The sequence below is a fragment of the Doryrhamphus excisus genome, chromosome 15 (genome assembly GCF_030265055.1).
Source record: "Doryrhamphus excisus isolate RoL2022-K1 chromosome 15, RoL_Dexc_1.0, whole genome shotgun sequence".
Classification (NCBI taxonomy): domain Eukaryota; kingdom Metazoa; phylum Chordata; class Actinopteri; order Syngnathiformes; family Syngnathidae; genus Doryrhamphus; species Doryrhamphus excisus.
The window spans coordinates 10582068-10640637 of NC_080480.1; the positions used below are offsets into that span (position 1 = coordinate 10582068).

The following is a 58570-nucleotide window of genomic DNA, read 5'->3' on the forward strand; positions in this document are numbered from 1 at the left end:
TTTTTAATAAATGCGTTCTTTTTGGTTTTTTTGGAAAACCTGATGCCACCCAGTCTCGCCCAGACCCTAGCTCCAGTGGCCCCCAAGTAAATTGAGTTTGAGACCCCTGAATTAGGCACTTTTAAACTTCCTGCATTAAGGCTAAATTAAGGCTTCTAATACACTATTGCTGGAACTCTAACACTTCTTTCAATTTGGGACGTTACTTTTGGTTATTAGAAATAGCTCTGACAGAAAACTACACGACACTGCTGGAGAAAGAGGTGGTTTTAGAACGACGCTCATTCCTGCCACATTTCCAACAGGAACCATATCTCTGGTCTGTTCTGCACATTTCCTGCCTGCTATTGACTCCGAGCGCCTCTGCTCATTTATTAGCGGCAGTGTGGCCAATTAGCTCCCTGCCCCCTTTCCTGTGGCGGTGCAGGAAAGGGTTGGGGGGTGGGGGGGGGGCGGGTTCGACACACAGAAGGGGAGGTGCTCCTCTCCACTGACATCGTCATAAAGGAATCCCCTGGACTAGGCTCTGACCCGCCTACTGGCTTACTCTCACCCACGTCTGGCTCCCAGACACACTCGCGTTCTCACACACACACACTCATACGCACACACACACACACTACACTGCTGGAGGACGAAGACTACACAGAGAGGTGACATGTGCGGACGACACTGGAGAGCGTACGAAGACAAAAGAAAGGAGTACCCATGTTCTCTCAGGTAGGTGCGACATTCACGTACGAGTGGAGACAGTTTTAGCGTTTTACGACAAATCTATACACTTCCTGTTGCAACCTGTTGACTACAGTAAAGTGCACGGCTCTCGTATTGTCTCGGGCCATGACAAAGGTCAGACAGGAGTAGTAGTTGCATGGATGTGACAGTATCTGTGTCAGTGAGCCAGTTTCAACTCCACCCTTCTGAATGACATAATTGACTCTCCTTAACCTGTTTGTCCGCCTTCCTGCACAAGCGTCTGCAAGCTGCTCTCGACATGACATCTTTCTGGCTACATAACCGACTAACTTCGCCGAGAAGCACAGACGAGACGTCCCTTAAACATTCCCCTTATTGTTCCGAGGTGGGATACTAAACCTCAATTAAGGCAGGGGCGTCCAAACCTTTTCGACAGAGGGCCGCATACAGAAAAATTTATAAAACATTTTTTGTTTATTAAACACAATGAATCCAACCCAATGTGGTTTAAGTACAAAATAATATATGTTTAATGAATAACCACGGTCCAACTGTGAACTTATTTTTCATCAAAGATCAACAGTCACAAATGTTCATACGCCAACTTTTTCCACCGAAGGCCGCATAAAGGAAATGGGGGCACTTTGGCATTTTGTCGGTCACTACATTCAAAGCTATCAAAAACAAAACACTGATATCTTTGTGTCAGCTGTGATTTTTTTTCTCCCTATGTAGTTTTTTTATGTGTGGAATTTTATCTTTAGAATGTGCTATGAGTCGTTAAAAAGCAAGCTGCGGGCCGCAAATGGCCCCCTGGGCTACACTTTGGACAACCCCTGCGTTAAAGTAGGGGAATCCGGCAGCTACTTTGACGAGCTGGATCACATGAAGAGACGGGACAATTGAGAATAACATTTATGCAGGATACTGTGGAAATGGGAGCAAGCTCAGGAAAAAGGATGGCGTAGTGGAATAAAATGTGTGTGTGTGTGTGTGTATGTGCGGGCGCCATCCATTTGTGCATATGTGGTTCAGTGGCAGGCAGCAGGGCGGCTGTGGACTAAGTAGAGGGCTGGTGGCGCTGAGGGTGTATTGGCAACGGATCAGGCCTCAGGATAAAGTTACACACAAAGAGAGCACAAGAGTCCCCCAGAGACTCTCTTCTTTTCCAGAATCTTCATCTGGAATTCCCACAGATGAACGTCACCCAAAGCGGCCCACTGATTCCCTGCTGCAGTGTTTGAATGTCGTTGAATGTCACGGTCTCAGCAATAATTAGGCCCTCGCACGCAACATGAAATGAATAGGCTCGCATAGCCAGACGTCTGCTGCAGCAGGCGAGGGCGTGGTACGAGACACGCCAAGGTGTGTGGGCTCAAACATTTAGCTCTGTGAGTTATTTTATTTATTAAGTCACTCCAAACCAGGCGTGCAAGTCTTTTCAGTGTGGTTCCATCCCTCTTTGGAAGTGTTTGGAAGCATGCTTTGGGCCACTGATGACATCCGTGTCGCATTGAGTGAACAATGGAGGTCAGGATATGCTAAGCAGTACTGTACAGTAACCAGCCTACATACACCTACTCATTCAATAACATGAGAAAGTGTGTGTAAACTTATGTCGGAAGCTGAGAAAACTCGATCTATTTCATGTACAAAGAGCCTGCATCACAAGTTCATGTTATAGGTGACAACGCAAATAGTTATTAGTGCAATATTTACTTTTTCTTAGCATTATTGTCACTAATATAGTGTGTTACCGTGCAACGTCTTCCCCATAACTTTTCATAACCACCTCCTTGCTGTCGAACATGTCGAATGTGCCGCACTTTGGACACCCCTGTGCTAAAACCAACCTAGCGTCGGTGATGCTAAGCAGTTAAATATATTTGAAGGAAAAATATTTGTTTTATAGTTACGCTTTTTAGCATTGTAGTAAGTAATATCATTGCTAGCTTGCCACTTAAATCGCGAAATATTGTTGATTTTTTTTCTCCTTTCAGTTCCTGTTTAGAATATGCCGCAGGCGACGTTCCGCAAATGAAACCTGGGCTACACTTTAGACACCACTGTGCTAAAAGCTGGTCAGGATAAGCAGTTAAATACACTACACAGTTTTTTAGTATTGCAGAGAGAAATAAAGGGTGATATCTTGCAATTTTGTTATTGTAAAAATAAGTCTTTGCACAATATTCCATCTTTGCTGGGTTTGGAAAAAGCAAAGGCATTCTATAGTCAGACTTCCTACCTTAGAACAGAGGGATTCTGCTGCCCCACAAAGCAGAGAAAAGACATGGAGAAGTGGCAAGAACCTACTGCGGACGATATTCTAAAATGTATAATGTTATATATAGGCCTTAATGTTGCAACTAAAACCTTATGATACATTTATCTACCACAAAGAATGACAAAGCTGTTGCTGTTTTTGGACTCTGCTAGTCCACACTAATCAGCAGCAGAGTCTTCATAAGGTTCAGCAATTACAACAAGCAAACATGGCGTATTTACACTCCTCAAAGGAAGAATTTACATGATATTTGAACCCCTGTGCAATGTTGACACTGCTTCTCCAACCTTAGACACAACCTTATGGAAATTGGCGAAATTGGTAAGAAGCAGATTGAACGATTCTTCACTACCATTAAAGTGCACAAGTGTTTGCTCTGTCAAGCTCTTCCCAGCACGGAGAGGTGTGAATGATGTCACATCAGTGCGTATTTGTGCTATTCTGGGACTTATGAGGCCAAGCGAGAAACCGGCAAACGTGCACACAACAGCCTTGGCTAACATAACCCTGTTTGTTTCCCTATAGTATTGTGTGCAGGCCTCTCTCAATGCAAATATGCGTGCGCAAGCCACCGAGGTCAGCGGGAGAAGATATGTGTTGAAACAACAAGAGGCTTGAGACCCAGCTGTCTCAACAGAGGCTTTTCCACTTAAGCGTGTGCCCTTGTGTAAACGGCAAAGTCATAACCCGAAGAGGGAGAGACAGTTAGTGAAAACAGCCAGGGGCCACGTCTACACTCGGCGGTGCGTCATGTGGACCCATATCAACAACGTAGGACACACACAGTGACAACTGTGCCACCTTCAAGGTGTAGGGTCATCAACAGTGGCTTTTTTTGTGTTTTACACAGTGGGACGTTCATATGGAACATTTCTTAACTGTCATGGATTAAACTAGAACATTTCTCACATTTGACAGACAACAGAGAATTACTGTAATTAATACATGTAAATAATGAATAATCAGAGATTTGAGCATTGTAGTGCTCCGTCTGTTGATACGTACTGTTTAAGTCGTGTTAGTTGTGAAAATATATATTTATGTGTTGTGAGGCGCCTGAGTCAATTTCATGCTAAGCATTAGCCATACTGTTTCCAGCTACATGCTATTTACATAAGCATCTTATGTAAGTTCGTTCTAGGGTTATCATCACCTTTTATCACTTGTCCCCTTCAGCGGGGAAAAAAAGAGCAATTTCACAAAAAAGCCAAAGAAAAAGGAAAACACGCTTGTAGAGTTGCTCAACTTAAAACACTGAAATGTAGATCAGCAGATTTGCTCCTGATTGTGTTTTCTGGCTCCATCACAGTGTGGCCACTTGTTGCTTGGCAGGACTTGGAGAGACAAAATTGTCAGTCATTGTTATATTTGGCCCCATTTTCCCCAGCAGAGAAAGGACAGAGAGATATATTCTAAAATGTAGCATGTTCATTTTCCAAATGAATCACTACTGTATGGAAGATATCAATGTACATTTAAAGGACAATGCAGAACCACACTTTCCTCTCTTCCGTGCATCAGGATGCAAGACTCTGGCAAAACGATGAGCTGAGCAGAAGTTTACGACACATAGTCAAGGTGTCCCGGTAAAAAGAGAAAGCGAAACGTTGCATGTCAGGCTCCACGGCAAACTAAAACAGCGAGACATCACACAGCAAGCATTTGAGGTGAGGTGTTGGACAGTGTGCGTCATCACAGGAGAAGGGAAGGAAGGAATGAGCCCATAGGCAGGACCAGCTTTTTCGAAGCGAGGAAAGGCGATGGAAAAGATGAAAAGGCAAAGAAAATAAGAGGTTTGGGAGGAGACAGCTTGATAATGACGTCTTTGATGGGTGCTGGGACCTCAAATGATCCACTTTTTTGGTTTGTTTGTTTAAAAAGGACCAACTTAAGAAATGAAAAACAGAAAGAGTGCAAAAGCATACAGAAAAACATGGAGGCTTGAGTTAAGGTGCTTTTTCTTTGGCATTTTGTGATGCCAAAGTGAAAGTGATGGCAGGAAAAAGGAAAAGTGTGATGATAACCATAGAACTAGCTATGTATCAAAAAGATGCTAAAAATGCTAATATAAATAGCCTGTCACTGACAGTGTAAACATAAACATTACCAACAATCTACATATATTTATGTCTGTCAGGAATCTTCAAGTAGTGAGTTTTACCTTATAGTGGTTTTATTTACTTTTTAAATTAAGTTACTTTTTAAATTAAGTTGAAAAAATGGTTGTAAGCTAAAAAAAAATAATCAACATTCACTTTTTTCCATTCCTACTTTGCCCCGACACTATAGCTAGACCATTATTTGTCATTTATTTTATGTTTGCTTGTCAAAACATCTTTATAAGGTGTTCCATGCAGCTGATACTACTATTTAAGGAGCTTTTATTTCCAGGCGGAAAGGAGACTGGTGATACAAACAGTCCAGTGTGTCCCCTATGCACGCTGCGCTCCACATCCCCATAGACAGGATCAAACTTATTTTAGCATCTGGAGTTTCCCCAAAAGTGTCCCACTGACTCATACCTTGTACATGCTGCCTGGTAGCAAATGCAGAGCAGGACGGTGTGGATGTAGAAGCATTTTGGAAAAACATTTCCTAATGCTAAGCTAAGGTCCCTTTGGTGTGTTGAGGCAAAGATGAAGGCTATTAAGAGGGAGTGCCACTTCCTTCTAACCAAATTCTCCATTCTGTCATTGAAAAGCTATTTTTATAAGAGGCCACGGGAAGTCTGGGAGCTGATGACAAACACACACACATATACACACATACGAGGATGCAGGAACAGCGGCCACCTCCTGCTAAAATGTGACTATCAAGGCAGCGTCTCTGTTGACCAGGGGAATTCCTGGCAGAGTGATTTTTGAACACTACAGACTGAATCACATTGCCAGGGATTTCCAATGGCTGACATGAGGAAGCAACTCTTCGTTAAAACACACCTCATTGATTTGAATACCGAAGAGCGAACACACCCTCCTCTAACGTGGCCGTGCGGCGACAGGACTTAGCCCACATGTGAACAGTGAAAGTCCGCCATGTTCACAGTGGTTAAGTTCTGCCGCCACGGGTATGTGGCCTGCAAAGGGAGAAGGGTTCAAGGTCACAGTCAGGCGATGCCCATGCTGCTCTCCCCAACAGTGATGCCAAAATGGACTGTATCTGCTCACTGCAGGCAACTGCCATGTTAGTGGAGTGTGTTGTGGTTCCAAGCCTGTTTTATTGGGATATGGAAAGTAAGGCATGATATTTACTGGCAAAAAATAAGGAGACATATGTTCATTCATATACACTTTTGTACTAAGAAACATTAATGCCATACTCAAAAGTAAAAAAAATGATAGAATGACAAAGTCAGTGCTGGTAATATGTTTAAAAATTTGGAAAAATGTCCAATAATTATAATTTATAAACATCATGAACTGTAAATTGACTGTAAATAAAGTCCTGTGTTTCTCTCTTTTATTTTTTTGAATAAATGTTGTAGTCCTTCCAGGAAAATATTATGAGAAATATCATGTTCAGTCGTACCTATTTTACATGTTTGTATTTTTGTTTTGCTTTCATTGTAATGATGTGAAGTACAGTGTTTGGTTTTCTTTTTAACATTGTATTAAGATTGACATTTAAAACAAATCATCACAAATTTATGACCGTGTAAAGGTTAATATGTTTGAACCTCTTTGAAGTGATGACAAACTATGGTAAGGACGCATGCATGTTGCTGTTAAGACTCCTCCTAACATAATTTAGTGATTAACGGCTTCTGTGATATGGTGCCTATTCATTGGCTTCAGCACATTGTCGGGCTTGACGGATGACTCACGATTGTGTTATGACAAGGTAGGGTGATGTGCTGCGCCTACTTCATGGGAGCAGGTAACGACATCAGCACAAAGAGCTTCACTATGCTACATGTCGACTACCTTTTTTGTGCCTGCGGGAGCAAATATAAATTCCTTTGAAAGTATATACAGTATGTAATACCCTCCTGGGCCGGTCTCCTGTGCCTGCTGTGCTGATAATCAGTGTGTGACGTCGGCTGGCTCAGTTCAGCAGGAACAGGGGCTTGGTCACACTAAAGCACACACACACACACACACACACACTTCCTTACGCATGCTGTCTTCATATTAACAGAGTAACATTTTAATGTATTAAACGTATCTGCTATTTTGTTAATGCATAAAATTATATAAGTAAAACTGTATGATATAATAATACTTCTATTGACTGTCCAATTGAATGGATGCCTTTATATAATATGAAAATAAATCCCACTTTTGAGAATATTTATGTGTCAGTGGTGTGCTTTGTCAGTCAGTCTTCCACAGAAATCTCTGCATGTCTTCATATAGCTAATGAAAATGTTGTGTATTTAACTTGACTCACAGTCATGCAGCTCGTAGGTGCTCATTCCTGGCTTGAGGACCCACTGAGTAAGTACAGTAGGTGGAACCATGGGAAATGTTACTGTCATATTGAAACTTTTTGGGGAATTTCTCTTTTTTGTGCTTTATAAAGATAAACAAACAGATAAACAGAGAGCGATCACTACTGCATGTAACAGGACACACCTATGCTGCATACAAAGACCGCTATTACAACACGTCCACCAAGATTTTTTTAGCTTTTATATCCATGCGGTGATCAAGTAGTAACAGGTACATTCATGATAACATTGACGCATTTTGGTCCTTTCAAGCATTATCGGAACGTCCTTCCTGAACGCATTGATTTCACATAGCAACACAGAAATGAACGTCTACACCTTGCTTTTCCAAACTCAAAAATAAAAACACAGCAACAGTGGCATTAGCTCCAATATGTAGCCTTACTTTTTTAGTAGTGGTCTGAGGCATTGTGAGCACAGCGCTGGCCGGCTAGTAGCTAGCCAGTGTGTTGTGGAGAAGTGTCAATACGCCAGTAACGTTGTTCATCAGTTCATAATGTCGCTGTGCCTTGCTTAATATGCACATCACATTACATCTAAATAGGGCGTTGTTAGCGCTTTTTGGAGTCATGTTCAGAAGGCTTTATCGGAGGAATAAGTGTTTCCCATTACATGCAGTAATGAGCTGTCTGTTTTTACATCTTTAGAAGGCACAGACAAGAGAAAGATTTGTGTTCATGTCTCATAACAATTATGGATAATGGGCAAAATTGTGCAAAAAAAAAAAAGTGCACAGCCATGTTAATGAAAATGCAAAAAAAAAAAACATGTAGCAGTAAGAATGTTTTTTGTATTGCTGCAGGACTCCCTCTACAGATGTAAAGCATTATTTACAGTACCAAGTCATAAAAGGTGGTGACATGGGGTTGCCGTGGCTACAACCAAGCCACAGTGTAGTAATAATCATGAGACTTATATTAGATAGCAAAATGACTCTGGCACATCAAGGCGCAACCCTGCATTATGGAAGGATTCTATTGTGTCATTTTTACTGCCTTTAACGCAGGACTGGGCAAACCTTTTGACTCCCGGGCCATACTGGGTTAAAATATTTGGCAGTGGGGCCTCTATATATACGTGGCATCAAGCAGAATGATATATTTGACCACGATGCAACGAAACAAAAAAAAACACATCCACAGCAAGTTAACAGATCAGCAAAGAAACGCTAAACCTAACACCTAACTGAAAACTGTTATTTCCAAATGCCTGCAAGGTATGCTGGGTAGTCCATCTGCAACAACAATACAAACTATGAACAATAAAACATTGGATATCAAGATTATACCAACTCCTCCTTGTTTTCTTCTCCGATGACCTCAAAGTATTTTGCAATCAAGCAAAAATGCGACAAAACACGGCAAAATTCATGGAGAAAGATTACCACAAGCTACCAAGCATGTGTTGCGGCAGGACTATCTGGGTGCTTATTGGCACGGGTATTGCGCATAGATATTTGTTTGTATGCCCACATGGGCCAGTAGGATGGTTACTTTGTGCATCGTGTGTTGTGTAGTTTTCCGACTATTTGGCGACTTAAGCATGCCACAATGACGCTGCAAGTCATGTTCCTGCCTACACTTTCCATGTTAAAGGTTTAAAAAAAGGAATGTGGAAATGCATGGTGGGCCGGAATAAGACGCTGGGCGAGCGATTTCCCCACTCCTGGTCGAACATCATACACTTGATTCTATTGTTGTACAACATGTGGGCACAAAACCGATATCAAAACCAATCAATCAGTGAATGTTTGTCCTTGCAGCTTGGTTTCGCCATCACTCGCCCAAGTCACAAAACCCGAGCTGCGTGAGTCAGATCACTTCCTGATTCTCAGCATGAGGTAGACGACATGTTTTGAAAAAGGTCCTCCTCCCTCACATACACTGGTGTACCTGCTAATGGACAATGTGTTGGTTCCCATGGTAACATAACAGGTCAACAGAGGGGAGACAAGACAATTGCCATTTTGACTGCAGTGCGTATCACACAGATAATAAACACAAATAAGAGGGGGGAGGAGGGGGAGGTGGTATGAGCACTGTCTGCTGTGTGCAGATGCCGCACGACATTACCATAGCGTGACTCCGACTCACAAACACACTTAGCATTGATTACAAGTTACTACCAGATTTTCATCTGCACAAAATGAACGAACATCTGGCATCCCAACATCTGAACAGTTGGCAAAACTAATGTTAAGAAGGGAGTCGGTGTGTGTCGATGCCATTTATTGTCTTTTTATTATTCAAATAAGGTACTGTAATGTACTTACTGTATCTATTGCTGCATAATATTCCTGGTAATTTTTACAACTTTGAATTGTATTTATTAATTAATTTTCTACGTGTATTTTCCTTTTATCTTATTTCTTTTATTCATTTTATACTGAACAAGTTACATGCAAACCACAGAAAACTTTTTAGATTTTCCAGAATCTGCACCTATTCCAGCTGTATTTCCTTTGATTTGTACTTCCTGACAAAACGGTCTGTTTTAATTTATTTCACCCACAGCCCACCTCCGAGCATGCCAACTCCGCTGTGATTACTCACACGGCCAAAGTACTTCCTAACTATAAACCACAAGGAAGTCCATCCCTCTGTGACATCACAAAGGGGCAGTTTTACCACGCCTTTTCAAACCGAGCGTTTTGAGCCATCCCAAACTTCTTTCAGGGCTCACTTCCAAATGTGCAAACCTCATTATCTGAAACTTTGGCATGGTTTAACACGAGAATACAACATTCTAACTACATTTATAAGTCAGAAAAGTGGAAAAGCCTTAATAGGTCCCCTTTCATCTTATCTTAAACTTGATATTAAGTTGCAGGCAGAAATCGTTTTTAAAAAAAACACTTCTAAAACCGTACAGTGTATGAGTAGGAATGTCCCTGGTATAGTTTATCAACTAAATCTGACCTCCCCTAACATATTTCTATTCCACTGCTATACATATAACCCAGCACCACTGCATTGGGAAAAAATGTGCACTCAATCCATAGGAAATGGGTTGACTGGAAAGTGGGAAAGGAACACCCAATTTGTGTGTACGTGTGTGTGTGTGTCGCATTTTGGGCTCAGGTTTTGGGAAAGTTGACTGTGTCACAGTTCCTATTCCACTCATTTCCATCAAAAAAAGAAAAAAACTATAGAAGCGTGGAAAATCTGGTTTTGCAAACATACCGCAAAAAAGTGTCCATGATTGGGCTTTTAAAAAAACAATAAAAAAAGTGAATAAGATGGTTATGAAAACAATATGAGGATACGGGAAGCGTGATTAGGCACAGGAACTATTACTGCCACAACAGCAGACTGATTTATCTCAATGGGAAATGTCTTCCTCACCATGACTTGATTATGTGGTTCTTGAGAAAATGAGTTTGAAGTAACTGTATGTCGTCTGGGCGGGAACAAATTCAATCAACCAAAGTGAAGAGAGGTGGTCCCAGTTGTGAATTCAAGCTGAGAAAATCGTAGTTTACTCCTCTTTCGTTTATTCAAAACAGAAAGTTCAAGGATTTCTTGCGACTGAAATTCAAACATGTCTTTTTTTTCTGAGATGTTGAAAGGCAGCACATTTTTTCTCCAACACAAGCCCAATGCCATTAGTTGAAATGCAAAGCTCCTTCATGTCCCTTCATTTTGTCATTAAGACTCATGTATTATTCACCGAGGTAAAAGCCAAAGCCACATCTAAGACTATGTCCACACGAACACGGATATTTTCAAAAATGCACAGTCCCACCTCAAAACAGTCTCCATCCACAAGAGTGGACTTAAAAAAATAGCCTGTTCACTTACCAAAAGTCCAGGAACCATGTTTTTTTTATTGCCCGTGCGTAAGTCAATAACTTAGTGTTCTTTTGTTTAAAAACAGAAAATGACACAAAACAAAACCCTATGTTTACTAAGAGTATCAAGATTAAAACGTAGTTAAATTTCTCATTCACAAAAACACATCTCGTGAGGCAGTAAGCCTAGGACAATAATACATGAATTAATTCATCACACAATCAATGAACATGAACTGGCCTTAATATATTGCCCTGTGCATATGTGTCCGTTTTCCTTCTCTCGGCTCCAAACAAGAGAGGGTTCACTGTGTGTACTGGTTTCAGCAACTTGGCACAACTTAGTCTCTTCGTCTCAGTGGGTGGAGGCGGAGCTGCTGGCATACACACAGTGCTGAAGGGTGTAGCCTTGTGAGGAGCAAGGCTAGATAACTTAGTAGAAATTAAATGAGTACATTGCAATATATAGTCATATGCTTTTTAGATGTTTAAATTGTACTTTTCTTAAATTAAAATCTCATCTCATGAACCAAGTGTCTCATGACACCCCTACTGTTTACTCGGTCACACAAAAACACACACACACACACACACACAAGCTGGACTTGATTGATACCATGAGACAAGATTGGATTTACTTGATTGAAACTCCATTTTCCAAAAGTTTTTATTAAGGACAAAACCCTTCATTGGTGTTCGGAAGAGAAAATATAGGTTTTATATCCGTATTTGTGTGGACATGTCCTAAAATAAAAGTTTATTTTATTTCCCCCTTACGCCGGGATTTATCCCTCTAAAAGGTTTAATCATACTAAATGGTAAAGTAGTTGTATTATCCAAACAAATAAATGTGCAACAAATAAATGACTAGGAAAATGCAATACTATTCAAAACATTGTGAAATAAAGCATTGCATGTGTGACTCGTGATATCTTCTGAAAATATCCAATTTTCCTTTCAGCAGTAAAAAAAAAACGACAATCTGACATCATGATTTTGCGGTTAAGATAAGGATGCGTGCGTGCCACAGCATGCGACGATGTTATTTCAGCCCTCTGAATAAGAGTAAAACTACTTGTCCTAACAAGTAATTATTGTCTGCGTCAAGCAAAGAGACATCATGTGGTCTCGTTTCTACATGGCAGCATTGTTCCCACAGGAATGCTGCGGTGCTTGGAAAAGTTTACCTGGTGTAAAAGCAGAGGGAAAGTGGCTGACTGTTGTCTTTAATAAGACAAAGTCCTGGGCTGCTGTTTACTTCTGTCCATTCACTCCATGTTCTTGCCTGCGATTAGCTTGTCAGCGTGGAGAGCGAACGTCTCGGCCACAATCAAGGGGAACACCAAGGAGGCATCAGCGTATACCTAAGAATAGACACAACAAAATGCCACGTTCATAACATAAATTATCTTGACATTATCTATGACATGTCATTTATGAGAATGCAATTAGTCCTATCTTTTAGTCCACAGTAAAGCCCCGTGGCTGGTTCTTTTTTTATTTGCACCATTGGCGCCCCCGTCAGGCCAAATGAATACCTTACACGCTGATGCCAGCAGTGATGCTTAAGGCAACTCTTTACAAAGGCGGGTGAGGAGCGCAAGTTCAAAAATCTGGTAAAAATCTGCTAAGGTAATTTCAGATATTTATAAAGGCAGAATTAATACATTTTCAGTTACACACATCACTTCCCGGGTCCAGGCCCACACAAGTCACAGATATTACACTACATATGACGTCTCCTGAATGTCTTATATTTGTATTATTGTTCATTTATCTCTTTTGTATTCTTGGAAATCCTTTGTTTAGACCAACAATACTAACAATTTGCTTAAACATGCATATATTTACAAATAATAGGCCATATTCAAGCACAAAACAGTTATTAACCGTGATAGAGTGAGGGCGCAATGTTGGAACCACGATGGAGCGAGGGGCGATTACATATAGTATGATAAAAGCGACAGCACTGGTCTTTCGAGGACCGAAAGCGGTACCTTCACAGGTTTGGCGTCTGTTCTGATCTTGCCCCAGGACACAGCCTCGTCGGGCCGGGCGCCAGAGTCTGAGCCGTCAAACTCCTGGCCTGTGTTGACGTACACACTGTAATCGGCACCATTTCTCTGGAAAAAAACAAAAATAGAATCCGTACACATGGGTGTGAGCTTTAAATAAGCGATGTACAAATTGTTTAGTGTTCTTTATTTTCAATTTTAATTTTAACATATTGCACTTATACTGAAAGCTATGTCAGGATTACTGTTTTGGTCTATTTGGGTGCCTGAACAATTAAAAATTAAAGACCTTGTGTGTACATGTTTGCAGGTTGGGTTACCTAGTGGCAGCAGGAGGTGATCTGTAACTGCAAATTGATGCACACTCACACTACCATCATCTTAACAAAAGGTTAAAAAAGCAGCAGGGTGTAAGCTTTTATGCACACATGAAGAAGAAATACATCACCACAGCCTGCTGAGTTCTGAGAAATAAGTCGATGCGGCAGGCCACAGATGACACAGATATCCAACAGTGACCCATTTCACGCTGCCTTTTGTTGCATAGGATTTAAATCAATACAACACTGAGGAGTGTCTCTAATGCCGTTTCAATTGCGAATTATTATGCGTTTTTTGATCTTAACTCTTTTTTAAAGCACGTGTTGGTATTGCCGTTAGTCTACTTGTGTTAAAGAGCAGAAGAAGAGGGTAGTTACCATGAGATTGGCATTGGCTATATGATGCTTGACCAACCCACCACCCAGGATGATCATTCCTGTTTTGTTGGCATGTACCGCCTGGGTGTTCAACCTTCGTATATCTATAAAAGAACATGCACACAGTTAGAGACGCTCATCAAACAATAACCTGTACAGTAAATGTAGCTGTTAACCTTCCACGATGTCCAGTACAAGGCCGGGGCTCTTATAGGAGTGGAAGTATATCATATCACCAAGGGAGCCATCTGTCAACGCGGGACTGAATACTGGGATGTTATTCTAAAGTCAAACAGAACAATACCAAGGATATCAGTTTCACATGAGCTGTACTTTGAATACATGAATATACGTTGATTTATGAATGGACATAAAGGTGTTGGGAAGTGAGGATGGGGCTTCAATGAGAAAGATAATTGGAGAGAGGCTGTTATTGCCAAATTGTTAAACTCATTACACTCATCCCTCCCTACATCACAGTTTGAACATCGCTTCCTCACTCTATGGCAGTTTTTTTTTTAATTCATTAATTAATAGATGATCGCTATTTTGTGGTTGACTATGGCCTATTATAAGTCAAAAATATTGAAAACCAACGTATATGTAGTATTCTACACTGGTCACTCGGCATCAGTAACATTACATTGATGAGACATGACATTGTACTACATTACCTTATGAGTGAAAAAAAAAATGTCCTCGCATTCCGTGTGGAAGTGGTAAATATTTACTTATTTATATTTTATAATATTTTCTTATTTTGTTCTTCCCCATTCATTTATCCATTCCCCACAGCTTCTAGTTAGCTCGCTAGAATGCTATGTTTAAAACGGAGGCCATCTTGTGTCCCTGCAGAGATACCATATCCTGCATGTAACAGCTATGCAATGTGATGCAAACAAATAATACGAGTGTTAAGATCCTTTGGGGGGTGTTAATAATGGTAAAACCTGTATTTCGAAGGTCATAAACAGGTTTTACATGCTCTAACAACAAAATATTAAATGTATTAATATTAAATCCTACTTTGTGGGATGTGTTACTGTGTTACTGTTACTGCAGTAACACAGCCAGTGTTGTAACAACGGGTAGGAGCAAACTGCTCAGCCAACATTTTGGGCGCCATACATTGGAGGCAAGTATAGAGTGCATGACGTAGCAAACCCAACATCTTAAAGAGCATGCAAAGGTAGGTAAAGCTAAGTCAATGTTTTTTGCGTTTATACACCACTATAGTTGACACGGTTCATTGAATACAGGCATCACCTGGAGCATTTAGGGTAGTCCTAAAAAATACCGGAGACTCACCTTGTACGCCCAGTAGTAGACTGAGTCAGTATTATTGATCTCCTTGCCAAGCCGGTGGATCATTTTAGAAGGTGTCCAACATGCACCCTAGAATCATTTCAATCACATCAAACAAGTTATAGTAATTAGTAGTAAAAGAGTATTAGCTAACTAGATGATTGGGTATCCTCACCTGTGTGTTCTGCTCCAACAGCATCTGGTCCAAGATGGGTATGAGCCAGTCTTCAAATTTACAGTAGTTATCATTGGGCACCAGTAGGTTGCCAATCCTTGAAGACAAAGCGTGGAAGGGAATTTGATGCATAACATTAGATTAGACCAGTGAGGATTAATCCTGACTTCATCAAGTACGCCCTTTGCAAATGGAGGAAGCGAGGCAGAGCCTTTAGCCCAGTGTGTGGAGTATTTTACCCTTCTACCCGTTTTATTGATTGATTTCATTGATTTTTATTCTGACTCCTTTTATTGTTAAAAGTAAAATCTAAATATTGGTCTTTTTTTATTAATACGCCTGACTTAGGCCTTTACATTTTTTTTGCTTGATTTGTTCCATGAATTAGCAAAAGTTTAGATAGGTTTAATAAAAATCTTTGTAATGATCACATTTTATCATGTCATGTTCATTCACCTGTCTTCGGGCAAGAGGCGGGGTACACCCCGGACTGGTCGCCAATCACAGGGCACATATAGACAAACAACCATTCACACTCACATTCATACCTATGGACAATTTGGAGTCACCAATTAACCTAGCATGTTTTTGGAATGTGGGAGGAAATCGGAGTACCTGGAGAAAACCCACACATGCACAGGGAGAACATGCAAACTCCACAAAGAGATGGCAGAGGGTGGAATCGAACTCAGGTCTCCTAGCTGTGAGGTCTGTGTGCTAACCACTTGAACGCCGTGCAGTCCATCATGTCATGTTATTATTCATTAAACTTTTTTCAGGTTTTAGCTTGTTCGCTAGTTACACTGAGAGTGGATTTGATAAATTATTGAAAACAAATTAATGAGATCAATTAAATCTATACAGTGTTAATATTTAATTGGCCCTGGGCCACTCTGCACTGAAAAAAATCGGGCCTCAACGTCAAAAAGGTTAAGAACCCCTGGATTAAGACCATAGCATCACTTCAATGTACACAGCTGTATTATTGCAACATACTGTCTTTCCGACGGATGTAGTACTCTTGCCATTGCAAAAATATTGGTGCTTCATTACAGAAACATGGATTATTCGTTTTGTGTCATTAAAGATTCATGACATGGCCTCCTTCCTCATAGATGTAAACCGTTGTCTCACAAACCCTCATTTACTCACCTGTTGATACCTCTTAGGCGAAGCTCCTTGCCAGGGAGGCTGAAATCTCCAAGGTATGTGTGAGCCAGACACTTGATCAAGTCCTCCTCGATGCCACCTGCTGTGGTCACAATCACATCCACCTACCCAAAAGGCCAACAAACTCATCAATATATGCTGTGTGTAAAATGTACCAAATGGAAAGGCGATATATACCATCGATGATTGATGCACATACCATTTTGTGTTCTACCAGGTATCGAATGCTCTCCCTGACTCCAGAGCTAATCAGGTTTGAAGTGTATCCCAGGAATATAGTACAGCCTGGTCGGCGAGGTGCATCACCTGATGCTTTACATTCATTTTCCTCTGCTGGAATTGGCTCGAGGCGCTTCTCGATCTGGGAATCATTCGACAGTTAACCACATTTACACATCATTCCCTACTTGAAGAACATCGCCAGCATCCTCACCATGCGGTTGATTTCTTGGATGGCCAAACCGAGGCTGCTGGCCTGGAAGCCTGTGGTGAGGTAGGACTTCAGCACAGCCTGGAGATCAAGTCCCTGGTTGAAGTCGTAGCCTCTAATTTTCGGTAAGTCCTCAGGTAAGTCGCTGGTGGTTTTCAGCACAGCCTCGAGGGCTACAGAGGGGGCGTGTTCTGCCATTCTTCACCTACAACCAGACATTCGAGTGATGTTGACGTAGCTACATGTATTCCATTCGTTTGTGAAGTTTAACCCACTCACTCCGCAAAAACTGATATAATTACACAGCGTGTTATTTCAACTCCGTGAGAGGCGGAATATCACACTTCCGGTTCATAGACAAGCTAACAGCTTGCTCCAGTCAAACGCAATTACCAATTCCAATACAACACGACTACGGAGAAAATATGAACATACCTTTAAAAGGACATATGCAAACAACTTGTCGAGGACGATTATGTCTTTCACCACATAATAAATATTACCATTCCTGTAAACACCACATGTAGGTGACCAGAAATGTTACACTACGGAAAGCGGAAATGGACAAACTTCTTCGGAGTGTGTTCAAATCGGCTCACTGCCGCCATCAACAAATGCAGTGGCGTGTTAGTGTATTACCCCCAATATTTGAATTCAAAAAGCCAAATCACATCAGACACAATACCGTAATTCCGATATATTTTCTAATAGGTTTTAATTTTTATTTTGTAAAATAAAATTGTAAAAGCTTTTTTTCTGGATGCTTAGCTCCCATCCCAAAATAAATAAAAACATCATACAGAAACATTAATTTACAAATTGCTCTGGTCAATATGAAATATAACTAAGAAAAACAAATAGATAAATAAATTTGTCTTAAGAGTCTACCTAATTCTACCTCTTCCGAGATTCACAGCCATGTAAATAACATTAGTGCTATGTTTTACAATTATACCTTTACATGTTAATAAATTCAGGAATAGGCCAGAAAACCCTCTTTAAACCAAAAAGAGGAGTGATGTATACAGTATACAGAATATTTAGTGAGTAAACCTGGCCATTGTATTAGAACGTTCATTTTTTCATGGTGGGCGTGCTCTTTGTGACCTTTAGGATGACCTTTAAAAGCAGCATTCAAAGGGGCTCACCATTCAGAGCAGTGAATAAAACTGGAGTTCTGGTTAAAAGAGGAAGCTTTTTAAACTATGATCAAACAGAACCTGTTCACAATTGTTGTGCTCCTTTTTTACTCTAAAAGGACATAAAATCTTTTGGGTTTTTAAAAAATGAGTTGCTGTAATAGCCACGCTCAGGTGCAAAAACTGGTGGAGCAGCTTCGGGTGGAGGCAAGCATGGAGAGAATTAAGGTATGTTGCAAGATTCCATCATTCTTTTTAGAGTAATGTCATTGACACTGACAAAAAAAACGACACCTTGAAAATGTTACATGCTTGTGAAGGTTTCTCCACCTGTGTCCTAGATCTCCCTCACAGCAGTAGACTTGGTCCAGTACTGCCAGGACCACAAGCGGAGTGACCCTCTGCTTACCAGAATTGCAGCCTCCTCCAACCCATTCAAAGATAAGAAGACCTGTGTGCTGCTTTGAGACACCAAAATACTCCTGCTTTGTTGTCAATCTACATCTTAAGTGCAACAATTGTAATGTGCTTTAAACGTAATTATTTTCTGTCACGCCATTGAGGGACAGAAATGTTTATTCTCCTGTCCCCAAAATACTATTGAGAAACTGATTATATACATATTTGGTGTGGCATCTGTAATGATGCAGACTCAGCATCAGTCCTGTGTGATGAAGAGAGAGCTGAGCTGAAAGGCAAAACTCTCAATTGTATTCTGTATATTGTACATATATTGTATATATATTGTATAATGACAATAAAGGCCATTCCATTCCATTCCAATTGATATCGATCTGGTTTCCCACACTCACGAGAAACTCGGAAGTAGAACCACTGCTCCTGGAAAGGAGCCAAATTAGGTGGCTTGGCGTCTGGTCATGCCTCCTTGGGAGGTGCTCAGAGCAAGTCTGACTGGTATAGGCCTTGGGACAGACCCAGGACATGTTGGAGAGACTGTCTCTCAGCTGGCCTGAGAACACCTTCGGATCCGCTGGGAGGAGTTGGACGAATTGGACAGGAAAAGGGAAGTCTGGACTTGCCCGCTTAGGCTGCTGCCCCTCCGACCCGACCTCAGATAAGTGGTAGAAGATGGATGGATGCTGTGAAACCTGTGTAATCTTGGAGCTTCTAATAAATAGACAAAAGACAACTTGGTTTCTTTGGACAATCTTTATTGATGGAAAAATTGCCATAACAACTGCCATGCTGTCATGTAAAAAAAAAGCACGAGTGTTTTCATCTAAGAGAAGACTGGCAAAATCAATGTTAAATACATAAAGCACATAAGTACACTTGCACAGTGTTATAAAAAAAAAAACAGCAAGAGCTGTGAATTAATTAACATAAGATGAGATGTTTCTAATATTTGTATTACCTTGTGTAACAGATGTGGCGCTAACAAAGGCCACAACAAATTGAACATCATCTTTCAAAGTGCAGAATAACCGAGTCTTCTCATGGCTTTTATTACATTGTACTGGACACATGTGCATCACTTATATTATACAGTATTTTTATTATTAAAGGGGCATTATAAAGGCAGAATGGTTGATTGAGAAAATTGTGTTCCAAGAGTCATTACCATAAATGCCACTATACTGTAATCTCTTTCAATACCAGACTGACCTCTTTTGTTATTTTAAATAAAACTGTCAATATAAGTTGTTTTCATATGTGAAAAACCACAGTTGTGGTACTGGAAGGTTTGGCAACTTCGATTTCATGTCTCTCTGGGCCTCCAAATTTCCACGCCCATATCACCGGAGGCAACAGCAAGGATTCCGGCCTCCACACTCAGCTGGCAAAATTGGGGAAGGGAGGGAAAACATATGAAAAATATCATCATATGGCACACTTGACACCTGAAGTCTGGTAAGTAGTATGACTGCTTTGATGATGCTTGGAAGAGGTGGGCCAGAGCTTGGCAATATTGTTCATGCACAAGCACAACGTAGATGAGTTGGGTGATTAATGTGATTGCTCCTCTTGTCAGTTGTTAATGATAACAGCCACTTTAGATAGAAATACTGTACATAAAAAGACGTGAAACAATAAGTCAGAGCCGACAGTACATCTAATTTGATCGCTCCTCTTGCCAATTCATGCAACGTGCCACTTTACAAAATGAAAATAGTAAAACTCTAATCAAAAAAGGCAAGGCTAACAGTACACTTGTATACCTTATGTGATCACTCCTCCAATTAATAACCATGACACTACATAATAGAAATACACTGGAACCCCCAGATATTTGCAATTCAGCATTCTTGAATCTGAAAACTTATGATTTTTTTTATCAAATAAAGTTACTAATGTGATCCCTTTGCACAACAGAAACAAATAATCCATAAAATCAGTAAGGCTAAACTCACCCCTGAGGCTCCAGCTTGGTGACGCAGTGTGCATAATGTCTTTGGAGGCCCACAAGGGATGTGCACCTGAGGGAAAGGAGAGCTTAAATTGAGTGTATGAAGGTTAGAGTCTACATACATAAGTAAAGAAATAAGATCTCATGCCTTGACGGTACAATCAGAGGAACATGTGTAGAGACTTCCAGGTGACTTATGAATGCCGGTCACCATAGCTGTGTGCCCCACATCAAAGTGCGCCATGGATTTTAAGACACCTTCCTGCAAGGAGAAGGAGTGGAGCAAGCCTTTGTGGTCTCCACCCCACACCTCATTGTCACTGTAGCTCATGGACCGCAGGTAAGAGCTCAGCTGGAAGACAGTGGAGACTATTGGAGGTCATCTTGCACAGAAGTCTTTCATTCCTAATGTGTCAGTTGCACCTACCCGAACTTTATTTAGGAATTTGTCAGCCCGGCGGTCGTAGACAGCCACTGTGCAATCTTTACTCGCAGAGATCATGTATTTGTCGTCAGCCGCCAGACACATGACTGCACTCGTATGGAGACGGAGGCTTTTCAAGCAAGAAAAAGCAGCTGCGTGCAAAACAAATAAGTGGAAATTACAGATGCAAGCACTTAATGAAATATAGTCAGTAATAGAGCTCTATCTGCCTTTATAAAGACAACCACAAAGGCACTTGTAGAAGTAGAACACAAACCTGCGCCAAGGAAAAATGATCCTAAACATTAAAAATAGCAATCCAGTGCCTAAGGTGTCATTAATGCAAAATCGTTTCACCTCTCGGGTCGTATATGCTGATCCTTTCATCAAATGTTCCAGCCAGCAGAACATCGGGCAGACAGGTCAAGCAGAGCACAGCACCCCCAGCGTTGATCATCCCCTTCTCTGCTCCAGAGGCCTGCAGGTCCCAAAGCCTCACCGTACTGTCTAAGCCTCCCGAGGCCAGCAGGGGTCCCTGGGATGCCAGACACCACACCCATCCCTGGTGGGTGCTGAATTTGTGGCAGCCTAGCAGCGTGTGCAGAAGCATACTGCTTGCGTCTGCCTGCAGTTTCCAAATATTAACGTTTCGATCTCTGGAGCCTGTGGCACAGAGAGTTCCGTCACCACCCACCAGGAGGACTGAGTTGACCTGGGCAATGTGGCCTGAATTCAGGGTGAGGCGCTCAAGTGCTCGGGTTGGGCTGTGATGTTTTGGTGGTTGATGCTGTTCTCTTACTACATGGCTGCCATTATCCTGATTATCAAGAGCACCATTCTGTTCAAGTAATCCATCTTCTTCTGGATTTTCTCCCAATCTCTGCTCCGGTTCTTCAACAAGTTCACCAACCAATCGTTCATCAGCACCATATGCATCTCTCTCAGGCTCCATCTCTCCGCGTGCCTCTATCCGTTGTTGCTGCCTCTGGTGTTCATCAACATGCTGTGCCATGCCGGACCAGCAGGTAATCAGTTGCTCCATCTCCAAGCAAGCATTGGGCCAGTCAAAGTCTTCCCTCAGGCCCACAGGAAAGCTAGCTTTTGAGCCAACGAGTCTGTGAGCCCGAAGCTGCCAGGCAGTGCTGTCCTTGCAGACATTACGCAAAGCTGAACAGACCTGAAAGGAGGCAACATTAGTAAAGCATTGGTGCTTTTATACAGTATACTTTTTGCCACATTTTCCAACTCACATTTGGCAGCACAGAGATAACACAGTGAGCAGGAAGGTGTGAGGCAATATGGGTCACCATCTCCCACGGCAATGACAACAAGCCACTGGCCTCGGGAGAAGGACAGGTGTCAACATCTGCTTGAAACGCACAGCCACTTTCGAGAGGACTGAAAGGAGATAGCTATCTAAATTAGATATATTATATGGACAGCATGATCATTACAATTATAGGTAGTCTTACCTTCGCATCTCTGGACCAGAGATATCGTGAGAAGGTCCACTTTGTTCCTCATCATAAGCTACAGGCCTTCGGTCCATCCTAATTTCATCTGTATCCGAATCAGCATAGGCGTGTCTTTCACGGCTACTACCTTAACCTAGCCTCTTTAGGTAGCTGTGTAAGCTTTGACAGCTAACAACAATGCGATTTTATAAAACTATCATACATTGCTCCACTAAATAACCAAGGTGAAAACAAGCGACCACATGACTCAAATGTATTGCGATAACGTTATCGTCAAATGGCCCTAATGGAGTAAGACATATAACATCAATAAATAAATTAAAAAAAGATATCAGCGAAATATTAACGCCTAACTACCTCCAGTAGTATGAGCAAAACACAAAGTCTCCTCCGCTGTCAACATTAACGGGCATACATGCAAACTTACTTCCTGTAACGTGACGTCATCAAAGTGAGACATTTTTGATAAAGATGTTTGAGATGATTAAAATTAAGTTAAATATCCCCCGCGTCCCTCGTTAGGATAAGCGGTGGAAAATGAAATATCTGCGTTTAATCCATCCCTCCAATTAAGACTTTTGACTTAATGGAGAAAACTGTGCTAAAAATGAACATATTAGGTCCCTTTTCACTAATCACATGTACTATACAAATTATTGACCTATACATGTTCTATATAAATTAGAACATGCACAAAATTCTGAGACATTGACGAGACCGTTTGTGATGAGTTAAACACGCAGTCAAACTGATAGAAACAACTTTTATTTTCCCCCTTCAACAAAATTAAATAAAAAGGACTACATCAGATAACCCACCTTGCACCACAGTTAAGCAATAAAGGGCAGATGAAATCCACTCGCCAGCCTTGATATCAGATTGATACAGCGAATGAATGAATCGATTACTTTTTCCCCTTAAAAAAAAAAAGGTATGCACCAAGCACAGACTCCTTCAGTCAACCACCACATCAAAATGTGATCATTTGATGCAATTCAAATGGTCCACTCTAAAATGATTATTTTCTTTACATAAAAAGAATAACAAAAAAACTTTTAAAGTCCAAAAAAACATTTGCGCATAGATTGCACAAAAAAGTAAAACAAACAAAAATAAGTTAAAAGCATCAAAATAAAAAAAATAAAAATATTTTTACCTTCTGCTCACCTAGCAAACAAGTGATGTCATTAGTCATTATCTTTTAGCAGCTTTAAAAAAAAATGAGGCAATTCAATTGTGCTACAAATGTTAATTTTCAACATGGTAGGAAATATGCTTAACTTATAAGACTAAATTCAAAGTTAGCCAATACTCAGGAACATGATATGATGGGATTTGTATTTTCCTATCAGAAGCTTTGAACACCCTTTTGTTGATATTGGCAGTGGCCCCTCACATTCATACATCCATTATTTTCACACAACTATGCCCGGCGCATAACCTTAGGGTGTGGGCTAGTGCAAAACATCTAAGCATTACTTGCATGCGTACACATACACCTTCGTAGTGACACACCTACAGGCTCACATCCATACCCAAGCTTCAGATACGATCGTCCGTTATGGACAATGGCTCGACACCGGATAGAGTTTGCGCTCTCCAGCTATCCAGTGTCGGCACAACGATTTGGATCAGTGTATTTCCCAGGTATAAGCTACACAGTGTCAACAGGTGGGGGTGAAAACAGGTCACTAGTTTTGATCAGAAGCTGGAGCACTAGCCCATTTAGTCCAGCGTGAAGTCATATTGCCATTGACAAAGCTCTCAAAGTCCCTCCAAAAAGGGACACATTATAAAATGTCTTAAAAAGGAATAACACTCATTGGAAGGTTGCATGCAAGGTTTACAACATTACTGTAATAACAGCCTAAAAAAAATAGAGAAAAAACAAAGCTGCACCGGAACATGTATGCAAAATACTGAAATAGTCTCCTCTTTGAGCTTCATTTTAGCACAAGCTAAATTATTACTTTGTTAAGAAGCCTCAAGTATTACCTAGTCATTGCTTAACATTACCTTTAAACAGTCCACTGATAGGCCAAGAATCCCTTATCTGGAAAAAAACAACCCTCAAGATCAATATATTGTTGGAAATACATTTCTTACAAATGAAAAAGTGCATTTATAATTAGTAAGAACCTAGATATTGACAGCTTCTCTCTTATTACATGTGGTTTGAAAGCTCTTTTAGGAAAATGCAGCAAAAGAATCTTCAACCTGCCTACAGCATTTCAGCTTATCTGTAATTAATGAAGTATTCATCTACCTATCGGTGTTACTTGCACAATCTTTGCTGAACAATAAGAGGAGTTTGTAAAACATAAGCAGCCGACTGCTTTGTGTTTCGGCAGCCTCTCTATTGCGATGATATAACAATCAGGAATTCTTTTCTAACATGCATCACTTTATGAGAAGCGATCCGATCATAACTGAGCATCAATGTACAACAATGAGGAAAAGCCCAAAAGTGGATGCATTCCAAAGAGGTTTATGCATTATTTCCTGTAAAAAGGTGCAAATATCTGTGCACATTTTCCTGCATTATTACATAGTAAAAGCATCATAGTTTTGTTTAGCCTCTGGCAAAAGCCAAGAGGTGACTTGTAAGAGTAAAGTCACATTAGCCGTTTTTAAACACTGATGTATGCGAGTCTGTCCATACATTTGACTATGTGCAATGTGAGATTTGGGACTATGGCACCCTATGCTGGTTCAGATAATTCATTTTAATGTACCTATCCGACACCCCCCTCCCCTGCCAGCTACCTGGAAGTAATCCGACTGCAGAAGGGAGAGGTCAAAGCCAGCCCCCACCCAACTAGAATCCCTGCGGTGCTTTTGGTGAAAGTCACTTTTGAGTGTGTTGGATTTGTGCGAGGCATTATGAATCCAAGAGGTATACGTATATCCCTAAGTTTACCCTCCCTCCTCCCACCCTCCCTCACAGAGACACAGGGCACAGGGAAAGGGGGGGAGAAGAAGACCCTCTGCCAAGTTGAGGCCCGTCACATTGCCTCTACGTGGTTCCTCCCGCTACGCTGGGCAGTGCAATGAGTTCCCCAGTCACCCAGCCCCTATGGTAACCTGCAGAACAAACAAATGGAAAACAAATTAGCAATACCTTTCGAGCTGAAATCAACATTGGCGGCCAATGTCATGTAATATTTGGATCAGGAAATGGTTGGAACAAATATTTTTCATTGCATTGTCAATGAGCTGGGTTTGTCATCATCTCCAAAAGAACAAGACTCTGAAGTGAAAGCAAGACAATTTGCCAACATACCGAACAGGTCCGCTGTGGACTTGCGCTAGACGCCATAGCATGCCGACAGGCGCTCCTTCAACAATGGAGGGAACTGCTCGGAAAACTGCTGCCAGTTCTCTTGGCCGACCTGGTCCTTGAAGCCATGCAGAATCTAACAGAAAACGTACGTCAATGTAGTCTAGTTGGTGGGAACACAAGTGTGTAGCCAAGTAAGACAGCTCCAGCACACATCTCAGACTCAACCAGCATCCACATGGTGTTGTCAGATTTCGAATGTCTTTGAAATGATCATCACAGTATGGGCAGGCCATATTAAAATTAGCATGGAATAAGCATCTGAGGAGCCACTCACCTTATAAAACATGTCTCTCAGGTCATCTTTAGGGCTGACCCAGGACGCCACAGCATCACAAAAGAAAATGAAGTCCTGCAGAGAAACCACTCTGGATATTTATCAAAACTCTTCAGGAATCACCTCAAACATCTCTCCACAGTGGCTTTCGCAAAGCGAGCAATTCAGCTTACCTGCACAACACCAGCTGGGTTGACTCCGATCATCACGCAGATTCCGCGAAAGGCTGAATCTTTCTCTTCGTTATCCCTGATGTTCCTCAGCGATGTGCACCTGATAAGACAATAAATTTGCCCTTTATGGATCTCCAACCAAAAACACAGACAAAACTATGTGCTCTTCATTTATAGCTCTCCAGCTGAGGGCAAGCTCTTAACGTTCCAAGTCTCCACTACAAGGCAATGGGCAGCCTTTTCCAGAGTGTAAACAACTACAATTCTTCTTTGACTAGCTATCTTATGGTGTAGTAGAAAACACAGGGTTCCTATGGATTTCAGAATTCCATACTTTTCCCAGACATGTTTATCATTGAATCAATTAATGAAAACTTTTTTGGCAATATGCTTAGGTCATTGTCCATGTGGAAGACCTATGAATCTATAAAAGGGGGAGGCGAAAAAAAAAACATGAGCTGAAAAAGCATGAATGTGAGCCCAAAATAATTGACCAGTTACCCACATAAAATCTGCAGCGGCTGGATCAAGTATGAATCCAAAACCATTTCCAACTATACATCCTTTTCTTACGTGGAAGTGGAAAAGACCAGGATGTGTGACTCACCATGGCCTAATGAAATGTTGAAGCTGTGGTGCCACTTCCTGAGGACATACGTAACCCAGTCTGCCTATTGTAATGGCTGCACATAGAAGGAAAAACGTTTACAAGAATACGTCTTACTTGATGACATACCTGTGTGACAATTATGTACCTGTGTTTTCCAAGAGAGTCTTGGGTGTGTTGGGTCTATTGATGATCTCCACCAAATGCGACAAAACCACTCCTACATAAGGCTGCATCTCTGCACCTAAAGGAACACACAGTACAATCCAAATATGATTATGCAAATTCCAACAGAAACTCGTGTTATTGCTGCTTGACCGTTGTACAAGTGCAAATTGAAAAATCTGCAGCAGAGGTCTGCAATATCTGGATCAGAAAAATATTAGGGGAACAAAGTATATCACTGTTTATCATTGAGCTGGATTTTTCATCATGTCCAGATATTATGAGATCTTGCTTTGAGTAAAGAGGGACAGTCTATATCTACTCACCCATTTGCATGGCAATTTCCCCAATGGCCCACGTGGCATTGTTACAAACAGAGATAAACTCTGGGTTCAGATTGAGGCCCAGGATGGGCATGAACTCAGCTGGAGAAAAGACACAGAAACCACATTGGTTATAAACCGAGGTGCAGCAATTGTAAAGTAGTTGGATAATTAATGACAAAAGACATTACAGCGGAGTAAAGGCCAATCGTGCAGAACACTCACCAATGCACGGCTTAACATGGAGGAAGCAGACCTTTGTTAAATCTCCCAAGAGAGCGAAGGAGCTTTGCCTCACTTCTGGCATAGTGTCCTGCAACACAGCGAGATGTCTTATTAGAGAACTTCAAAACGACATTGTTCGACTTGTGCGTTAACATTCACTCCCTACCTGCATGCACTGGAAAAGGAGGGTCATGATGTTTGAGCGGGCAACAAGCTGCTCCACATGAACGCCCAAACCCTCAGCCAGGCCACTGAGCAGGTCCAGGGCCACAATCATAAAATCCTTGTCAGGAGCCTCATACTGGTCTGGATGCTGGCTGTACATCTGCAAAGATGATTCAGAATCTCTGTCACAATGAACATACACTTTAAAAAATGCATGTATTTGATCCCTCACCATGGCCTGAGCTAAAGTCTTCTGGACTAGCGTGACACAGCGCTGGTAGACTGGCTCACAGTAAGGCAGGAACCCACTCTGCAGTGCAGTGGCGACTGACGATAGACACTGAAGAGACATATGAAGCATATTTGTATGCAGACAATGCCAGAGGCCTGTCTTTCAAAATAAGATTTGTAGGAAAATTAGACATTTACCTCCAAAAGAGGAAATAGATCCTTGTCTTCATCCTTGAGCTCATTCCACTTTGCAATAAGAGGGGGCATCAACTTCTGAATGTACTCCTGAGAAACAAGAGTACAATTTGAACGTTTGCATTTTTCTAGATTCAATGAGAGCCAGTGACAAGCCACACCGCAATAAAAGTGTAACTTCAAGAATGTAAATACATGCTCTTACAGGTTGATTCAGGTGGTGACCCACTGAGTCCGCCAGAGTTCCAATGGCATCGTAGAGGATGAGGAGGTTCTTGTGCTGGTATTTTCCAAAGGCAAACACCAGAGTGTCCAAGATGAAGCTCAAATATGGTACAAGCTCTGTGCACGCCTCCTCCTCCAAGGTGGCAAATGCACTATGGTGAAAACAAAGATGGCGGACAACAACAACATGACTAATCTAATCTAAAAAAGGCACATACACGACTCTACCAGTCAATGAATGACGTGGATCAGAAAAACATGTATCATGGTTATTCAATGAGCTGGGTGTTTCATTTCCACATAAGAATGAAGATCGGGTGGTGCTGCTCACCTGCAGGCGGCCTCTTGCACCCTTTTGTTGCCATCCAGAATGCGCTTGAGAAGCTCTGTCATGAGGGGCTTGAGGTAGGAGTCAGGCGGCTGGGAGACCACCCAATGTGCATAACGACTAAGGGTCCAGCAGGCAATAGAGCGCACTAGGGCCTTCTTGTCACACAGACATTGGATGAGGTGCGGGATGAGTTCTGGCAGGTAGGGGACCATGCCTTGCATGCAGCCTGCGGCACAAAGAAATCACATTACAAAATGTATTTTCCTTTGGAGATCATTTGCAATCAATGATAAATCTTACCCTCAGCAATCGCCCCCAATACAAGGATGCCGGACTCTTTGACAACCCAGTCAGGATGAAAGAGCAAGCCTTTCAGCAGTGGCAGCAGGTGGGGCAACAGCTCATCACGAAATACATTGGCAAGTACGTCCAGTGCTGCTGCTGAACACTTTCCTAAAAAAAAAAAAAAACACTAATCAGTATTCTCTGAAATAAAAGAAACTAAACACAAAAGAGTGCTGCACGGTGGACGAATGGTTAGCATGTAGGCCGCAGTCAGGAGACCGGGATTCGAATCTCCGCTTGTGGAGTTTGCATGTTTTCCATGTGCATGTGTGGGCTTTTTCTGGGTATTCTGGGTTCCTCCCACATTCCAAAAACATGCACGTTAGGCTAATTGATGACTCTAAATTGTCCATAGGTATGAATGTGAGCGTGAATGGTTGTCTTCATGTTCCCTGTGATTGGCTGGCGACCAGTACAGGGTGTACCCCAGCTGTGATAGGCTCCAGCATACCTGTGACCTTAGTGAGGATAAGCGGCATAGACAATGGATGGAAAAGAACATGTCACAAAAATGTGCTCAACAAAACACCTGTAATCCTAAATGGAAAAGACAAAAAAAACTGATCTCATCCTTCATTTGAGGGGAAAAATGACAAACTATTTAGGTTAGGCGATTATCACACCGACATATCTATTAGTGTAAATAAGGAAGTGAGGACATGGGTGGGCGATGCAGAGACATCAGACACAGAGATGTGTGCATTTAAGCGCTACACAGGGACAAATTCGACTGACCAAAATGTGCGGGGAAGTTATGGGGATTAGACAAAGTTGAGAGGTCAGGCATAATTTGCAGCGAGTGGTTGAATTTGCAACAATTAGTGATATTGCAACAGAGCAAAATCCTGGAGGTTCTGTAAAAAACAGTTTCGATAATGCAGTGTTGTGATCCATTTTTTACTCTTTCAAATTGAACCAACAAGACTGATGGTGGGTTTTACTTACGCAAGTTCCAGTCAGACAATGTGTCGTCGTCATCATCGTCATCGTCTTCGATGTCCTCGCTGTCGCCTCCCTCTAAACCTTCGTGCTGCAAGGTCACAGTACGTGACTTATGGAAACGAGGCTTGATGTCCTGATCACTGTCGGGTACCGCCTCATCTTCCTCCACATCACCCTGTCCCGATGCAAACACTCGTGAGCAATGTGTGATATTTTACTGTACTGTCGCAGAACAAGAAATGGCAACCCTCACCTTCAACAGTATGATGTCTATCTCTGAATACTTCATCCCGTTTACCAAGATAGGGATCAGTCTAATGACACAGGAAGGAAAGCACAACATTTTTAGGAAAGGATCCAGACAACACAGGCCATTGCAACAATATAAGCGATACATAAAAATATCTACTCACTGCACCAGGTGTCCTGACAGCATCTCCTTGCAAATGGGCTGCTCTGCAAGAGTCAACCAAAATTCACAGGCTTCTAGAGCTACATTCTCATCTGGGTCCTGGGTCCGCTGCAGCATATACTGCAAAGGGATGAGACAAACACACCAGTGACTTTAGGACACAAAAAAATAATTCATCTGATGCAGAGTTGGAGCACATTTGGATCAGAAGTTTAGGAACTTAAACTATCATTGTGAATCAATGAGCTGGGTTTGTCATCATGTCCAGGAGAGAAATGTGGAAAAGGGTGTTTGCGGTACACATGATTCAGCACTCACCTGGATGATGCTGTGCATGTGGGGGATGAGCCGGTCAATGCGGACCTCCAGAAGCATGACCAGAGCCCGACAAACATTCTTTCGGACTTCAGAGTCCTCGTCTGCCGCCAGCACAAAGAGGCTCTAGATGGGGTGAACATAGAGGGGGGGTATATAAACGTATGGGCAACTAATGTGGCAACTAGGTCTGACTTGCTCCAGTAAACCCAACAAACCTCTACAAAGGTGTCAATGTTCTCCATTAGTGCCTGGGCTCTGCCAATGATGAATTGGTTCACGCAGGCTATAGCGTGGGACCTGCAAAAGGGACCAGAAAATGAATCAAAACAAAGGAAAAAAGTGTATACATAGTAATTATCAGTGATAAGAATTTACAAATTAAATTATTCACTTTTCGTAACCTTTATGTATTTTGGCTTGCAGCAATACAAGTCAGTTATACTCTAACGCACTGTATTGTGTATACCACAAACCAACAAGCGGGAATTTCCTCCCGCCGTGTACCTAATTTTTGGGTTGCAGTGCTTGAAGAACTGAAGGAATTTGGGTATCATGATATTGAGAGGCCTGTTGAGAGCGTCGCTGTCCAGCAGCTCGGACGAGTCCTCACAAATCTTCTGCAGTGCTCCAAACGAGCCCTGAGACACGGACACACACAGAGAGGCTGTCAAATCAAACGCAAACATACAGGGACACAGAGGAGAGAACAAAGTTGCGTGAGAAGATTGTTGTCAAAAAATAAATGAGCAACACTCATCTACACAGGGGTTTCAGACATGTATACAGTGGAACCTCAAAAATGTAAGACTACAATTTTTCAGGGGGTAAGAGACATGCCTCAAAAGGTCACACACAATTGAAAATAAATCACCAGTGTCCTAAGAGGCGAGTTTTGCTCTTTTTTGCCTTTTTGTGACACCTCCATATCAGGGTACCAGTGATGGCAAGAAAGGCAAAGTGATGATAACCAGAGAACCCAACATAGGCATCATAAGACAATACACCAATTAAACCCTCTTCCTGCCTGTTTGGAGGCAAGAGACGAAGAAAACAAATGTGTACATAGCAATTTCTCCATTTATTTTTATTTGTGTGATTTATTAATTTCTGTATTACCGTCCCAGTCCTAGTGCCCATGAGATATTAGTTTTCGTAATGAGAGTCACGAGTTGTAGTGAGATCTTGTGGCACACCTGATGTATAGACATTTGCCCTTGCTGCTCAGCATGACATTAAAACAACATATAACTACTCTGTTTTGTCTTACGTGAAGCGATTTTACTTGTAAAACATTTGTATTATAAATGTTCTATGACGGGGACAGTTTGACTCCCCGGAACTGACCAATGGATTGTGTTTTTACCTTTAAGGTTCCACTGTACATGCAACTTTGTTAAAGTTTCAAACAGAAGTTTTTTAGTGTTGCTTTGCACACAAAAGTGTGCATAGCATGAATAATATGGCATGATTTGGTCATATCAGTTTGGAGCAGCATTGAGTAACAATAATGTGACATATGTACCTCACATGTGTTGTAGTCCTCAGAGTTGAGAAGGTTGCATAGCTGAGGCAGCAGCTCAGGCCATGACTGCAGCTCTCCCTTGGATGAAATAGTTGTAATGAGGATGCCTAAATGACAAGACAGACTTCATTACATTGAAAAGCAGGAAGGGATGATGAGTCTATTCATGCTTTGCTGTAAGCAGCTCTGGATCAGACAGTATGAATACAAACACTTTCATAGGGAAATCAAGATATTTTTATGCATCACCTCCAAAGCATTAGTGTAAAAGAGATAGAAATGATTAACCAGGAACCCACCAATAGTGGCACGGATGAGTGGCGAGGGGTCGCCAATGTTGTTGACACATTCATGCTTGATGAAGTCCGCAACTGTTGGCGGGAAGTTCTGGTAATGGGCCTTAACATTGTTCTTCAGGATCAGACCACTAAGGGAGCGAGTTGGCTCATCTGGAAAGTAGGAGTGGTTTTTATTAATGTAGATGACAGAAAGGAAGTGCCGTGGAACCTCGTTTTTCCTACGTCCTGGTTTTTGTATGATTACGTTTTGAGCAGGGATGCACCCATCAGGGTTTGATGCTGCCAATTCAGACACTGGTCATCTATGAGTGAAATCGTCCAACACTGATAACAGATTAACTCATTCAATCCCAGCCACTGTCCCTGCATTTCTGATGATTTTGACTGATTTTTCAAGGGACTCAACATTGTCCAGTGCTATATAAACGATCATACGCCTTAAATCAGAAAAAATAAATTTGTTTGTACCCTTTCCCATTCAGTAACAGTTTCAGCAAAATATAAGTTCTCAACAAAACGGCCACAAGGTGGCAGAGTGCCTTTTAAGAGCGCTCTTTGTCTCGTACAAGAGCAACCCCAAGTAAAAAGGCTTGGAGCTGTGTAGCGTTCATGAGATTACGCATTGACGGAAAAATGTAATGCTTCCACATTGGTTTCAGGGTGATGTGCAGGGTTTCATTACAATTGATATTCATATGATTTAAATCACATTTAAAAAGGCTAAATAAGGCCCAGAACTTTGCTGTGGAAAAAAAACCTGTATAAACAGCCATTACTCAATTTTAATTAAAGACCCCTGGTGTAGGGGTGAATACACTTTCAACTACCCTGTACTCGACGCAGCATTTACTTTCGTTGATGCTTTGCTTAACCATGTTTGGGGTTGGAGGAGGAGACATGGTGCGTTGTCACACTCCGCTAATTGTGAGGGGAATAACAGGAATGTAATGCATAGCGGTGGTATCTGTGGGAGTGTCATAATAGATACTTTATATCTATCCATGTAGTAATAGCAGTATATAATAGCAGTTGAGGTAGTAGTGTTGTTCAAAATAAAGCTTTAAGTGACGGTGATGGCTGGAAGGAAGCGTATCTCAAGCAGATCAGACATTTTGATGATGGTATTTGACAAATTCTGAACCCGGTGACATTGTAATATTAAATGAATATATTCACTCCCATTACAAACATCGTGTCATACTGATATTTCTAATTTGTAGTCTGTACTCTGGCACCCGAAGGGCTAAGAGTAAAGTTGGATACAAAACGGGAACAATACCTGCGGCTGTCTGCTTACCTTCCGTTTTGAGTCTTGTAAGGACAAAGATGAGATAGTTGTTGAAGTCGGGGAACTGGTTCAGTTGTTCAAGTTTCTAGGATGCTGGCTGAGGACAATTTAATTTGGAGCAACAGCAAGCAAACCAGTATTTGAGGTCCATTATGTTAGATATAATCACCCAGCATTTCCAACATATGCATAACACCCACATAATGCAATTAGCATTGATTGATTGATGTGCTGTTGAACTGAACAAATCTTTGAAAAAGACTGGGAATATTCAGAGCTCAATGTTAGGATACTTGTTGGACGGCTCTCTGTGTTGCTGTGTCAGGCGACTGAGAGTCCTTTAGCAGCTGGAGGACCTGCTGAAGTCCCTGCTCATCTGGCTGCCACTCCATCCTGTGGACACAACACCCATTAAGCACATTTTCCAACCACCTCTTTTGTCATCTCATAACTGAACGCAAAATGTTGGTCTCTGGATCAGACAGTATGAATACAAATGACCATCAGTGAGTCAGTTTGATTTGATGCATCAACTCCAGAGAGGCCACAAATAGAGAAAGTAAAAGTAAGAAAGACTTGCAAGGATTGTAAATAACAGTGGAATCTTAACTGCGAGCCATCTCACATGGGCTACTGTAGGATGCATGTAAAGTCCCGCTGGGAGCAGACCGGAGGCCGCAAACGAGGACAACAACACGGGCGGTTAAAATCTATGACCCCGGCTTAATCCTTCCAAGTTAATCCTTCCCCTACCCCCAACGCCACACGGTCGATGTATTTAACCGAATTAAATGTAAATGTGCGAATACGTATACACATAAAAATAGATCTAAGTGTTTAATACGCATGGATATGTGTGTTAATGCTTTGCGTGGTGGTCGCGCTTAGCGGTGAGGCTAACTTTGGACAGCTAACTTGGGGCAACGGCGTTTGCATGTCCAGCTCTATAAGTTATCGAAGTTTAATGTAAATAAAATAGACAAACCTACCCGCACGATAACCGCAATGAACAAATACGGTGTTGTGGTTGATAAGCAAAACCTAGCTGTTGCTACGCACAGTTTACGCGGTTGCCCTTCTAGTTTGGGCCTGCTCGAACTTTAAAGCATGGTGGTCACATGTGACCGGCACATATTATAGACATTTACAACACCACCAACAACAAAAAACACCTACATATAAGTCTCTTGGTGGGTAACAACCTCTAATGGGGTTAGCAAACGCAAGCAAAGCAGTGATGTCAGCGAACAATGATCACAAACTTGTTGAACACGTTTCGCAAGGTGGTGCTAGCTACTAATGCTACTACGGAAGCTAATGCTAATCAAAGAAAAAAATGACACCATTAATACACACCTCACACAATAACACAACCTATAAAATTTACCGTGTGTTAAATTTAACAACATATACTTTACAATACGTACAATATTGCCTTTAACGTTGGAAAATTGAATGCTGGGCCGCTCTCCTGCCTTGTCGTCCCTCGTAGCGGTTCTTGTTCAAACCAGCACAGTGGAAACTGGCCCCTGGCAGCTTCCGTTATGCACATTTGATTTATCTCGCGGGATTACGTATGTGATGTCACCACTTGACGATAGGTATGTTGTGTTTTTTGTTTACAACAGTGTGAATACTTTCCAATACAAATGTCAAATAATATATTCTGCATGAAAGGAATAGGAAAAATACATGGTAGAGTGATAACAAAAGTGAATTTAGTTGCATGTTAAATAGTGGGCACGGAAGGTCAAGATTGCATTGTTAGGGCTCCTCCATCAGTTTTTTTTGCTTGTTTGTTGTGAAATTAATCAGATTTTAATCAAGGTTTTGCTTTCAGTAAGTTATTCCTGTGTATACAGGATTCTCCAAAGATGGCAGCTCCTTCTTCTTTCTTAATTTATTTCAGACATGCATACTATGTTACATTATTCTTTCTCACATATACACTTACAATATCTATTTATATATACATATATATATATACACACATACACATACACATACATGCATACACACAACACCTCATTACTACACATGTCTGAAAAGGAGCAGGAAGAAGCAAAGCTTATTAAATCCTACCCCTTCTCCACGCCATAGCAGTTACCAATTCAATACGTTTTTTTTTTTTTTTTTTTTTTTTTTTTTCACACATATAATCACAGAATCTTACATAAGACAAACAACAAAAGAAGAGTGGGAACATCGGACACCCCAGCAAAACCCCAGGACATTGCTGAAGCACACCACCAACCCCGCCAGTCAACCCACCTGGCCCCGACCCCCCTAGCCCCCGAGTGCAGGTTTTCACAACAGTCCATATAAAACAATTCTTTTGCAAGAATGGGAAAGTTTCTGGGCCGCATGTTGGCCACACAGCCAGGAGATAGAGACCCGTGTTCGATTCTCCGCTTGGGCATCTCTGTGTGGAGTTTGCACGTTCTCCCCATTTATGCATGGGTTTTTTCCAGGTACTCCGGTTTCCGCCCACATTCCAAAAACATGCTAGGTTAATTGGTGACACCAAATTGTCAATAGTTATGAACGTGAGTGTGAATGGTTGTTTGTCTATATGTGACCTGTGATTGGCTGGAGACCAGTCCAGGGTGGAGCCCACCTCTCGGCCAAAGTCAGCTGGAGTAGACTCCAACATACCCACGGCCCTAGTGAGGATAAGCAGCATAGAAAATACATGGATGGATGGATGCCAAAGTTTCAAATTGTGAGAAATAACCACTCATGACATAATTTGAAAAAAACATTCACAAACCTACAATCTTAAAATAAACACTGCATTTTTCATATATTCTTGATGGTTCATTATGTATTCAATAAACAACACTACATTTTACATTCATTATCATGTGCAACCGTTAGAACATTCCACATCCATACAATTTAACAGTATAAAACATAATTCCAGTAGCATTTTCAACAGTTATTGTTTCTTTCATCAGGCAGCTATACAGCTTTGAAATGTATCTTTATGCTAACAAAATAGAAACATGAAAATATTTTTTTTAATTTACGAGATAAGCTGGCCTGCACATTGAGTAGACCATTAAATGTGAACACTTTGATTCACTGGGTTCAACAAACAGTCACCCATTATGTCTATATTCACAGTTAAAATGCAATTGTAAAAAAGTTGACAGTTATGACATGGAAAACATTTGACCTTATTATAACAACACTGTTTTGTACAGCGGTGTGAAAAAAGTGGTTGGCGCCTTCCTGAGTTCTTTTTTTTTTTTGCTTGTTTCTCCACTTCAATGTGGAGAAAAAAATCCAAACCTACATGGCCCTATGTGAAAAAGTGACTGACCCCACCAACATCTAACCAGCAGTAAAAATATGGCGGTGGTAGTGTGATGTTCTGGGGCTGTTTTGCTTCTTCAGGACCTGGAAAACTTGCTGTGATAAATGGAACCATGAATTCTGCAATCAACCCAAAAAATCCTGAAGGAGAATGTCAGGCCATCTGTTGGTGACCTCAAACTGAAACTTGGGTTGTGCTGTCATCGACTAATATTTAAATTAGTTTGATGATCTGAAACATTTATGTGTGACAAACGTGCAAAAAAAAAGAAACCAGGAAGGGGGGGGGCACTTTTTCACAGCATTGTATATGAGACATAGATAATATATTGTCCTGATTCTAAATAGCTACTGCCAGTAAATACAGTATAGGAAATGTTGACATTCCCTGCTTGATACAATCTTTTGGCTCTAGCCCCTCACCTCTAATTGTATGTCCAAAGTAGATATTGTATTGTAAAACTATAGTCACTTTAATCTACAAATACCTTTTGTCAAACTTCCAGTATATCCACTGAGGTTGGCATGAAGTGCTTTTCGTAACCTGATGCAAAACCTTCTTCTTCTTCTTCTTCTGAATTCCAAGAATCCTCCGTGTCCACCACCCCACTCATGCCCTTTTCCTCATCAGAGTCAACCATTTTTTTGTACTCTTCTCTGGCACATTTGTGTGTCTGATCACGCTGCCCTGAGGTAAGGGACGGTTTAGTTGTTTGGGCTTCAGGGTGGGAGTCTTTACCATACCAAGACCGCTGGATGGCCACCACTTCCAAAAAGGATATGGTGGGATGTGGTTCACAGATGGGGGTGCAGATCCAAGCCAAGGGGTCAGTCATCTCCAGGGATCATCATATATATTTTTATTAGAATAATGATGCCACAAAAAAATGTATAGTGTACTCACCTGATACTGCATCATTTTGAAGATGGTGCTATTGTGCGGATCTGGAACTCTTTCATTTAAACACACGCACATTTTGCTTGTTCTTCTGTGAAAACTTAACATGAAAGTATGTTTTATTAGTGATGTTGAAACCATTATATGTAAAGTCTACATCAGGCACAGATATCTCACCTCAGTGAAATGGAAAGACAGCCTAATATGACCAGAAGACACACTAAGAGCAGGAGAGCTAATATGTGCGCTGTGAAAGAGAGAAAATGCTCAGTCAGTGATGTGTAATACCTGAGACATCAACCTTTTAACAAAAAAAATCCATATGTACATTGTGCATGAAGACGCTCTTGTTGTTTTGTTTTGAACCTCACTATGACGTTGGGTCCCGGACCCGCTTTAGTCACAGCCTTGATCCACACTTCATACTCCTGATCTGGCTTTAGATCCTGCAGCTCAAACGTCTGACTTGTATCCTGGGGTGAGTGTGTCACATTGTACACTGCTGGAAGGAAAGTGATATGGTCAAGTCATTCAAATAAAGCTGACAGAGGGACACCAAACTGTTATTATTTGAATAACACTATAAATACTCCTATAGTATTAGTATCTCCTATAATACTTGGGTGTGTGGTTTACATAAGCAAGTAACCGCTGGGGTCTCTAATTATTAATTCATTCATTTTCTACCGCTTTTCCTTGCGAGAATTGCGGGCATGCTGGAGCCAATCCCAGCTGTCCTCTGGTGAGAGGCGGGGTACACCCTGGACTGGTCGTCAGCCAATCACAGGGCACATATAGACAAACAACCATTCACACTCACATTCATACCTATGGACAATTTGGAGTCGCCAATTAACCTAGCATGTTTTTGGAATGTGGCAGGAAACCGGAGTACCCGGAGAAAACCCACGCATGCACAGGGAGAACATGCAAACTCCACACAGAGATGGCCGAGGGTGGAATCGAACTCGAGTCTCCTAGCTGTGTGGCCTGCGCGCTAACCACTTCATCCTCCGTGCAGCCGGTCTCGAATTAGTGGCAGGTTAAAAATCATTGGCATTAACAGCAAATCATGGGCATTAACAACTGTGGCTGTAGGTAACCTCCGGATGTAGTTTGTTTGCACTAAACTGCAGTAGCTCTATTTGAAGTGTAGCTGTCCCAAGTTGTGTGCAGTTAACTGGCAAAAAGTGGATTTCCGCAAAGTTGGATTGAATTCGAATAAATTGAATATTTTTATAGTTACAGCAAATATAGTTATACCATTATTATAGGCCTGTTCAGTAGTCCTTGAACCTACATAGTTGCCGCGAGACATAAGTGTGAAACTTCTACACCGTGACTCTGACTCAATGGGTTCATTGATCATCTTAAATTATCATGAATTAGTGGTGACTAGGGCTGCACAGTGGTTAGCGCGCAGGCCACACAGCTAGGAGACCTGAGTTCAAATCCACCCTCGGTCATCTCTGTGTGGAGTTTGCATGTGGGTTTTCTCCGGGTACTCCGGTTTCCTCCCACATTTCAAAAACATGCTAGGTTAATTGGCGACTCCAAATTGTCCATAGGTATGAATGTGAGTGTGAATGGTTGTTTGTCTAGATGTGCCCTGTGATTGGCTGGCGACCACTCCAGGGTGTACCCCGCCTCTCGCCCGAAGACAGCTGGGATAGGCTCCAGCACTGCCACGACTCTCGTGAGGATGAATGAATGAATAGTGGTACACGTACATTTTACGTGTTTAATATATGCATGAAGCATATTGAGGAGGGACGGGGAGCTGAATCTAATGTAATAATTACATCAATCACTTTTATTGCAAATTTATCACCATTCGCTGGCGCCTATGAATGTAACGTTCACAAAAAGCGGGGCTCTACCATATCGTGACTGGCCAGCATCCGGCAGCTTAACCTACCTTTGCATGCACTCAATGTTGCTGCACAATGTTGCTGTTTACCCATTTGTCCTTCTACACCTATTTGGTAGGAGAGTATCTGCCCCTTTTGCATGGTCAGCGGTCCAGGCTCCCAAGACAAGGTCACATGTGTGTCAGCAATGGAACTGACTTTAAATGAAGGCACTTTCAAGGGAGCTGAGGGGGATACAAGATAAAAAACATTATTATATAAATAAATCTCTTATTTTTAATTTAATGTACAGGTACCCACTTCCATGATGGGAATATTCAATAACAGACGAAACATGTTGGCTTTGTCCATTGTGTGTGACTTTGAACAGCGACACTTGGTAAGGCATGTACTTTTCAAAATGACCTACAGAGGGAGATATAAGCTGATGTTAAATGTTTTGCTTTTCTGTAATACTAATGTATTTAATGTAAAACAATGCCAATAACACATACCTCCAAATGTTGCCGAAGCATGGCTATTGTTCACCCTCATCCAGGCAAATCCCTCGCCTAGACGACGCCCTGCTTGTTTGTACTGCACTACGTATTCCTTGAATGAGTTGATGTCAGGGAGATGAGAATGCAGGTCCCACGAGATGCTGAGGTTCTCCGTATTCATCCTGACATCAATGGCTTGTTCATTGCTCTCTTTACCTAAACAGAATATAAAGTAAAACAAGATGATAGTTTAATATATAGGAGAAGTTAGAATATACCAGTAAGATTGAACTAGAGCTCCGTTATTGTGTACCATGTGCCAATTTAGTGGGATCTCGCCCTGTCCTCCAAATTTTCTGCTGCAAGCTACCATGGAAGGTTTTCCACAATGTTAAAATTAATCACAACTTTTATGGTAATCTGTACAAGTCAAACCGATTGAAGGGATGCGTGGATGGTGCCTCATTTTGGCACTAAATTAATGCAGACACAGCCGTCTGCGGCAAGCTTGAAGGTGCTATTATGCAAGTAACGTCTTATAAGTAATGTACCATCCTGACAGTGTTTGATGCACAGCAACAGCAGCCCTCAATTTCTCTGTCGCTGTCCACACTTCCTGATTACATACATATATTTGCACATCCATTGTATTCTGTATATTTGCTGGCTTTGCTGTGATAACTGCGACAATGTGTTGTATTTAGTATTTAGGTATTACCAAGCCAAGTAGCATACTGGCCACACAGTCAGGATATTTCTGCTTGTTATGTTACATGCATGCTAGGTTAATTGGCGACTCCAAATTGTCCATAGGTATGAATGTGAGTGTGAATGGTTGTTTGTCTATATGTGCCCTGTGCTTGGCTGGCGACCAGTCCAGGGTGTACCCCGCCTCTCACCCAAAGTCAGCTGGGATAGGCTCCAGCATACCCCAATGATCCAAGTGAGTATACATGGCATATAAAATGGATGAATGTATTACTTAATGAAGTACTATTCTGCTCAAATCGTTTATTTGTTCGTTAATTTTTAGACAAAATCTGTACGTCTTTGTTTTTTGAATACGGGTTCTGGCACTCTTCTACAAGTAGCAAATTGGCAGGTATCGGATAATATGTAAACCACACCCAACCGTGTTCATACCTTGTATTGGGATGGCAAGGTAAGAAGGTTTTGTGGCTCCTTGGGCGTTGTAGGCTGATATACTGACTGATGATACACTCTTTAAAGAGGAGTTGAGGTAGCACTGCATCTCATCACACACCAATCTGCCCTTCAGCTCGGCTGTGGAAACATTGACTAATACAACCGTGCCGTGGTTGGACAGCAGCATAACTTCATATACTAGGATGTGACCACGGGCCTGAGATATGGGAAGCTTCTGCAGTGAAACAAAAGGGGTGAAAAAGAGGACACTGTGAAATATGTGTATAAAAAATAAATCTCCAATCTCTCTAAATATGTGTGTGAAAAATTTAGGTCATGCCCTGGACTGACTGTAAAGATGTCTACTAAAGGTGTGAACTTGAGTTGTGCCACCATGTGATGTATTTGTCAGAAAAAATAAAAACTAATTTTCATCCTTTTGGGTATAGCTGGACTACACCATCGAATGTTACAATCAGAAAATTTAGGGTTGTCTAAAAAAAATAATCTACCTTCCAGGTTATAACACAATCAATATTAGTGGCAGGCACTCCGCAATCCTTCCACACATCCATCTCTCCAGTGGGGGCTGAAACAACAAGTTGCGCTCCAAATGTTAAAATTGTGACATTTTATTAGCTGTAGATCCTTCCTCTTCGTCAAACCGCCTCAAAAAAGAAGGGTCACCTGACTCAGAGCTCCTTATTCTGTGGCTTGCACTCCAGTCGCTCATCAATCCTGGTGCACAGGAACAACGAACCTGAAATTCATAGAAGACACCAGGCTGGACCGCATCACTGAACTCATAGTTGACTTGTGCGCCAATGTCTTCCTATATTAAAAAAGAAAACATGTTGATTGAGGTTACAATCAGTGGGGGAGGAGGAGCAGGGGGAGGAGGAGCAGGGGGAGTCCACAGTGCACCATTTACTACCTGGGGCTCATTTTCTAATTGGCACGTGTCACATTGTAGAAATCCAATTAAACAAACAAAACATAAAATACAGCAAAAAAATATATTATTATACAATATACACTCCTGATTACACATTTAAAATCACACACAGTGACCTGAGTTCGATTCCACCCTCGGCCATCTCTGTGTGGAGTTTTCATGTTCTACCCGGGTTTTCTCCAGCTTCCTCCCACATCCCCAAAACATGCTAGGTTAATTGGCCACTCCAAAATTGTATGAATGGTATAAATGTGAGTGTGATGTGAATGGTTGTTTGTCTATATGTGCCCTGTGATTGGCTGGTGACCAGTCCAGGGTGTACCCCTCCTCTTGTCCAAAGACAGGTGGGATAGGCTCATGCACGCCCGCGACCCTCGTGAAGATAGGCGGTAGAAAACCACACCTATTTTTCATGTGATTAACAAGAATGACGCAACTACTCATTAATGAGACCTTTTTAGAATATTCTATTTCAATTTAGACGTTGGATCAGCTGATGAACATCCTATTTTGCAATAAATTGCTGACTCAATTTTTTTCTCACGCTTCTCAGTCCCATTTCTTCTTTTTGCATCTGGATGCTCTACTTAGAACCTCCTTAAGATCCAAAAGTGCAAAATGTCAATTCTTGCAATTTTTCAACTAGTCTTAAGATTTTGATCAGGAGTGTGTGTGTGTGTGTGTGTGTGTGTGTGTGTGTGTAGATAAATGGTTATTTGCAGATTAAAACCATTAAAGTGAATAATGGCAGCCATACTAAACTTTGAAGAACAGAAAATTCATTCTGTGTTAATGTTTTTGGGACACCTTGCCTTTTTACAGACTCTGAGTATGTGGCCCTTGGTGCAAATAGTTTGGACACCCCTGCATTAAATTTCAAAAGGTACCTCAAACCAAGTTTTGTCTGCTTCAGTCCGAAATCGTACATCACACGATCCCAGAGAGAGGTGTGCCTCATTACAGGTGGAATTCCAGGAAATTTCCAATGGATCTTGTTGGCTGCATGTAATCTTAGGAGGGGCTGGCTTGACTACAAGAAGACAAGCACCAAATACATGTAAGTGCAATCAACTTAAAAAAAAAACTTCAATAATAGACTCACTGATATTTCCTGTGTTGAAGACAACCTCTTGGGATTTTGCAGAACCTCGTTGGCTCTCCGCCTTGACCCAAACATGAAGTTCACTGTTCATGGAAAAGTCCTTACGGTTGATACAGCCACTCAAAGTGGCCCCGGTTGTCACATGACCTTCTCTGGAAGCAAAAAAAATGGGGATATAGTGTCTAGAGATGATCATTTTTGTTTTATAATCAATGTCATGTCGAACTTACTCGCTGTTCGCCTTCTTCCAGTGGAGACTATAATTTACAGGGACCTGAGGATCTGATGCATGATCCCAAAAACAATGAATATGTAGTTCTCCGCAGTTGTTGTTCTCACGTGGAATATGGCACTTGGGTTTGGAAAGGAGATCTTGGGGACCCAGTGAAGCAAAGAGAGTAATGTAAAAAAATGACAAATTAATTATAATTGTCAAGGTAGTTAACGCTGCATATTGTTAGTCTCTAATGACTTCTGATATTGTTAATGTAATGGTTGTTATGCCAGCTTGATAACGGACCGGTGTTGCCATATTGGCAATTTTGTCGCTAGATCTGGCAACATTCCAACCCCCCTTGACAACATATTTTCTCAAAAGCAACTTGCGACAAATCTAGCGACTTTTTCTGGGGTCGTGAGGTAGTTTCTTGGTATTTGGGAAGTCAAAAGTGAAAGCACGCAAGTGGGGTTACAGCCAGCAGAGAAGCAGGGGACATCTGTGGGACAACACACCAATCATTGCACTGCATTCTGAAACTTGTAGCACCAGCAAATACATGCTAAGATACTCTACAGAAATCAACAGTTTTGACATAAAATATACACAAGTCGTCCAAATAAATTGATCACACAGTCTGCTTTTTAGGGAAGACAATACAATATAATTACTACTACCATAAGTGGCATTTTAGATTATATTTGATGCGCTATGATAGGATCCAAACACAGTACACAAAGGTGAAGCAGTATTCTCCTGTATCGGTGCAGTACATGACAAGTAACTTTCCGGAAACAGGAAATCAGCAGACTGCAACCTTTCTTCATGTGACGTTTGCTTCAAACTAAATCAACACAGATCACTTTGAAAAGCACAAACGACAGCACAAAGCCTAATTCTTTCTTTCGTTAATATTAACTAGTTGATTTAAATTTAAGCTATATAGTGGCATACGGCTCACTGCAATGAATTGAAACACTCAATATTATCAAACCTGCAGCAGCGAAGTCATTTGGCCTGTTGACGAGCAATATCAAGAGAAGCCATCCTGCTGCAGGAAGAGCCATTTGAACCTGGTGCCCTTGTGTCTGGAAATGTAAATAGAAACACAAAGTTTGTGAAGTTAATGATACATTTAAGGAATACTTGGAAAGAGAGTAATTATTTGCACTTCCTGTGACTTTGACTGCGTGTTTCAATTGTTTCCTATGTGAAAAGGAAGTCTTATGTCAACCACAGGTCCAGGCATGCCACTGATGCCGTACGAATGTGCGTTGTCGTTGAATTAAACGTTTTGTCCTTTTCCAGATTTGATTCTCTTACACACACATTTTTTTAAAACTATTTAATATGCTCTGCTCAAAGAAGGAATATACAGCCTGTTTAATGTCTTTAATGCAAGTGTACTATCATTATTGTTGCTAATGGGACAATATAATACATAAAAATGCCATCTGGAAGGTACTTAGGGTACTACTGCATACTGTGCATGAGCTGGAAGGTGCTTGTCACTGCCGTTCTTCCATGGAGGAAAAGTCACCTTTTTTAGGAGAGCGGCAGCACTGGCTAGCAGAAAGTCAAATGCTGAATGAATTAATGAATTTGATGCCAAGATGGACGATTATACACCCCAAGATCAGACTTCTGTACCAATAATCAGAACTTCTCCTGTGGAAGAATAGGCTGCATGTACTTCATATACATATAAAAAGGTAAGAACACAAATGTTTTCCAGTTAATAAAAATAATAATAATTAGTGTTTGAATACTATGTGAAGACATTTTTTAAACAAAGGTGATTTTTCTTGCTGTCCTTTTAATGCGCAACCTGTATTTACATTTAAAAAAGCTCCACATGGGTCAGTACGACCAGCCATGAACCTCACCGCACATCCATCACTGATTTTTGGTTATGATCTGTGAAAAATACCTTTGTTATTGCCAAGTAAATAACCATAAAATTTGTAGTTTTAACTTATACTTTTACTTGTGTTAAGCATAGGTTTCCTTAGCCTAAATGTGACCACAAACATGACTAATGTGATACACATACCCTACAGGTTTTTTTTAAAGAGAAATTGTTATGAAGTATCTACCCTAGATACCTGAAAGCATAATATGTCGGAGTTAATGGTTATTTTAGCATTTAAACACAAAATCTCGTGTCTCAAGTTTCTCATTTCCTTTTCTAGGGTGAGACTGACTTCTGGTTTTTGATGTGCGCAACTAGCAGCCACACCAGCAGACTCACAATCGCCTTAAGAACTCTTTTATTTTACAAAATGTCACTTCCACAAAACTACTTTATCTCGATAAAACACTTGAATGGACACACGTCTCGATGTAACATTTAAAGTGGAAGTGTTGAATGAACTAAAATGACCCTTCAAATAAGTAAAACTTCCTTTCAGTGCAGACTACATTCTATTGGAGATTTAAACAGAAGAGAACGAGACTAATTGGTAGAAAATAAATGATTGTTTACCTCATCCAAATGAAAAACAAACGTTACACTTGGCCATCGTTGTTGTTCTCGCGATATGTGAAGACATTTACGGGAATAGTCCGTAGCCGCGCCCCTTTTGGAATACCCCGCGGAAGTACTACCGTTTTAGGATGAATGTAAACAACAGCCCTAAATGCCCCCAGCGACCTGACTAACATTACAACAAAAAGCACTATCACTATCAGTTTGAGGTTAAGAAGATGTTTTGCATGTCAAATTTGTCCTAAAAAAAGATGTAAGTACCAAATACACACATTACATCACAACACCTAAGATTTTGTCGGTAATATTGCTGTTATGTAATATGGCATTGTTTGTAATGTCATCTTTGGCCTTGTTGGAATCAGAAATGCAAATTAATTAGTTTAAATTAACGTTTACCCATCTCATGTAGTTACATTTGTACATTGAATATTTAAAATACAGAAAACTACCGCACATCACAATAAACAGAATTATGACAATTATGACATAATTGAATAAACAATTATGACAGTGTACATAATGTTATTGCTGGTAATTGTGTATTGTATGGCTTCAAAAAGCTGAAATTTTTTGGACCCAACCAAACATAAGAACAACAGACAACATCATAATCAAATCACCTGTTAACATAAAGAAATTATTTATTAAGTGCTTTTGAAGAAGAGACTACAAACAAATATGATGTGAACAAACACAAAATCTGACATCATTTTGGTCCACTTCGTTTATATTCCAACAAATAAAAATGCTTTTACATGGTATAAAATGAGCAAAAGCTCATAAGAAAAGTTAAGTGCATAATAATAATCTACAGTTCTCAACAGAGGGAGCTGATCTCGCTTTTGCTGCAGCCCCACTTGCAGCAGGCATTGGAAAGACCCACCACCACATCCCGGCCCTTGCGGTCCGCTTTACGCAGAGCTTCTAGGATCTCTTCGGTGATAAAAGAACGTGTTGGCCGGTTGAAGACTCTGTCGTGGTTTTCTCTTGATATGAAATCCCGATCCCTGTTTCTATGGAGTATGCTGTCCATCACTGAACTTTGGCTCAATTCCTCCGAAGACTGTTCTTGATGGGAGCTTAAAAGGTCTTCTGCAGCAGCAAAATCATCATTACAGCATTAGAAATTATATGAAACCGCAACAATTCCTGAAGCGACAAAGTCAGTGTCTCACCTGAAGTCCTGAGTGACCGTCTCCATCGTGAACCACCACAGGTGAAAATAACCGCTCGGATAAACTCGCGACCGCAGAGCTTGACACCATATACTGGGTCCTCCATTGTCTCAACTTCCTTTGCCAGAAGACACGCTACCAGTAGCACAACTTTCCACATAGCACCCCAAGGAAAGAAAAGCAGCACAACAATGACAAAGTATATAGAATGCTTTCTGAAGCAATTAGGTTTCTCTCTCCCTGTTTGCAACGGCTATGACTGTCTGGGGGTGACCCGAGCGGGGCTTTATAAAGGGCTTTGAAATCCTGCCGGGTCGACATGCATATTGCGCATGCAGAGAATGGAAGATTTGACAGGGAGATACAGTCAGAGACCTTTATGAAGAATGAAAAGCGGACCAAAGGTCGGAAGACTGTGAAGTGCTTTCGTCACCTCAGTTTCATAAGTAAAACATGCCATAACGATGAATCAAAAGTATACTTTTATGGATCATAATGACAATCACTTGAATAATAGGCAAATGGAGTGAGCTGCATAACAAAAATAACATTTGGCCAGTTGTTACGAAAATGTAATTCGACTTACTTGGGTATAACTGAACAACAAGATTCAAGATTGCATCCTATTGAAAGGCAATGCAGTTATTGTGGTTGTACCTTTATTTAGTGGTACATGACGATGAGAGTTACACTGCTGAAAACTACAACTAACACATTGTTCAATAAATACCACTTTGACAGTGTTGAGTCTTTTTTCATGATCATTGGATCCTGTTTACCTTACCTAATCCCCTACTTGAAGCCAGATCATACGTACATGACTACATTAGAGCAGTTCACCGTTATCTATGTTTAATTTCCAGCCACAAATGACTAATTATGTATGACGTCCTCATGTGCAGAACTACCCTTTTTGCTCCTTGGTGATGGCCTATCCTGTCATTTCTTTACAAAAATGTGAGCTGGGAGAAGAGAGACATCACAGGTGACATTTCCAAAAGTTCGATAACATAGACCTCTCTCCTCATGAGTCACACAAAATAAAACACTTTTTATCTGTGTAGCCATTAGTCAAAGGTCGCTCATTTGGGAAGTTACAATAGCATGATGAATTTGCAATTAATATGACAAAAGCCAGGGAACAATTTGGCATTTCAGGAATGGCATTCATTAAAAAATGAGATCATACTTGTCACTTTAATTCCTGTCATGTACAATGGAAGTTAGGTAGTAATGTAACCAAGTCACACACACAACTGTTCCTCTTTTAGATTAATTAAATAACTAAATGCTGGAAGACTATTTCCCTACCTACAACCCATTATAAGACTATTTCCCTACCTACAACCCATTATAACATTTTTCTTTTGCTTTTAGAAAATGGAAACATGGTTAAACACAGGGCGTAAACAGACTTAATAATTGCCAACACGTGGAAGAAGTGTTAGGATTAAATAGACTTGACTTCTTCCTACTCCTTTTCAAACATGTTGAATTGTGCTAATGTAAACATGTGACGTCCCATAATGCAATTTTGTTAAGCATGTTTGAAATAAACATTACCATTACAGAGAATATTAATGATTGTAGTAATGTTAAGATTCTTTTAGAACATATTTAGGAAAACATAATATCAATAGTATCTGCTTAGAAATGGGCGTGCAGGTCTTTGTAGCGATACCGTGCTACTACTATCCCTTTAAGAGAATTTGGTCGTAGTAGGCCAATCAGAGACAAGAAGGGGGAGGGAAGGGAGCGGGGTGGGTAGCAACAGTTGCCCTGGTGAGGACGAGGCGCCATAGCCACGGTAGCCCTGGCGACAAGAACCCGGCAACGAGAATCAACAACAACAACGACTGAAACGGCCATAAATTTAAAAGACGACATTTTACCGCCAGGAAAAACACACGTGGAACCACAGGTGAAGTCCACACTGGGGACATTTGACGTCCATTACTAGATGACATGAAGTGCGCTTTTTTACCCTTGTTGTTTCTGTAGCCACAATAGACAGCTGGATTCTATCACATTACTCTTGAAGCTAACGAAAATTTGTCGTGTGGCATTTGCCGAGTGCGCCCACTCGTCTTTGGGTTGTCAGTGAATTGTCTGCCTGCCTGCCTGCCTGCCGTGACGACGCAGCCAACGGATGCTGCGGGCCGTTGTTATGGCGATGTCAAAAGCGAAAGGTAACAGTTACAAAATGGCGGTTGTTGAGGCGTTAGCTTGATAGTTAGCGTCAGTGGGGTCACGCTGCACATGGCTTGTGTTGTTTCATTACCGCGGCGTTATAATTTCTAATTAGCCTGCAACGTGCCGAAATCATTGAACAATAACATTTCATGTCATTCAACACAAAATCAATGGGCACGTGCTTAGAAAGCACAAAAGATGGCGATTTAGGATAGCCGTCAATAAACACGATAGTGTTGCATGCGTATGAATGTTGGAAATGGTCAAGAAAAGAAGCCTCTTAGGTTGGGCAGGTGGCAAATATTAACGATGTAAGGGGCGTGGCAAAACAAAGCAACTATAAAATAAAGCTGGGTAGCCTTGAAGTCAGCTGCAAATGCTATTATTTAACTTGACCGAGTCAATTTTATTCGCCAGTCAAAGAGTGGCCTGTTTTGGTGTTTTAATCACACATAAGGGCCCAATCATTTCTTGTTCAGTGGCACAAACAGCCATGACATTAGGATCATGGCCGACACTCAATATTGCCCAGATGAATGCGGCCAGTGAGTGGACTGTAGTTACTATGTAGTGAAGGATGTTGTAAACATGTTTCACATTTAAAAGCCAGTGTAAACACATTACAGGTAATAAGACGCTACAGATACTGCACCTCCACATTAGCTGGTCTGTATTTCATTAATCCAATTGCATTCAGTGGAACAAGTAGGGAACTTACTCTACCTGCTAAGAAGGAAAAAATGACAATACTGAGCTCTTAGCATCCATGTTTTTCTGTTAGATGATGATATGAAATTGTTTCTTGTCTCTAGGGTGATCCCCCAACCTGTGTAATGGCCACCTCAGGCTACGTCAGCGAGATCCAGCCAGCGGCCCAGTCACAAGGGGCTGTTGTCACCTCTGGGCAGCCTGACGCCAACTCTACACCTGCAACTGCCCCCCAGTTCCTCGCCGAGATTCAGTCAACTGTGGTCACCCCTACCGTTGTCACATCCACAGCCCAAACTGCACCCGGACCTGAACAAACCACTTCAATCAGCACTCAGAAGCCGACTGCAGGTAGTCAAACCCAGACCGCAGCTCCAGCACAGCCCGCTCAGACTCATTATGTGACGGCGGAAATCCAAGGCTCTCCCACACAGTCTGGAAACGGACAAAGCGCTCCCCAGTACATCGTTGTTACAGTTACAGGTAATGCTGAACACATACAGTAAATTGATGTAATAGTGGCTAGTATGCAGCATTAATTACATTGTATATTATGGTCTTCATATTTGTATGTATAGAAATAAATAGAAAGTCAAAATAATCCCCAATGCCAGATGTTGTCATTCTACGGCACCATATGGTGAAGTGATGGCTTACACAAATGGGTTGGCAAATCAGTGTGAGTGCAGGTCCAGTAAATCTGTGTGCCCTTGTGTTAGATGGCACTAGTGGTCCCATTACAATTTAAATTTTTCTTACAGAGGGTTCCCTTCACTCAAGCGACAGTGTATCTGACTCCAGTTCCCCTCCAGCTGCCGTACAGACGGGAGTTCCCACGCAAGTCGTTCAACAGGTCCAAACAGCCCAGCAGGTGAGAGGCTCTCATGTGCAAAACCCCTCACGGGCAAATGTCTTTGCTAAATACAAAACATCTCATATGTTTGTTTGAGCAGAGGTCTGTAGTGCAGGCCACCTCGCAGATAGCCAAGACCGAGCCTGGCACACAGCTCAGTGTCACTAGTCTACAGCCAGTTCATATCAGCCCAGAGGTAAATGGAACACACAAGCACACATCCTGTCCCTCCAGGATCTTGCTGACTGTTTTTGAGATGCCAGATTTACCAGGTCCTATTTCCCCAAAATGCTAATGGCAGTTTCAGTGTTTATAGGTGTTTGTTGTGCACAAGTTACAGACATTCTCTGTATGTTTTACAGCTGAAAAGTGCTTGTCGATCATACACTTTAATTCATGTTCCAACACTTTGCATGTTTACCCCTGCTTTTGTTCAGAGGACACATTTGATTGGTTACTCAGATAAATTTGATTGGCAAAAATGCAGATAATTCACCAAAATGTGCTGGAAAGTTGCAAGTATTCAACAAATTGGTTGAATTTGCAAGAATTAGGGTGATGGCAACATTGTGAAATCCTGCAGTGTCTGAAATGCATCCATCTTGATATAATTGGTAATTGTTGCTGTCTGTGAGCATACACCTCAGCAAGCATTTTTATTAGTCAGTGAGCATACACCTCAGCAAGCATTTTTATTACAGTATATTACGATAGAAAAAAACGAATTCACACTAGCAAATACTTTAGAATTTTTAGTCTACAGCTTGTACAGCAGTATACTGTAGATATACTGTCGACTCAGCACTCAGCCATTGTTATCTAAATAGCTGGCAACACATGCCTTGCATGCAGTCAAGCATGGTGGTGGTAGTGCTCTGATCCGCTGCCACAGGAGTGCTGCTGTCACTGGGGAGCTGAGTTTCATTGAGGGAAATTTAAATTCCAACATGTACTGTGACATTGTGAAGCAGATCATTATCCGCTCCCTTGAGGAACTTGGCTGCATGGCAGTCTTGTCCTTTGATATAACAAAATGCTTGCTGTGAGAGGGTTGTACTGTACTGACTTAGTATGTGACCTACTGTTACTGTGTGACAATCATTAGTGAAAATGTATGCTGAGTTTACACCGTGTGGTGGCATTTAGCTCCTTTTTAGACAACATTAGTCTGAGCACAGAATCTATGAAAGAAAGACATCACGCAGCGTTTATGACAGTGCTTAGGCTTCAGAGCAGGCTGCAGACTTCCATATTCCAGCGGATGTCTGCCACTCTAACCAGCCAGCCATGAACTGGTGGAGAGAGACTCACCAGCTACACCCAAGTAGGTCAGGGACACAAGGGAGATTTCAGCTATGGAGTTAACAGATGTTCATAAATTGGTGTACTGCATATGAATTATCTGAATCTCATTATCCGAAGAATCTATGTGTGAGATGTGTGTGTTTTCATTTGTAGGTCCAACAGCAGTTGACCCCGGTGCAAGTGCAACATGTGTATACCAATCCAGTGCAGTATGTGGAAGGAGGAGATAGCAACTACACCACCAGCACTATGTTAGAGTCATTCCCTATGTTACAGCATGTGTAGTTTTATTTCTCAAGGCTCTCACTAATCTACCCTGTTTCCATCACCCATCCAGTCGCTCCGGCACCTTCCCTTACACTGACACAGCCCTGTACACCCAGACCACCGCTGCCCAGTATTATGAAGGTCAGCCAACATCAGGCTCGCAGTCCTCCACCCCTGGTACACCTCTAACTGTCTCTGTGACCGCTGGCACAACAGGAGCTGTATCCATGTTTGTGGCTCAGCCTAGCAGTGCAGCAGGGGGAGGGGCAACAGTGGTGTCCACAGGTGGCACCGCAAATGGGTCAGGGGATGGGGCGGGCACTAATGGTGGCACCACTGGAAGTTATGTGATCCAGGGTGGTTACATGCTGGGCAGCAGCAGTAGCAGCGGCGGGGCAGCTGGCAACAGTCAGAGCTACTCCCACACCGCCCGCGCCTCCCCAGCCACTGTGAGTATAACAGAGGGCGAGGAGAGTAGCGTGCCGTCGGCAGACAAGAAGGTATGCAAAGGCTTCAAGTGAAGGAATTTCTACTCATTTTGTACTCATTTGCACAACCCTTTGGTGCCGCACAATGTCAAGTGGAAAGCACAATTAAAAATTTTCCAATTCCCACCATAAAGAATCTGAAAGAATACAACCCTACTTTTTGTTATTGAGCCCAACTGAAGCTGTAGAAGCACACCATTATTTTTAACTGTGATTTCCAGCTCAAAAAAAGACCAAACCATGACCTCATTGCTTTCATACCATTACAGTGCATGTGATCAGGGGCACCTTTTGATTTGCCTGAAATGCCTCATGACACCATGACAACAACGCCATCCTAAAACCAATCATCCATGTGATAAGAGTTACCAATTTATGTTTGGCAGACATTCCATCAGTATTCCAGGTCATTAATTCATTGCATACCAATGTTGTATGCCACGGCACGCACACAAAGGTATTTGTGTTTTCATTTCAATATGATCCACAATGTGTTACAAACTGTTACATGAATTAAAACATATGCATGCAGCATATGTCTGTTTGTTGGTGTTTGTGTTTTGAATGTTTGCATGCTTCACAGCTGTGCTAATCGCACCAGTCTCCTCTTTATCCCCTTGCCTGCTGGTCAGGTACAGTGGTTGCTGGACAACTACGAGACCGCCGAAGGAGTCAGTCTGCCACGCTCGACCCTCTACTGCCACTACCTGCTGCATTGTCAGGAGCAGAAATTGGAGCCTGTTAATGCAGCCTCTTTTGGGAAACTCATTCGATCTGTTTTTATGGGGCTACGCACACGACGGCTTGGCACACGGTAAGATAGGTTATTCAATTAAGGTACATTTTTTACCTATTCCTGCATCACTTGACTTCCATCTGTTTGAAAGTAACAACAATATGCCTGTTCTTAATAACTGCCACATATGTGGCTTTCACTTGCTAATTATCAGAATATTATGTGAAGATGAGAGCAGTGCAGAGACATAATCTGCTCACTTTGTCTTGATTACACGCCTACACAACAAACAGCTATATTTGCATATAGAAGTAGTGCATATATTGTTAATCCCTGCTCCATTGCAGCATTCTAAGAGGAGATAAATTGTGTAGAAAATCTTAAAGCACAGCAAAATGTTCTTAGTGTGGGTGGGAACGTGGGCAGTGATGAAAACACACAGCATGTGTGAGGGTGAGAGGAGAGGCTGTGCAAGTTCATTTGTTCAGCAAGTTTGGCTGAATTAATTATTAGGAGTAACATGTCAGTATATTGCCCAGCAAGTTTGGCTGAACGTAGTATTGGGAATAATACCATGTATGGGTAATTTTTTAATGTAAATGGAGCTCACTTTTAATATTATACATTATACATAGATTGAATTTGTTTAAAAGAATGACCCTTTCTCTGTCTGACAGTGGTAATTCTAAATACCACTACTATGGGCTAAGGATCAAGGCAGGCTCTTCTCTTCTCCGCCTAATGGAAGATCAGCAACATCTTGCTATGAGGCAGCAGCCCTTCTCACAGAAACAAAGGTATGCACATTACGCCGCTGTGAACCTTTCCCACACTAAGATGAATTGATTTTGTTTCAGTTATTTAATTGTGTTGTTTCAAGCACTCTCTCCCTGATCCCTGCTCCTCCAATCAGGTTGAAGCCTGTGCATAAAGTGGAGGGAATGACCAACGGGACGGCATCAGGAGCAGGCCAGCAGCAAATTCAGCAGCCGGGTTCTGGACAAGTGGACATCAGCACCCAGGTTCAGCAGTACCAGCAGTTCCTTGGTAGGTTCATTTTATTAGATGGCAGTAGAAAAGTCACGAAAGACTGTCTTTTCAAACTGAGTGTTTGTGTCTTTTGTCCAGATGCGTCCAGGACACTCCCTGAGTTCCCAGACATTGACCTTCAGGGAAAGCCTCCTCCAGAGGGTATTGAACTGGATCACATTAAGAGCTTTCAGCTGCTCTACAGAGAACACTGTGAGGTAATAAACACATGTATTAGTATAATTTTGTCGATAATACAATACATCAATTTTACTGCAGAAGGAAGCTCAGCTATTGACCACAGGTTTCTTATCTACCACCATATAAGATCTGTTTCTCTTTGTTTTTGCCCTGTTAGGCCATTCTGGACGTGATGGTCAATCTTCAGTTCACCCTGGTGGAGACCCTGTGGAAAAGCTTCTGGAGGTTCAGCCAGAGTCAGGCTGGTGATGCCACACTGGCTGTGTGAGTAGCCCAGATTTGTCACCAACGTATCTATTTATTCAGTGAGCAGGGAAACTAATGTTGAAAAATATAGGAATATTCTTGTTCTCTTTGGCATGAATATATGATTGAAAATTGTGTGTTGCCAGTCACGACGAGTCAGAAAAGCGTCTCCCGAAGTCCTGCCTTGTGCTGCTGTGCAAGTATGAGCCTGTGTTGCGCTGGAGCCGTGACTGTGACAACAGCCTGTACCAGGGCCTGGTGGAAATCCTCATCCCTGATGTCCTTAGGCCAATCCCCAGTAAGGCATCTAAATACTATCCGAGAATGTTTCAGGAATGTGTTATGCTTTTCCTTAATTGTGCCATAGTTTGTTTGATTACTTAATTATAAAGCTAATAAATAAAGGGAAATATGAGCTTAATATAATGGCCTCCTTTTTCCTCTGGTCCTCAGGTGCCTTAACGCAAGCCATCCGGAATTTTGCCAAAAGCCTGGACAGCTGGCTGACTAATGCAATGATGAACATCCCAGAGGAAATGGTCCGCATCAAGGTACATTTCCCTCATTTAGGATAAACCATTGTAAAGGTTTGTACTGTAAAATTAATTACAGCTTTTTATAACTTTTTTTTGCAAGGAAAACACAGCTTTCTTTGACCATTTTGTAAATTATTAGAAGGATTTTGCACAACATGGCAGCAGCATAAAGCAATGTTGTAATAGCAATATGGAGCAAACTGCAGCATTTATACTGCTGAGTTCATTTCAAACAGTACAGTAAGTGTAATATGCAACATTGAATAGCGCATGCATAGGTATATAAAACTGCTGGATGCTGACCCCTCATGATACTTCAAACTCAACGGCTGTTGTCTTGTAGAATTGTGCTTTGACCTGGTGCTAAATAGAGAAATGCTTTTATAGACCACACAACCAGCGACTAAAGGGAACCACATCAATTTGGCATTTATGTTATTTGTACTGACATTGTCAAGGCAACTGTGTCACTAGCATTATTTTCATCATCTCTCACCTCTCTCATAGGTAACATCAGCCAATGCATTTGCCCAGACGCTACGTCGCTACACCAGTCTTAACCACCTTGCCCAGGCAGCTCGCGCTGTCCTCCAGAACACGGCCCAGATCAACCAAATGCTCTCTGACCTCAACCGCGTTGACTTTGCTAACGTTCAGGTTAGTATTTGAATGTTGTCGTGCACTGCATCAGGCCATGTGATCATCTTACCCGCATCTTGTTCACCCCGTGCAGGAGCAGGCTTCATGGGTATGCCGCTGCGAGGACCGTGTTGTCCAGCGACTGGAGCAGGACTTCAAGCTGACCCTCCAGCAGCAGAACTCTCTGGAGCAGTGGGCTGCCTGGCTGGATGGGGTGGTGTCCCAGGTGTTAAAGCCCCACCAACACAGCCCTACCTTCCCCAAGGCTGCCAAGCTGTTCCTGCTCAAGTGGTCCTTTTACAGGTGATTTACTTACTTCATTTCAGATTTACTCATCCTGTTTTGTGTCATGTCTCAATTTCTTTTATCTCTGCACTCAAGTTCCATGGTGATTCGGGACCTGACTTTGAGGAGTGCTGCCAGTTTTGGCTCCTTTCACCTGATCCGCCTTCTGTATGATGAGTACATGTACTACCTGATAGAGCATAGAGTAGCACAGGCTAAAGGAGAGACCCCCATTGCCGTCATGGGAGAGGTAACCACACACGCACACACAAGCATGCCTGAATACAATAAATAAAATCCTTCCAGTAATAGTACCACATTTCCCTCTCTTGTGATTAGTTTGCCAGTTTAGGACGAGGTCTAAACATGCTGGATCCTGACAAAGGTAATCACATGCTAATACTGCACTCTTAGTAGCGGCTCAAGCATGTTGTAACAAACTTTTCCATCACATCTGGTTTAGAAGAGGAAGAGGAAGAAGAGGAGGAAAGCGATGAGGAAAGTCAGGAGTTATCCCTGCCGTCAGATGCTGTCGTGTTAGGAGACGAGTCTTTGGAGCCTCCCGCCAAGCTGGCCAGAACGGACCAGAGGGTCCTCTTTGCTGCAGGGTCAGCGGATAACTAACTAAAAGGATTCTACAAAAAGAAGACGTGTACATACGTACAGCAGCTTTTGTAAATGTGCACAGTTTTGCTGCATCCATCCTGCTTGGTGTGAGTCTCTCACCACTGATTACACACACAATTAGCTGGCTACAGAGGTGCAATGTGCATTTTGACCTTCAGTTGTATGGGTATGAGTAGAGTAAATTTGTCCAGTCACTGCATTGGCACTTAATTAAGAGCCTGGCTTCCTGTCTGTGAAACTTGTGGCTAGATTCTAGTGTCTTTGCTGTATAGACAAATCCATGATGAACACACTGTGCTGTGTGTCTGCAAGCAAACTGGGCCTTGTTTGCCAAATGTAGTTCATTTTACAGGAAAGTGGATATTTTTAGTCTGTTTATCCTTTGCGCGTGTATGTGCCCCGTACGTGTATTTGAATGAAAGTGGAGCTCAAAGCTTTGAATTTCATTTATTGTGAGAGACATGTTCGATTTGATTGCATTTGTGGGTACTAGGAGTGCCTGTCACAGCTGCTACACACCTGTACAGATAAAGCTACAGCTGAGGACTCCCATTAGTTGCTGCAAAAATCTCATGTCTGTGTGTGTCACATATTTATGTTCCCAAGTGCTTCATTTTCATTTTAATTTAAAACATTACTGTGCCCTCCTTTTCCTCTCATTTAGTTTTTCCATGTCTGTGCCAAGCCTGTTTGTGTGTTGATCTTTGTTTTAAATGATTTCTCTGTGCCTGAGTAAGAACAGTGATGTTTAGCTTTTTTCTTTAATTTTGAGCTTTATTGTCACAAAGTGATCCCGTTGTGCAGTGTATGGTGCCGTGATGTCACATATTGTAGACATCCATTGTCTGTGTTCTTGATTTTATTTGTGAGTATGTTCCGTTCATCACATCTGAAGAGGTATTCACTCACAGGCTAGCCTATTTGCACATATTTTCTTATGTCTTCTGGAGTTATTTCTAATCTTCTTGGCAGTATTGTGTCTTTAATTATGGTCTGCTCAATC

At 41.6% G+C, this 58570-nt stretch overlaps 7 protein-coding genes and 1 non-coding gene across 20 annotated transcripts; 2 read left to right on the plus strand and 6 right to left on the minus strand.

The window, feature by feature from the left end:
* Positions 1–9472: 9472 nt before the first annotated feature.
* Positions 9473–17611, minus strand: dhps (deoxyhypusine synthase). Its single transcript, XM_058050180.1, has 10 exons — positions 17449–17611; positions 17017–17218; positions 16783–16944; positions 16566–16687; positions 15414–15510; positions 15242–15328; positions 14110–14215; positions 13934–14037; positions 13218–13343; positions 9473–12584 (listed from the first exon to the last, which is right to left on the minus strand). Exons 2-10 carry the CDS (start codon positions 17209–17211, stop codon positions 12489–12491), a joined length of 1095 nt encoding a protein of 364 aa, XP_057906163.1. The 5' UTR covers positions 17212–17218; positions 17449–17611; the 3' UTR covers positions 9473–12488.
* Positions 17612–18222: 611 nt separating this feature from the next.
* Positions 18223–18909, plus strand: LOC131103329 (guanine nucleotide-binding protein G(I)/G(S)/G(O) subunit gamma-7-like). Its single transcript, XM_058049490.1, has 2 exons — positions 18223–18380; positions 18494–18909. The coding sequence occupies exons 1-2, from the start codon at positions 18300–18302 to the stop codon at positions 18617–18619; spliced, it is 207 nt and encodes a 68-aa protein (XP_057905473.1). The 5' UTR covers positions 18223–18299; the 3' UTR covers positions 18620–18909.
* A 428-nt stretch (positions 18910–19337) lies between these two features.
* Positions 19338–22855, minus strand: fbxw9 (F-box and WD repeat domain containing 9). Its single transcript, XM_058049392.1, has 7 exons — positions 22417–22855; positions 22195–22342; positions 21302–22121; positions 20948–21096; positions 20669–20872; positions 20525–20590; positions 19338–19950 (listed from the first exon to the last, which is right to left on the minus strand). The coding sequence occupies exons 1-7, from the start codon at positions 22491–22493 to the stop codon at positions 19873–19875; spliced, it is 1542 nt and encodes a 513-aa protein (XP_057905375.1). The 5' UTR covers positions 22494–22855; the 3' UTR covers positions 19338–19872.
* Positions 22856–23164: 309 nt separating this feature from the next.
* LOC131103297 (transportin-2-like) lies at positions 23165–35388 on the minus strand. The gene is made up of 25 exons (XM_058049434.1): positions 35230–35388; positions 34096–34195; positions 33812–33887; positions 32515–32664; positions 32216–32322; positions 31198–31331; positions 30909–30990; positions 30694–30816; positions 30377–30495; positions 30217–30277; positions 29967–30138; positions 28977–29129; positions 28677–28902; positions 28326–28497; positions 28124–28210; positions 27927–28034; positions 27696–27854; positions 27530–27617; positions 27308–27406; positions 26965–27060; positions 26817–26892; positions 26210–26309; positions 26037–26111; positions 25703–25835; positions 23165–25503 (listed from the first exon to the last, which is right to left on the minus strand). Exons 1-24 carry the CDS (start codon positions 35352–35354, stop codon positions 25728–25730), a joined length of 2796 nt encoding a protein of 931 aa, XP_057905417.1. The 5' UTR covers positions 35355–35388; the 3' UTR covers positions 23165–25503; positions 25703–25727.
* On the minus strand, positions 32402–32470 carry LOC131103872 (small nucleolar RNA SNORD41). The gene has a single exon (XR_009119708.1). It is a non-coding gene; the product is annotated as a small nucleolar RNA SNORD41 (small nucleolar RNA).
* A 1141-nt stretch (positions 35389–36529) lies between the features above and the next one.
* On the minus strand, positions 36530–46347 carry il12rb2l (interleukin 12 receptor, beta 2a, like). 5 transcript variants are annotated; one of them, XM_058049438.1, is made up of 15 exons: positions 46274–46347; positions 44783–44876; positions 43802–43943; positions 43572–43723; positions 43357–43499; positions 42202–42346; positions 42027–42103; positions 41512–41749; positions 40384–40584; positions 40190–40294; positions 39979–40113; positions 38347–38517; positions 38196–38265; positions 38025–38118; positions 36530–37956 (listed from the first exon to the last, which is right to left on the minus strand). In XM_058049438.1, the coding sequence occupies exons 2-15, from the start codon at positions 44853–44855 to the stop codon at positions 37615–37617; spliced, it is 2088 nt and encodes a 695-aa protein (XP_057905421.1). In that variant the 5' UTR covers positions 44856–44876; positions 46274–46347; the 3' UTR covers positions 36530–37614. The 5 variants fall into 5 exon arrangements, with proteins under 5 accessions (XP_057905421.1, XP_057905420.1, XP_057905419.1 ...); XM_058049437.1 differs by having other exon boundaries at positions 38347–38520; XM_058049436.1 differs by having other exon boundaries at positions 39937–40113.
* Positions 46348–46933: 586 nt separating this feature from the next.
* LOC131103194 (relaxin-3-like) lies at positions 46934–49683 on the minus strand. Its single transcript, XM_058049256.1, has 2 exons — positions 47455–49683; positions 46934–47371 (listed from the first exon to the last, which is right to left on the minus strand). Exons 1-2 carry the CDS (start codon positions 47612–47614, stop codon positions 47097–47099), a joined length of 435 nt encoding a protein of 144 aa, XP_057905239.1. The 5' UTR covers positions 47615–49683; the 3' UTR covers positions 46934–47096.
* rfx1a (regulatory factor X, 1a (influences HLA class II expression)) lies at positions 49221–58306 on the plus strand. 9 transcript variants are annotated; one of them, XM_058049248.1, is made up of 19 exons: positions 49221–49375; positions 49456–49643; positions 50460–50838; positions 51117–51226; positions 51309–51404; positions 52667–52764; positions 52851–53280; positions 53901–54082; positions 54682–54801; positions 54885–55051; positions 55133–55251; positions 55392–55498; positions 55627–55778; positions 55934–56031; positions 56524–56673; positions 56750–56958; positions 57037–57190; positions 57280–57325; positions 57404–58306. In XM_058049248.1, exons 3-19 carry the CDS (start codon positions 50481–50483, stop codon positions 57562–57564), a joined length of 2757 nt encoding a protein of 918 aa, XP_057905231.1. In that variant the 5' UTR covers positions 49221–49375; positions 49456–49643; positions 50460–50480; the 3' UTR covers positions 57565–58306. The 9 variants fall into 9 exon arrangements, with proteins under 9 accessions (XP_057905231.1, XP_057905235.1, XP_057905230.1 ...); XM_058049252.1 differs by lacking the exon at positions 49456–49643 and having other exon boundaries at positions 52851–52921; positions 52997–53280; XM_058049249.1 differs by having other exon boundaries at positions 49223–49375; positions 49556–49643.
* Positions 58307–58570: the final 264 nt, after the last annotated feature.

What these genes read in the sequence shown, in the direction of transcription:
- dhps (XM_058050180.1), bottom strand. Translation starts at nt 17,211, where the DNA reads ATGGCAGAACACGCCCCCTCTGTAGCCCTCGAGGCTGTGCTGAAAACC. An exon ending in ACCTGGTAGAACACAAAATG is followed by an intron (nt 16,688 to 16,782) that starts GTATGTGCATCA and finishes CCTTTTGGGTAG; the next exon opens with GTGGATGTGATTGTGACCAC. An exon ending in TGTTGGAGCAGAACACACAG is followed by an intron (nt 15,329 to 15,413) that starts GTGAGGATACCC and finishes AAATGATTCTAG; the next exon opens with GGTGCATGTTGGACACCTTC.
- LOC131103329 (XM_058049490.1), top strand. Translation starts at nt 18,300, where the DNA reads ATGAGTTGCTGTAATAGCCACGCTCAGGTGCAAAAACTGGTGGAGCAG. An exon ending in CAAGCATGGAGAGAATTAAG is followed by an intron (nt 18,381 to 18,493) that starts GTATGTTGCAAG and finishes CCTGTGTCCTAG; the next exon opens with ATCTCCCTCACAGCAGTAGA.
- fbxw9 (XM_058049392.1), bottom strand. Translation starts at nt 22,493, where the DNA reads ATGGACCGAAGGCCTGTAGCTTATGATGAGGAACAAAGTGGACCTTCT. An exon ending in AATTCCTAAATAAAGTTCGG is followed by an intron (nt 20,873 to 20,947) that starts GTAGGTGCAACT and finishes ACTGTCTTCCAG; the next exon opens with CTGAGCTCTTACCTGCGGTC. An exon ending in CCTCTGATTGTACCGTCAAG is followed by an intron (nt 20,591 to 20,668) that starts GCATGAGATCTT and finishes CCTTTCCCTCAG; the next exon opens with GTGCACATCCCTTGTGGGCC.
- LOC131103297 (XM_058049434.1), bottom strand. Translation starts at nt 35,354, where the DNA reads ATGTGCATAACGGAAGCTGCCAGGGGCCAGTTTCCACTGTGCTGGTTT. An exon ending in ATTGTCTGACTGGAACTTGC is followed by an intron (nt 29,130 to 29,966) that starts GTAAGTAAAACC and finishes TTTTTTTTTTAG; the next exon opens with GAAAGTGTTCAGCAGCAGCA. An exon ending in ATCTATTTCCTCTTTTGGAG is followed by an intron (nt 28,035 to 28,123) that starts GTAAATGTCTAA and finishes ATGTCTCTTCAG; the next exon opens with TGTCTATCGTCAGTCGCCAC.
- il12rb2l (XM_058049435.1), bottom strand. Translation starts at nt 44,855, where the DNA reads ATGGCTCTTCCTGCAGCAGGATGGCTTCTCTTGATATTGCTCGTCAAC. An exon ending in AAATGACTTCGCTGCTGCAG is followed by an intron (nt 43,944 to 44,782) that starts GTTTGATAATAT and finishes TGGGTCCCCAAG; the next exon opens with ATCTCCTTTCCAAACCCAAG. An exon ending in TGCTTCGGCAACATTTGGAG is followed by an intron (nt 40,295 to 40,383) that starts GTATGTGTTATT and finishes CTCCCTCTGTAG; the next exon opens with GTCATTTTGAAAAGTACATG.
- LOC131103194 (XM_058049256.1), bottom strand. Translation starts at nt 47,614, where the DNA reads ATGTGGAAAGTTGTGCTACTGGTAGCGTGTCTTCTGGCAAAGGAAGTT. An exon ending in ACGGTCACTCAGGACTTCAG is followed by an intron (nt 47,372 to 47,454) that starts GTGAGACACTGA and finishes TTGCTGCTGCAG; the next exon opens with AAGACCTTTTAAGCTCCCAT.
- rfx1a (XM_058049247.1), top strand. Translation starts at nt 50,481, where the DNA reads ATGGCCACCTCAGGCTACGTCAGCGAGATCCAGCCAGCGGCCCAGTCA. An exon ending in CAGTTCATATCAGCCCAGAG is followed by an intron (nt 51,405 to 52,666) that starts GTAAATGGAACA and finishes TTTCATTTGTAG; the next exon opens with GTCCAACAGCAGTTGACCCC. An exon ending in TCTACAGAGAACACTGTGAG is followed by an intron (nt 55,252 to 55,391) that starts GTAATAAACACA and finishes TTGCCCTGTTAG; the next exon opens with GCCATTCTGGACGTGATGGT.